Below are 72,089 nucleotides of genomic sequence, written 5' to 3'. Positions count from 1 at the left end.
CCTGCATCTCCTGCACTGGCAGATAGATTCTTTGCCACTGAGCCACCTGGGAAGCACTTTCTGGCTAAGAGCTATTTTATTTTCTTTCAAAGATGAGGATCATGGGGGAGGGATACTCAAATAACTTTGTATATCTAAGCTGATTAGAAAAAACTGAGTAAAAAAAAAAAAATCTGTCATTCTCATTCTATATTCCTCCTAGGTATTAAGAAAAGTAACACTGGGAGACTTCAAAGTGATATTATTAGAAAGTTTACATTTTGATAATATTTTTATTTTCTACTTTACGGCACTGTTTACTCCATAAAAATCTATGTTATCTGTAATTAGCAATATTAAACACGACTTTAGCTTCTTTAATGTACTGACATTTGATTATTTGTAAATAAAGACCCTTACCTTATAGTCAGAGACATCAGGAGAATAATCGGATGTTAGTTCCAAAAGCTAAAAGAGAAGAAAAAAACTCACAAATACAGATGCCCTGTGTTTCCTTTTCCTTACTCCTGAGAAATCAAAACATGCCGTGTGTGGGTGCTTACTCCAGCCCTCAGGAAGCCCTGCCAAGAGCCTAGAGCAAAACAGGGGTTCAAGTCTAAAAGGTTCTTCGGGAGGTTTTGGGAGGTCTGGAAGTGACATGTAGAGTCTTTTTTTATTGAGCACTTGCTATGTTCCAGACACCAGGCTGAGCCATTTTTATTCACTCAGAAAATAATTACTGGGCACCTACTACATGCTTGGCAAGAGAACATGAAAGATATGATTCAGGAAGAGTTTTTATAAATATGTTAGTTTAATAATTCATTAAATTTTATTAACATAAATTATATTAACTTATAAATACAAATGTAACCTAATGTGCTAATGAATAAGTTTATTTGGAAGAGGAATAACCTCTTTTGTTGCTGTTGTTGTTTTTTAAATATATACCTTAAATGCAATCTTTTCTCCAACTTGAGGGGCAGCTGCTAACAGTGGTAAGAGACTGTAGTCCTTCTTGTGTGTCTCTATGGGATTCTGAAAAACAGTATATTAGTCATGAGATTTTGTTACTGGTGAGAAAATGTGAACCCACGACATCAACTCCAGACACACACATGAGGAAAGGAGAAGACATAAGCTCACAGTAATACTTACCTGGATAATGGTAGATGAGTTTGTCACCATTTCATTCAACTGTTGTTGCTTCTGATAGTCAGCGTTTCTATTTAAAACACAGGGAACAACATGCCCTCGGCCTCGACCTCTCCCCCGCATACCCCGCCCCCTCGCTCCCTTCCAGGAAAGAAGGTCCTCTCCTCTACCCCAGCCTCTTCCCAAACTGGCGGGGAGAGTCACATTAGGAGGAGGACAGAGGACCTGTCTGCCACTGTTTGGGTCCGACTGCTTCCCTCCAGCGGCGTTTGGAACCTGTGATGATGGCCCTGGACAATTTCTTCCTACAAAGAGGCCTACAGTCTTTAAGAACTCTGCAGTACACTCTGGGGTGCTCTTTGGCATCACACATTGATCATCTGACTCTGAACTAGAGTCTGAACTAGAAGATGATGTTTTGGAGGTCTTGCCCTTGACAGGAGCAGAGGTAAAACCCGTTTTTGGAGCCACTTTGTTTGCAGCTGTGGTTTTCATAGAGGACTCGTCCTTTGACACGTCAGTCAAGATTTTCTCTGAGGAATGTCTGACCTCCAAGATGACGCTGCTGAGACCATCACTGGTTGACTCATGGTAAGACTCAGACTCCGAGGAGGAATCAGCGCTGTCTTTTGTACGGATGACCATGCCACCTTTCCTGTTGGCTTTCACAAGGCTGTTTCTAGCAGGCAGACCTTTAGGGCTGCACTTCTTGATGGTCCACTCTTTCACAGACTGTGCTTTAGAAGACTTGGGAGTCTTGGCATGTTTTTTATATTCACGTTTCTTTTTCTTTGGCGATTTTTTTTCAGTCTCTCCATCATCAATCTCCACTACATCACACGTGGCTTTGTTTTTCCTCTTGTTTTTTTTACTCACACTCTGGTCTGTGGCGGCTTTCGGTTCTAAATCCAAGGTCTTCTCACTGTTATTGTTCTCATGCCTCTTCCAATGCTTCTTCGAATTTTTGTAATCTAGTTCGGTTTCTTCATCTTCCTCCAACTTAAATGCCCGCTTCTTTGCTTTTCTAGGTAATAAACGAGTACTATCCCCATTACTAACTGTTACAGGACTCTCAGCAACTCCTCTCTCTTCTAACTTAACTCTGTTAAAAGAACAAGAGAGAAAGCTTTAGTAATTCATAAGCATGTCTCCAGAACATAGTTATACGCTAACATGACTACATCAGACAATGAAACAAAGGTCAGATCACTTCAGGATAAAAGACTCTTTTTAACAAAATGATCTATGGCATCACTTATGGTCAACTTTCAAATAACTAGTTTTATTTATTGATCATCTACTGCATCCTAAAATTAAGATTTTCTTTCATCTAAACACCATCATGAAGTCGGTTTCTTTTCATTTTAAAACTGATCACAAAATTACACTTCATACAAGTAATTGCCCAGGATCCACAGCCAGTAAGTCACAGAAATGTAACTCAAGCTTGTTTGTCTTAATTCCAAAGTTCACAACCTTTCCACTATGTTATGTGCCTACCCTAAATGGTGATAATGCTGATTACACATTTTGTTTTTAGCTGTAAGCTATTTTTTAAATCAGATATCATTTTTATTTTGTTTGAATTTAGGAAAACACTAAACATGTTTTAAACTGTACTGAAAGCCATTATAAAATTCTATAACATTTGGTGATTATTAATTTCATGTGTCAACCTGGCTTCCCTGATAGCTCAGTTGGTAAAGAATCCGCCTGCAATGCAGGAGACCCCGGTTTGATTCCTGGCTCAGAAAGATCCCCTAGAGAAGAGATAGGCTACCTACTCTAGTATTCCTGGGGTTCCCTCTTGGCTCAGATGGTAAAGAATCCTCCTGCAATGTGGGAGAACTGGGTTCAATCCCTGGGTTGGAAAGATTCCCTGGAGAAGGGAACGGCTAACCACTCCAGTATTCTGGCCTAGAGAATTACATGAACTATATAGTCCATGGGGTTGCAAAGAGTCGGACATGACTGAGTGACTTTCACTTTCACTTTCAACCTGACTAGGCCCTGGGGGTACCCAGATATTTGGTTAAACATTGTTCTGGGTGTGTCTGTGGGGGTGTTTCAGAATGAGATTAACATCTGAATTTGTACACTAAATAGACTGACTGCCTTTGTGAGTGTGCGTGTGTGCTAAGTACTTCAGTCATGTCCAGCTCTTCGTGACCCTATGGACTGTAGCCCACCAGGCTGCTATGTCCATGGGATTCTCCAAGCAAGAATACTGGAATGGGTTGCTGTGCCCTCCTCCAGGGGATCTTCCCAACCCAGGGATTGAACTCCCATCTCTTAGTCTCCTGCATTGGGAGGCGGATTCTTCACCACTAGTGCCACTGGGAAGCCCCACCTTTGTGAGCAGATGGTCCCAATATGAATGGGACTCAGAATAAAAGGCTAAGGGAATTCCCACCCCCTGCCTATCTTTGAGCTGGGACATCAGAACTTCTCCTCCTTTAGACTAGGAATTAGACTGAAATATACAATCAGCTCTCCTGGTTCTCAGGCCTTTGCACTTGAGCTGGAAGTTTATCATCAGCTTTCCCAGGTCTCCAGATTGCCAACAGCAGATCTTGGGACTTCTCAGTCTCCATAATCTCATGAGCCAAGTCCTTATGAAAGCCTCATTTCTACATCTATAGCTGTAGCCATGTCTATGTCATCTCGTATTGTTTTTGTTTCTCTGGAGAACTCTAATACACAGCTCATCCAAAATTATTTTACTGTAGTGAAGGAATTCTGTTCCTCCATGAACTGGCAACAGTTAATTCTAATATGCACAGCCAGAGTGACAGAAACCTGAGTGAGGGTCCCCAATGTCAAGCACACAGTGGGTGTTTAAAAATGCCTGCTAAAAACAAACATTATCCTTTCAATATATTTACATCCAGCTGTACCTCTCATCAAGTACTTTTAGTGACCAGGGAACAATGCTGCTGCTGCTGCTAAGTCGCTTCAGTCGTGTCCGACTCTGTGCGACCCCATAGACGGCAGCCCACCAGGCTCTGCCATCCCTGGGATTCTCCAGGCAAGAACACTGGAGTGGGTTGCCATTGCCTTCTCCAGTGCATGAATGGGAAAAGTGAAAGCGAAGTTGCTCAATCCTGTCTGACTCTTAGCGACCCCATGGACTGTAGCCTACCAGGCTCCTCCGTCCATGGGATTTTCCAGGCAAGAGTACTGGAGTGGGGTGCCATTGCCTTCTCCGAGGGAACAATGCAGACAATCATATTTGAAAATAAAGTATAACCAGTGAGTAATAAAATAGATTATAAACATTCTTTAAATTTTTGAAGGTACATTAATCCTATGGATTTATCTCAATGTGGTAGTTGAAAAAAATCCTCAGTTATTTTTCAGAATACACAAATATACAGACACATACACATAAAGATAAAAGCTACTGATACCAGAAGGAGGATACAGAGAGAAATAAAACTCTGAAATAGCAGGGACTTACATAATAAACTCATTACCCGCTGTTCTCAGCTGTGGACATCGGCACCTAGTAGCAACGAAGTAATCCTTAAACTGGCAAAAGCTAGTCTGCCATACTGTGAATCTAAGAACTACTGAGGAACTTGCAGGATATGGAACTTTCCATAACATTTTGATCAATTTGTTTTCACTTGTAGCAATGCAATGATTCAGGTTTCAATTCTGAGATGACGATTAGTACCAAACTTTTCATCACACTTTGAAAATAGATGCAGGAAATCCATGCACCTATGGACACCTTATCTTTGACAAAGGAGGCAAAAAAATATCATGGAGAAAAGACAATCTCTTAAACAAGTGATGCTGGGAAAAGTGGTCAACTACATGTAGAAGAATGAAACGAGAACACTTTCTAACACCATACGCAAAAATAAACTCAAAATGGATTAAGGACCTAAACGTAAGACCAGAAACTATAAAACTCTTATAGGAAAACATAGGCAGAACACTCTATGATAAAATCACAGCAAGATCCTATATGACCCACATCCTGGAGTAATGGAAAGAAAAACAAAAATAAACACATGGGACCCAACTGAACTTAAAAAGCTTTTGCACAATGAAGGAAACTATAAGCAAGGTGAAAAGACAGACCTCAGAGTGGTAGAAAAACAGCAAACGAAACAACTGACAAAGAATTAATCTCCAAAATATACACGTAGCTCATGCAGCTCAATACCAGAAAAACGAACAACCCAATCAAAAAGTGGGCAAAAGACCTAAACAGACATTTCTCCAAAGAAGACACACAAATGGCTAACAAACACATGAAAAGATGCTCAACATCACTCATTATTAGAGAAATGCAAATCAAAACTACAATGAAGTATCATTTCAGACCAGTCAGAATGACCATGATCAAAAAGTCTATAAACAATAAATGCTGGAGAGGGTGTGGAGAAAAGGGAACCCTCTTACACCATTGGTGGGAATGCAAACTAGTACAGCCACTATGGAGAACAGTGTGGAGATTCCTTAAAAGAAAAACTGGGAATACAACTGCCATACGACCCAGCAATCCCACTGCTGGGCACACACCCCAAGGAAACCAGAATTGAAAGAGACACATGTACCCCAATGTTCATCGCAGCACTGTTTACAATAGCTAGGACGTGGAAGCAACCTAGATGTCCATCAACAGATGAATGGATAAGGAAGTTTTCATACATATCACAATGGAATATTACTCAGCTATAAAAAGGAACACATTTGAGTCAGTTCAAATGAGGTGGATGAACTTGGAGCCTATTATACAGAGTGAAGTAAGTCAGAAAGAGAAAGACAAATAGTGTATATTAATGCATATATATGGAATTTAGGAAGATGGTACCAATGATCCTACATGCAGGGCAGCAAAGGAGACACAGATGTAAAGAACAGACTTGTGGACTCAGTGGGAGAAGGAGACGGGATATTTGAGGGAATAGCACTGAAACATGTACATTACCATATGTAAAACAGATGCCCAGTGCAAGTTCGATGCATGAAGCAGGGCATGCAAAGCCGGTGCTCTGGGACAACCCAGAGGGATAAGGTGGGGAGGGAAGTAGGAGAGGGGTTCAAGGTCAGGGGGGAACACATGGATGCGACACATGTACATCTGTGGCCGATTCAAACTGATGTATGAAAAAAAACGTCATAATACTGTAATTATCCTCCAATTAAAACAAATAAATAAAAAAAATAGATGTAAGACTGTCTGTTCAGTCACTGTGGTTCATTAATTCATTGGACACCACACGTGCTGCATCCACTGCAGGCAGGACCCCTGGCTTTCAGAGCAGCCTTCAAGAGCAGCTTGAGCATCACCTCGCCCATTCTCAAGACCAAGGATCTGTGGGTACTTGACCTGTGATTGCTGCAGCCTTGCTATCTGCTGCTACTGAAGATAATTTCAGTTTGGAACATACTAAGATCGAGAAACTCAATGCCAGCCAGGAAATGAGAAATGGCTCACTTGCCCAGTTATCCTTCTTTTCAGGGTGGACACTTTCCCTGGCAGTGCTCTTCATTTTCATTTCTTCACTTGGATCACAGACAACAAATGTAACTGTCTGCTTACAAACAAAAGTGAATGAAACTGTCCTTTTACAAACAAAAGTGAACTACCTGTATAATTAGCAGTGAAAGCAAATTACCTATATAGTTACCTGTCTGATTCCAAGAAATTTTTAAGACAAGACTCCCTGTTCACTCAAACTCTTTGTAGGGCAAACTGCTGCTGCTGCTGCTGCTAAGTCGCTTCAGTCGTGTCCGACTCTGTGCGACCCCATAGACGGCAGCCCACCAGGCTCCCCCGTCCCTGGGATTCTCCAGGCAAGAATACTGGAGTGGGTTGCCATTTCCTTCTCCAGTGCATGAAAGGGAAAAGTGAGAGTAAAGTCGCTCAGTAGTGTCCGACTCTTAGCGACCCCATGGACTGTAGCCTACCAGGCTCCTCCGTCCATGGGATTTTCCAGGCAAGAGTACTGGAGTGGGGTGCCATTGCCTTCTCCGCTGGGCAAAACATATTAAAATGTAAGGTTTTCCCTTTAAATCTGCAAGTTCACTTTGAGGATTCTATCATACATAAATAAAGACATGACCATTTGTACTGCCTGACACCTCCCCACTCCCACTAGCCATTGCCTGCCAAGGCCAAAGTGACTGAATTCAAATCTTCTTCTGCCTTTGGTTAAAAGTTTAAAATATCATTATTTCAACTTTTCTCATCTGTGAAAATGAGGGTAATAATTATAGTACTCAAATGAGCTACCATATATGTTTAGAGCAGTGCTGGGCTAAGAGCAAGGGCTATCTAAATGTTAGCTCCAATTTTTATTAATACAATGAATGTTATTAGTCGTCTGAGGGCAGGAGTTGGTGGGTTTTTAATGAACTTGTCCCATCAAATGGAGGTGAAATTCAAAAAAGAGGGTGTAGGCAGGAATCTGCAATCTCTTGGGGTCCCACCGTCCCCTGCATCACCATCTACAGAGAAGCAAGTTATCTGAGCAAGAGCACAGAGTTAATGAGTCGCAGAGCCAAAATTTGAATCCAGAGCTCTGAATCCAGACCCTGAGCTCTTAATAACTCTGCTCTCTATTACTCTCTTACCCTTCACACAATATTGAACAAAGGTACCCTATATATTCTTGGCATAAATACAGACCTATACAACTTTTCTGGAGGCCAACCTGACAGTACTTATCAAATTTTAAAATTTGACCAAGTAGTACCCCTTCTAGGAATGATCTTACTGAGTCACTGCTCAAGTACACCAAGTTACAGAATATTCACCATAGCAGTCTGTACAGGGAAAACCCAAGGGCATTAGACAAGCATGCTGCCCAATATGACAGAGAAAAACGCTTGGCATTCTATATTCCTCAAACCATCAGCATGCCACAAAATGAGATTTAGCATCAAGAGACCCAGAGCTGCACAAGGAGCAGCAGCCTTAATGGCAAGGACCTTCTTTGGCATCCAAGATTTCAGGAAACCAAACTGCTCTCAGTCTGGCTCAAACACTGTCTTCTTCACTCTCACTGCCAGCCTCACAGTCATGTCAGAGGGGCTTGGCTGGCCATCCAAGGAGCGACTGATCACAGGAACATAAAATGAGAACTTGTCTCTAATGTTCTGTATTAATAATAAGCACCAAATGTCACAGGGTCAAAGAGTGACAGAGGAGAGGTGGCACTTTGTTTTCTCACAGAATGACTCTTCAACAGAGAGATCTCACCTCACCTGGTCGCTCTCCAAACCAGGCGCCACAGCCAGGCCCCTGTGAAGCTCTCTTCAGGGAGTGTTATAGGCAAACTATGTCCCCTTAAAATTCTTCTGTGAAGCCCTAACTCAGAGTACTCTAATGTGATTGTATTTAGAGACAGAGCCTTTGAAGAGGTAATAAAATTAAGATAAGACTGTTAGAGTGGGCCCTAGTCCACCGTGACTGGTGTCCTTATGAGAGAGAAAATTTGGACGCACAAAGAGACATCAGGTCATGTGCCTTTTTGTGACAACAGAGAAAAGGTCATGTGAAGACACAGTAAGAGAGATACCCACGAGCCAAGGACAGAGACCTCAGTAAAAACCACAACTTCCCAACATCTCAATCTTAGATTTTCAGGCTCAAGAATAGTGAGAGAGAACTTTCAGTTGCTTAAGCCTGTGGTATTTCATTCGAGCGACCCTCGCAGATTAACGGGGCTCCAGGCAAATGGGAGGACATCCTCTTCCCAGGGGAGATGGAGACCACCTCCAGGAGGTCACTATCAGCAGCCTGGCGGTAGAGGAAGTCAGATTCTGGGGGTTCAAAAGAAGGGGCTGTGGGGAAATGACCGTGGCAGACAAGTGTGGAGATGCTCTTGAGCCTCCAGGGTCATTTCTCAGGAGTCCCACAACCAGGCTCCATGTTCCCTCATGAGAATTCTCTAAGCACTCCTGGCAATCCCAACAAAGCCCTTCTGCTGGTCAAACTCATCTATTCACCAAGTTAGTATTGCTTCTGTCTCCACAACTATACAGGGCCATCCAACATTTCCCCACCTACCCTTCAGGTTACTGCTGAATTCCCTGATCATTTGTGTTCACAATGATCTCTCCTTTCTCAACCATCTTCTGCACTTAGCAGCAAAACATGGTATAATTACCCAGTCCACATGACATAAGAAGATAATATACAGAAACATAAAACTATTTTGGTCTACCCCAAAAATATTAGGTATCTTTGAGAAAAGAGATTGTTTTCTTCTGTAGCTCTGAAGAAAAGTGAGTCTGTCAGAGGAAGACAAGCAAATGACTGGGGACATGAAACCACAAAAACATACTTTTCCAAATTCAACTTTTTCCTAAGGTCTGCCCCATTTACCACTGAAGCCAGTTGGAGAGATATTTCTTGATATATGCAACTATGCATTTTGGTGTTTAAGAAGAATTCTGCCTGCCACTGGTGCTGTATTTATTTCCTATAACAGCTTTCAGAGTTTGCTTTTGATATTGCTAACTTCATTTCATTATAAAGAGTCTAATTTTCAGATGATTCATTAAATGAAGGATAACTGTAATTAGCTATCAGGAAGCTATTAATTCATGAAGCAGGAGAGAGAACAGAAAGTAAACATAACAGAAGAGGATGCAATATTTATAATAAACAGTCTCTGAATTGCAGACAGAATGGAATGAATAAAAAAGACAAACAACTTTTTTGAAATTTGGACTATTTCAAACTGTCATTGGAAATAGCTAAACATTATTAGTAAATCATATCTGACAAAAAGATATATACATGCACTCAAAGATACAGCAACTGTCCCAAATTAAATTCCCTGATGCTATGAAAAAATCGTATGAATCTGACATATTCTGGGAAAAAGAATATTCAAGATTCAACAAAGGGCAAGCAGAAGGAAGTAGCCTGGTTCACAACTCGTTTTTTTTTTTTTTTACTGTAAATGAAGCTTTTAAAAAGAAGCCTTGATTTTGTACATACAAAATTAATACACAGAAATCATTGCATTCCTATATACTAACAATGAAAAATCAGAAAGAGAAATTACAGAATCAATTCCATTCACCACTGCAACAAAAATAATAAGATACCTAGGAATAAACCTACCTAAGGAGACAAAAGAACTGTATACAGAAAACGGAAAGACAATGATGAAAGAAATCAAAGATGACATAAACAGATGGAGAGACATTCCATGTCCCTAGATTGGAAGAATCAATACTGTTAAAATGACTATACTACCAAATGCAATCTACAGATTTAATGTTCAGTTCAGTTCAGTTGCTCAGTCGTGCCTGACTCTTTGAACCCCATGAACCACAGCATGCCAGGCCTCCCTGTCCATCACCAACTCCCGGAGTTCACCCAAACTCATGTCCATTGAGTCGGTGATGCCATCCAACCATCTCATCCTCTGTCGTCCTCTTCTCCTCCTGCCCTCAATCTTTCCCAGCATCAAGGTCTTTTCAAATGAGTCAGCTCTTTGCATCAGGTGGCCAAAGGATTGGAGTTTCAGCTTCAACATCAGTCCTTCCAATGAACACCCAGGACTGATCTCCTTTAGGATGGACTGGTTGGATGTCCTTGCAGTCCGAGGGACTCTCAAGAGTCTTCTCCAACACCACAGTTCAAAAGCATCAATTCTTCGGCACTCAGCTTTCTTTATAGTCCAACTCTCACATCCATACATGACTACTGGAAAAACCATAGCCTTGACTAGACAGACCTTTGTTGACAAAGTAATGTCTCTGCTTTTTAATATCCCTATTAAATTACCAATGGCATTTTTCACAGAACTAGAACAAAAAAAACCTCACAATTCATATGGAAACACAAACGATCCCAAATAACCAATCTTGAGAAAGAAGAATGGAGCTGGAGGAATCAACCTTCCTGACTTCAGACTATACTACAAATCTACAGTCATCAAGACAGTTTGGAACTGGCACAAAAACAGAAATATAGACCAATGGAACAAGATAGAAAGCCCAGAGACAAACCCACACACATACGGGTATCTTATTTTTGACAAAGGAGGCAAGAATATACAATGGGGCAAAGATAGTCTTTTCAATAAGTGCTGCTGGGAAAACTGGACAGCTACATGTAAAAGAATGAAATTAGAACACTTTCTAAAACACCGTACACAAAGATAAACTCAAAATGGATTAAAGACCTAAGCATAAGACCAGAAACTATCAAACTCTTAGAGGAAAACATAGGCAGAACACTCGATGACATATATCACAGCAAGATCCTATATGACCAACCTCCTGGAATAATGGACAGAAAAACAAAAATAAACAAATGGGACCTAATTAAACTTAAAAGCTTTTGCACAGCAAAGGAAACTATAAACAAGGTGAAAACTCAACGCTCAGAATGGGAGAAAATAATAGTAATTGAAACAACAGACAAAGGATTAATTTCTAAAACATACAAACAGCTCGTACAACTCAATACCAGAAAAACAAACTACTCAATCAAAAGTGGGCAAAAGGCCTAAACAGATATTTCTCCAAAGGAGACACACAGATGGCTAACAAACACATGAAAAGATGCTCAACATCGCTCATTATTAGAGAACTGCAAATCGAAACTACAATGAGGTATCACCTCACACTGGTCAGAATGGCCATCATCAAAAAATCTACAAACAATAAATGCTGGAGAGGGTGTGGAGAAAAGAGAAACCTCTTGAACTGTTGGTGGGAATGTTAAACTGATACAGCCACTATGGAAGATGGTATGGAGAGTCCTTTAAAAATTAGAAATAAAACCACCATATGACCCAGCAATCCCACCACTAGGCATATGCCCTGAGGAAACCAAAACTGAAAAAGACACATGTATCCCGATATTCACTGAAGCGCTATTTACAACAGTTAGGACAGGGAAGCAACCTAGATGTTCATATACATACACACAATGGAATATTACTCAGCCATAGAAAGGAACTCAGTTCTAAAGAGGTCGATGAACCAGAACCTATTATATACAGTGAAGTAAGTCAGGAAGAGAAAAACAAATATATATTAACGCAAATATATGGAATCTAGAAAGATGGTACTGATGAACCTATTTGCAGGGCAGCAATGGAGATGGCAGACATAGAGAACAGACTTATGGACACATGCGGTGGGGGAAGAAGGAGAGGGTGGGAGGTACGGAGAGAGTAACATGGAAACATACACACTACCATATGTAAAACAGCCAGCCAGTGCGAATTTGCTGTATCACAGGGAACTCAAACTGGGGCTCTGTAACAATCTAGAGGGGTGAGACGGGAGAGTGAGGTGGCAGGGAGGTTCAAGAGGGAGGGGACACAGGTATACCTATTGTTGATTCATGTTGATGTTTGGCAGAAACCAACATGATATTGTAAAGCAATTATCCTTCAATTAAATAAATCTAACATTAAAAAAAAGAAGTCCTAAATAAATCATTCCAAGATATGAATCTGAACTGAAACGATTGTCTTACCATTTTACTGAGACATATGAGCCACACGTGAGCAATTTACACAACTGCTCCTTGACACTCTTGTAGTATCTTTTTTTTTTTTTAATTTCCAAAAGCATGTTTAAAACTTCGGTTTCCCAATTCAAACCCAAAAGGTCCCAAACATCTATTTAAGCGAACCCAAATGAAACAGAGAACTAGGCCCGCCAGGTCTCACAGGAGCTCCAAAACCTCACGTGGTGAAGAAGACACGCCTGTCGGTGTTTGCTCGGGCCCGCGAGCCGCCAGGGCAAGGCCGAGTCTGAGGCAGGCCCGCGCCGCGAGCACCTAACAACGGTGCCTGGCTGAGCAAGCGTTCGGCAAACCGAGCCTGGAAGAGACACGGGCCCTGCCAAGACAGCAGGCTGGGGCTTTTCCACGTTCCCCCAAGCCTGACTAGACCGGTCAGAGACCCCCGGGTTCACGGAAGAGCCGTTCGACAGGCCCCCGCCCAACCGGCCCCACAGCCCCGCGGCCTCCGGAGTCGGCGGCGCCCCGGCGTGCGCAGGCGCGCGCCCGGCCCCGCCGCGCCGCCCCGCCCGCGCACCTGAGGCAGTCGTTGTCTCGTACCAGGCGCGCGCTCTCGGCGGGGGGCAAGAGCGCCCCCTCCAAGTAGAGGCCCAGGAGGGCCCCGGAACTGAAGCCGAAGCGCTGGCGGATCAGACTGATGAGATCCGTGACCACTCGGCATCCGTTCAGGTCGATGAGAAGCCAGAAGGACGTGCAGTGCGGGGCGCCAGGCGGCGGGTAATCGAATTGAAGCCGTAGCCTAACCGTCTCGGAGGCTGCCATCTTGCTCGATGCGCAACGGAAGCCGAGTGACTCGACCGGGCGACCGAGAAGCGTGCTCGGGGCCCGCCCCCGGGAGCCTGTGAACGTGTGCCCCCTATTGGTGGGAGTGGCTGCGACAGAACTTTGTGAAGGGCACCGCCGAGCAGAGTGGATTCCATTCAGTTCACGGCAGGACGATGGCAGAATATAAGAGATAGGCATTTATTCCTTTTCTCCTGAGCACTAGGTAGGGTCCAAATTTAGTCAACTGTCTAGACAAACAAGCACTGCTCAGCAGTGCTCTTTTTCTAAGATATTTGCTCATATACGTAAAATAATACAATCTGTTCTGGATTGACTTATTATTATTTCTAGTGGGACATGGTTGATCAAAATAGCATGAAACACCACACATTTTGTCACATAATTATTAAACAGGAAAAATAAAATGTACATGACAATATAGCTATTAATAAATGCAGCCATGTGTTTTTTTTTTAGTTAATCCGAGTCTTTGTGAATGAATATTACTAAATAAGACAGGGCTCGCCATCAATTTTGGACCTATGTTTTTGGTTTGTTTTTATAGCTGTCAATCCCTGAGAAAACTTCCTCACTTATGTAACTAGATAAGTATGGAGGGACTTATGTTACTGGCAATATCTGTCAATTCCTTAAACTCCTGCCAAGGTACATGCTAAACTCACCTAGAGATCATGCTTTAAAAACTATTTCCAGTATTCCATTAGCCCATCAACAGAAAATTGGATTAAAGATTTACTGAGCACGGCCCCGCCCATCAAAACAATATCCAGGTTCCCCCTCAGTCAGCCTTTCCCATCAGGAAGCTTCCATAAGCCTCTTATCCCTCTCCATCAGAGGGCAGACAGAATGAAAACCACAATCACAGAGAACTAGTCAAACTGATCACATGGACCACAGCCTTGTCTAACTCAATGAAAGTATGAGCCATGCTCTGTAGAGCCACCCAAGACGGATGGGTCATGTGGAGAGTTCTGACAAAACGTGGTCCACTGGAGAAGGGAATGGAAAAACACTTCAGTGTTCTCGCCTGGAGAACTCCATGAACAGTATGAAAAGGCAAAAAGAGAGGACACTGAAAGATGAACTCCCCAGGTCGGTAGCTGCCCCATATACTACTGGAGAAGAGAGGAGAAATAACTCCAGAGAGAATGAAGAGACAGTGACACAGTGAAAACAACACCCAGTGGTGGATGTGACTGGTGAAGGAAGAAAAGTCCAATGCTGTAAAGAGCAATATTGATAAGTAACCTGGAATGTTAGGTTTATGAATCAAGGTAAATTAGAAGTGGTCAAACAGGAGATGGCAAGAGTGAACATTGACATTTTAGGAATCAGTGGACTAAAATGGTCTGGAATAGGCGAATTTAATTCAGATGACCATTATATCTACTACTGTGGGCAAGAATCCCTTAGAAGAAATGGAGTAGCCCTCATAGTCAACAAAAGAGTCTGAAATGTAGTACTTGGGTGCAATCTCAAAAATGAAAGAATGATCTCTGTTTCTTTCCAAGGCAAACCATTCAATATCACAGTAATCCAAGTGTATGCCCCCACCAGTAATGCTGAAGAAGCTGAAATTGAAGACTTCTATGAAGACCTACAAGACCTTCTAGGACTAACACCCAAAAAAGATGTCCTTTTCATCAGAGGGGACTGGAAAAAGTAGGAAAAGTAGGAAGTCAAGCAAAAGTAGGAAGTCAAGAGCTACCTGGAGTAACAGGCAAGTTTGGCCTTGGAGTACAAAATGAGGCAGGGCAAAAGCAAACAAAGTTTTGCCAAGAGAACACACTGGTCATAGAAAACACCCTCTTCCAACAACACAAGAGAAGACTTTACACATGGATATCACCAGATGGTCAATACTGAAATCAGATTGATTATATTCTTTGCAGCCAAAGATGGAGAAGCTCTATACAGTCAGCAAAAACAAGACTGGGAGATGACTGTGGCTCAGATCATGAACTCCTTATTGCAAAATTCAGACTTAAATTGAAGAAAGTAGGGAAACCACTAAACCATTCAGGTATAACCTAAATCAAATCCGTTATGATTATACAGTGGAAGTGACAGATTCAAGGGATTAGATCTGATAGAGTGCCTGAAGAATTATGGACAGAGGTTCGTGACATTGTACAGGAGGCAGTGATCAAGACTGTCCCCAAGAAAAAGAAATGCAAAAAGGGAAAATGGTTGTCTGAGGAGGCCTTACAAATAGCTGAGAAAAAAAGAGAAGTGAAAGGCAAAGGAGAAAAGGAAAGGTATACCCATTTGAATGCAGAGTTCCAAAGAATAGCAAGGAGAGATAAGAAAGCCTTCCTCAGTGATCAGTGCAAAGAAATAGAGGAAAACAATAGAATGGGAAAAACTAGAGATCTCTTCAAGAAAACTAGAGATACCAAGGGAACATTTCATGGAAAGATGGGCACAATAAAGGACAAACAGTATGGACCTAACAGAGCCAGAAGATATTAAGAAGAGGTGACAAGAATACACAGAAGAACTATACAAAAAAGATTTTCAAGACCCAGATAACTATGATGCTGTGATCACTCACCTAGAGCCAGACATCCTGGAAGGCGAAGTCAAGTGAGCCTTAGGAAGCATCACTATGAACAAAGCTAGTGGAGGTGATGGAATTCCAGTTGAGCTATTTCAAATCCTAAATTAGGATGCTGTTAAAGTGCTGCACTCAGTATGCCAGCAAATTTGGAAAACTCAGCAGTGGCCACAGGGCTGGAAAAGGTCAGTTTTCATTCCAGTCCCAAAGAAGGCCAGTGCCAAAGAATGTTCATACTACTGCACAATTGAACTCATCTCACACGCTAGCAAAGTAATGCTCAAAATTCTCCAAGCCAGTCTTCAACAGTACGTGAACCATGAAATTTCAGATGTTCAAGCTGGATTTAGAAAAGGCAGAAGAACCAGAAATCAAACTCCCAACATCCATTGGATCATTGAAAAAGCAAGAAAAATCCAGAAAAATATCTACTTGTGCTTTATTGATTATACCAAAGCCTGTGACCATGTAGATCACAACAAATTGTGGAAAATTCTTCAAGAGATGGGAATACCAGACCACCTTACCTGCCTCCTGAGAAATCTGTATGCAGGTCAAGAAGCAACAGTTAGAATTGGACATGGAACAACAGACTTGTTCCAAATCGGGAAAGGAGAATGTCAAGGCTGTATATTGTCGCCCTCCTTATTTAATTCATATGCAGAATACATCATGTGAAATACCAGGCTGGATGAAGCCCAAGCTGACATCAAGACTGCCAGCAGAAATATCAATAACCTCAGATATGTAGATGACACCACCCTTATGGCAGAAAGTGAAGAGGAACTGAAGAACCTCTTGATGAGAGTGAAAGAGGAGAGTGAAAAAGCTGGCTTAAAACTTAACATTCAGAAAACTAAGATCATGGCATCTGGGCCCATCACTTAATGGAAAAAGATGGGGAAACAGTGGAAACAGTGACAGACGTTATTTTCTTGAGCTCCAAAGTCACTGCAGATGGTGACTGCAGCCATGAAATTAAAAGACACTTGCTCCTTGGAAGAAAAGCTGTGACCAACCTAGACAGCATATTAAATAAAAAGCAGAGACATTACTTTGCTGATGAAGGTCGGTTTAGTCAAAGCTATGGTTTTTCCAGTAGTCATGTATGGATGTGAGAGTTGGACCATAAAGAAAGCTGAGCACAGAAGAACTGATGCTTTTGAACTGTGGTGTTGGAGAAGACTCTTGAGAGTCCCTTGGATTGCAAGGAGATCAAACCAGTCTATCCTAATGAAATCAGTCCTGAATATTCATTGGAAGAACTGATGCTGAAGCTCCAATACTTTGGCCACCTGATGCGAAGTACTGACTCACTGGAAAAGACCCTGATTCTAGGAAAGATTGAGGGCAGGAGGAGAAGAGGGCAACAGAGAATGAGATGGTTGGATGGCATCACTGAGTCAATGGACATGAGTTTGAGAAAGTTCCAGGAGTTAGTGATGGACAGGGAAGCCTGGCGTGGTGCAGTCCATGGGGTTGCTAAGAGTCAGACATGACTGGGTGACCGAACTGAACTCCATCAGTCAACAATTCAGTTAGGTTAAATAACGTTAAGAACACAGAATTGGGAATTACCTGACTTGCAAATAAAGGGTTTACCCAGTCACTAGAATTGCTCACTTTCTCAACATCTGAGAAGGCACTACTAAGATTTAAGTGATTATTATACCACTTGCTCTTGCATTTAGAGGGTGCCTGGTCTATGCAGTTAAGATGAAGGGTAAAAATGACAATTCTGTAAAAATGAAGATATGATCAAAGACCCGTGTATTCATGACAGGTGAATAGAGAGATAAATGATTCTGAACTATTCTATATAGGTTTGTTAGCAATTTAATCTTATATATGGATATGCATTTTACTTCTGAATATTTTTTTTTTTGGTATAAATTCTGTAAAATACATGCTATAGATATTTTTTCCACTTTTTTCAATGAAATGTACTTTGATATATTAAGCAAAAGAAGAATTGAGTAACCAAACAAAATTTATCATCTCTCTGGGGCTTCTCTGGTGGCTCAGAAGGTAAAGAAGCTGCCTGCAATGCAGGAGATGACCCAGGTTCCATCCCTGGGTCAGAAGGATCCCCTGGAGAAGGGAATGACTACCCACTCCATTATTCTTGCCTGAAAAATCCCATGGACAGAGGAGCCTGGTAGGCTACAGTCCATAGGATCGCAAAGAGTTGGACATGACTGAGCAACTAAGCACTTCTAATTCCAAGTTGAAACACTGCATTCCAATTATGTTTATAAACATTTATTTGATAGAATTGAAACAGTATATCAACATCTAAGAAAGAAGAGTTACTACTCCCAATACAGTGAAGCTGTTTTCTCAAATTCAGGGCATTACTATCTTTTATGTATCAGTGCTCTTACGTGCTTGATTTACAGCAGGATTCACTACATGTTTCCCTAAAGTTAATCTAAGTTTAATAATAGATGGTGAAAAAAGAAAACAAGTATAGTAGGTGCTGTAAGGCTATGTAGATGGGGTCAGGAGGGAGAAAGATACTTTTCCCAGGGGAGAAAAGAAACAGTGCACAGGCTCATTGTCAGGGAATCATCTTTAGGAAGATGTCCCAGTGAAAAAGGGAGAGGAACTGAATTTTCTTAAAAGCACGCATGCCTCTTAGGGAAGCCACACTGACTGAAACTGCTCACCCTGGTCAGGCACCATTGTAACTGTTCGCATGAGTTGTTTTAGGACAAAAGGTCCTGGTAAGGAACATGGAATGGAACTAACAAGCCACCACCAACTGGAAGAGATCAGGAAAGGTCAAAAAGAGACACCACATGTTCGACCACCTCCCAGAATCCTCCTTGCTGGCATCCATCTTGGCTGAGCAATGTGTGCACCACCAGGAAGGGCTCTGAGTTGGAATGATTGGTCAGAGACAACCTGGAAACTAATCTCATCACCATAAAATCTGAGACTGCGAGCCACATGGGAGAGCAGTTCTCCGGCTTTCCCTCACTCTACTGCTCTCTGCCAGGGTGCTCCTTCCCAATAAAATCTCTTGCTTTGTCAGCCCAAGTGTCTCCTCAGACAATTCATTTCTGAGTGTTAGACAAAAGCCCACTTTCAGGTCTTGGAAGGGGTCCACTTTCCTGCAACATACCTACCTCTTCTTAGTGTGTTATACCCCTTAGGCCACTCCTCAGGACTCCAGTCTGAAAATTTGAGGCATTTTTCAGCCATGATTTCTTTGGGTACTTTTCAAACCTCTCTTTCTAGGACTCCAATGGCTTAAATGTTAGAACTCTTTATTATAGTCCAACAGGTCTTTGTGGCTCTTTTTTTTTCCCCTCAGTTCAGATTGGGTATTCTATATTGTTCTATCTTTTAATCCACTGATTATTTCCTCTGTCACCTCCATTCTGCTGTGGAATCCTTCCACTGAGCTTCTTATTTTGGTAATTGTATTTTTCAGTTCTAAAATTTCCTTTTAGTGACAACCTAGAGGCAATGGACAACCTTCTAGAAACATACAGCCCACCAAAACCAAATCAAGAAGAAACAGATGATTTGAACAGACCAGTCACTAGAAGTGAAAGTGAATCTGTAATAATAATAATTAAAAAAAAAACTCCTACAAACAAAAGTCCAGACCAGATGCTTTCACAGGCCAATTCTACCAAACAAACAAAAAAGAACTTACACCAATTCTTCTCAAACTTTTCCAAAAGATTGAAGAGGAGAGGATACTATCAGAGACAGTCTGTGAAGCCACCATCAAACCGATACCAAAACTAGAACAAAGATACCACCAAGAAAGAAAATTACAGGCTAATATCTTTGATGAATATAGATGCAAAAATTCTCAACAAAATATTAGCAAATCAAATCCAACAATTCATAAAAAAGATCATACACTATGAACAAGTGGAATTCATCCCAAGTTCACAAGGGTGTGAGAGGTCATTTCCTAGGCAGATTGATAAGAAGTCCAGGGGTCCCCAAGGAGAGAGGAGTCTGGAATTCTCAAGGAGGAAGAAAGGAGAAACTTTTTTTCCCCTCTACATCCCTTAGGATTATATAACAATAATGTATCCTGCTTGAGGACAGTCTCTGGAACAAACCTTCTGGCTAATTGTGTTATTTTAAAATGTAAATTATGGGAGTAGGTCTAGAGAGGTCTTTACAACCTCCAGACATTCTTTTGATCCATTGTAATAACTAATTGGAGAGTGTATAACTCCATTGCTAACACTAGCGAGGGGGTACTCTTTCTGCCCCCTTCTGATGTCTACGTCAGAAGCTTTCTCTATCCCTTTTATACTTTAATAAAACTCTATTGCACAAAAGCTCTGAACGATCAAGCCTCATCTCTGGCCCTGGATTGAATTCTTCTCCTCCGGAGGCCAAGAATCCCAGCATCTTTTCATGGTTCAGCAACAACCTTTCAGGTGGTTCAATATTTGCAAATCAATCAGTGTCACACACCACATTAACAAAAGTCAAAAACCACATGATCATCTCAATATATGCAGAAAAAGCATTTGACTAAATTCAACATCCATTCATGATTTAAAAAAAACCTTCTTACCAAAGTGGGACGAGAGGCAACATATCTCAACATAATAAAAACTATTTATAACAAACCCACAGCTGGTATATTACTCAACTGTGAAAAGCTAAAAACTTTTCTGCTAAAATCTGGAACAAGACAAGAATGTCCACTCTCACCACTTCTATTCAACATGGTATTGGAAGTCCTAGTCACAGCAATTGGACAAGAAAAAGCAAGAAAAGTATCCAAATTGGAAGAGAAGTAAAATTGTCACTATATGCAGATGACATGAGACTATATATAGAAAATGCTAAGAACTCCACACAAAATCTACTATAGCTAATAAATGAATCCACCAAGTAGGAAGAAACAAGATTAACATTCAAAAAATTGGTTGCATTTCTTTATATTAACAGTGAAACATCAGAAAGGGAATGTTAAAAAAAAACAAAAAAAACCTTTTAAAAATAGCACAAAAAACCAAAAACCCTAAGAGTAAACCTGACCAAGGAGGTGAAAGATTTATGTGCTGAGAACTGTAAAACAGTAAAGAAAATTAAAGAGGATTCAAAGAAATCGAAAGATATCCCATGCTCTTGGATTGGAAGAATTAACATTGGTAAAATGGCAATACTACCCAAAGCAATCTACAGAGTTAGTGTGATCCTTAATAAAATATCTATGACAATTTTCACAGAACTAGAACAAATAATCCAAAAATTTATATGAAACCATAAAAGACCCAGAATTGCCAAAGAAATCCTGAGGGGCAGGGAGGTGAAGAAAACAAATCAGGAAGCATAACTCTCCCAGACATCAGAAAATACTACAAAGCTAAGGTAATCAAAACAGTGTAGTATTGGTACAAAACCAGACATACAGATCAACAGAACAGGACGGGGAACACAGAAGAAAACCCACATATCTATGGTCAATTACTCTCGACAAAGGAGACAAGAATATAAAATGGGGAAAAGTCTGTTCAACAATAGTGCTGGGAAAGTTGGACAGCTGCATGTAAATTGGTGAAGTTAGAACACACCCTCACCATCATGCACAAAAATAAACTCAAAATGGCTTAAAGACTTGAACACAAGACATGATGCCATAAAACTCCTAGAAGAGAGCATAGGCAAAACATTCTCTGACGTAAATCGTACCAATGTTTTCTTAGGGCCAGTCTACAAAGGCAATAGAAATAAAAACAAAAATAAATAGATGAGACATAATCAAACTCACAAGCTTTTGCACAGCAGAGGAAAACAAAAAGACAACCTCCAGAATGGGAGAAAATATTTGCAAATGATGCATCAGACAAGGGCTTAATCACCAGAATATATCAATACAAACAGCTCATACAATTCAACAACAACAAAAACAATGCCATTGTAAAATGGGGAGACACCCTTAACAGAATTTCTGCAAAGGAGACGTATAGATGGCCAGTAGGCACATGAAAAGATGTCCAACATCACTAATCATTAGAGCAATGCAAATCAAAACTACAATGAGGTACTGTTAGCAGGAGAATCTAGAGACCCTTCCTTCTATGGGCCTTGGCTCTTAGTAATGATGCAAAGAAGAAGCTAAGGTCTTACCCACTGCAAGAAAGTTTGTTAACAGTAAGGAAAGAAAGAACAGGTTGTAAAATTGGACATGACCGAGAAATGTGAGCACACACAAAGAAAGGACAAAGAGAACCTCTCAAGAGGAAAGCCCCAAGAAAGAGGTGGGCCATGCCAAAGGAGGCAAATGGCCTTGGAGGGCTGAGATACAGAGTTTTTAAGGCAGGGTCATTTGCGTAATCCAGAGGGGTCATTGATTGACAGCTGCAGGTTATATTAATATAACAAGATGCTCTACTGCACAAGTCCTTCCCATAATTCTGCTGCTGCTGCTGCTAAGTCGCTTCAGTCGTGTCCGGCTCTGTGTGACCCCATAGACGGAAGCCCACCAGGCTCCCCTGTCCCTGGGATTCTCCAAGCAAGAACACTGGAGTGGGTTGCCATTTCCTTCTCCGATGCATGAAAGTGATAAGTGAAAGTGAAGTCGCTCAGTCGTGTCCGACTCTTAGCGACCCCATGGACTGCAGCCTACCCGGCTCCTCTGTCCATAGGATTTTCCAGGCAAGAGTACTGGAGTGGGGGTGCCATTGCCTTCTCCGTCCCATAATTCAGTCTGTTATAATTAGATGTATGTAGTCAGGGAATGACTTCCCTGGTGGCTCAGAGGTTAAAGCGTCTGCCTCCAATGCGGGAGACCTGTGTTCGATCCCTGGGTCGGGAAGATCCCCTGGAGAAGGAAATGGCAAACCACTCCAGTATTCTTGCCTGGAGAATCCCATGGACGGAGGAGACTGGTAGGCTACAGTCCATGGGGTCGCAAAGAGTCGGACACGACTGAGCGACTTCCCTTCCTCATTCAGGGAATATCTGTGAGCAGTTAATGAGTCTAATGGCCGCCAAAGGTTAGTTTACTACAGGATGGTGTGAGGGAATCCACTCCAGTATTCTTGCGTGGAGAATCCCATGGACAGAGGAGCCTGGTGGGCTACAGTCCCTGCGGCCACAAAGAGTCAGACACAACGGAACAACTAACATACAGTGTGATTTGTGCCCATGGGCTAGAATAGGAAAAGTCCAGCCCGGCAGCGGATGGGGGTGTTTTACAGCCCCCTGACTACTTTTAGAGTACTTCTGGGGGCTTATTAGGGGTGGACTTGGTAAATTGTTTTGGTGGGATTAGGTGGCTATTAGATCCTTAGCTGAAGGGGTTGCCTCTGGTTGTTTTCAGCTAACTTCCTGCCTGATAGTATCACCTCATGCTGGTCAGAATGGCCATTGTTAAAAAGTCTACAAATTAACAAATGCCCGAGAAAGTGTGGAGAAAAGGGAACCCTCCTACACTATTAGTGGAAATGTAAGTTAGTGCAGTCACTATGGAAAACAGTGTGGAGGTTCCTCAGAAAACTAAAAATAGGTTTTAGTTTTAGATCAATTACCATATGATCCAGAAATCCCATTCCTGGGCGTATATCCAGACAAAACTATAATTCAAAAATATACATGCACCCCTAAGTTCACAATAGCCAAGACGTGGAAATATCCTAAATGTCCATCGACAGAGGAAGGGATAAAGAGGATATGTCCTATATATAATAGAGTATTACTCAGTCATAAAAGGCAATGGCACCCCACTCCAGTACTCTTGCCTGGAAAATCCCATGGACGGAGGAGCCTGGTAGGCTGCAGTCCATGGGGTAGCTAAGAGTCGGACACGACTGAAGCGACTTAGCAGCAGTCATAAAAAAGAATGAAATATTGCCATTTGTGGCAACATAGGTGGATCTAGAGATTATCATACTAAGCAAAGTAAGTCAGAAAGAGAAAGACAAATACCATATGATATCACTTAACATGTGGAAACTAAAATACAACATAGGACTTCGCTGGTAGTCTGGTGGTAAGAATCTGCCTGCCAGTGCAGGGGGCACAGGTTTGATCCCTAGTCAGGGAAGATTCCACGTGCCAAGGGGCAACTAAGCCCAGGTGCCACAATTTCTGAGCCTGATCTCTAGAGCCTGTGCTCTGCAACAAAAGAGGTCACCCCAGTGAGAAGCTAGCATATCACAACTAGAGAGTGGCCCCTATTCACTGCAACTAGAAAAAGTCCACTCTCAGCAATAAAGATCCAGTGCAGCCAAAATTAACTAATTAATTAATTAAAAAATTAAAACATAAACAGACTCACAGATATAGACTTCTGGTTGCCAAGGGAGGAAGGCGCAGGGGAAGGGAAGGACTGGAAGTTTGGGATTAGCAGATGTAAACTATTACATATAGAATGGATAAACAACAAGGTCCTACTGTATAGGAGGTCCTCCAGGGAACTACATTCAATATTCTATGATAAACCATAGTAGAAAAGAATATTTTAAAATAATGTCTATATATGTATAACTGAGTCACTTTGCTATACAGAAGAGATTGGCACAATATTGTAAATCAATTATACTTCAGTAAAAATGTTTTAAAAAGAAAAATAAACACAAGAAAATTTCCTTTTGGTTTTTCTTTGCATCTTCTATTCCTTTGCTGAGACTTTCTATTTCCTTGCTGAGTCTTTCTACCCTTTCACTCATTTCAAACGTGATAATCCTGTCTGCTTTAAAATACTTGTCAGATAATTCTAACATCTCCCTTATCTCAGTGTCAGCATCTATTAATTGTCTTTTTTCAGTCTGATATCTTCCTGGTTCTGGGTATGAATTTGAAGAAGTTGGAATCTGAACATTTTCATATCATGGTCTAACATTCCAGATCTTATCCTGCTGGCTTTCTCTAACACTGCTCTGGTGAGGGAGGGGAGGTACTGCCAGGTGGGGACTGAAGTCCAAGTTCCTTACTTGGGCTTTGTTAATACCCAAAGGTGGGAGTGGCAGGGAGGCCTCATTGCTGCTGCCAGCGGTGGGACTTCCTTATATAAGGCCCTGTCCTGGCTGACAAGTATAAATGGATTTAAGCAAGCTCATTTTTCTCTGGTTCTTAATTTATTTTTATATGAGTTTGGAAATTTGAGAAACAAGCTGCATTCTAATACACCCCACATATAGAGCTGGATCCCCGTTGTAGCACCTACAGGATTTAAGCTTAGAAACTGAAGCTGAAAATAGGGAGCACGAAAAATAGCTTTGGCTTCTCTGGGTTTTCCTCACTCCTAAGAATAATTTCTAGTCCATTTCTTCTCCTATATTTTCCTGTCCTCACTCAGCTTTGTCAGGCCGTTTATATCTTCCCTCCTCCTTGACTTGTGGCCTTTGTTATGATCCTCTGCCTGCTATGATCCTGTTTGAGTTTTGGAAATTAGTTGCTGTGCCCTTTAGCCCTATTCCTTCAGGAAATTAGCCCTGAAGAAGAGAAAAGACACTTTTGTTGCAATTATGCAACAAAATTGCCTGCCACACAGATCTGGCAATGAGACTGCCTGCCTACGCCTCTTTCCAGATTCACACCACCTGCGGTGAATCAGTAGCTTGTCAGAGGCTTCCCTGGTGGCTCAGCGGTAAAGAATTCACCTTCCAACGCCTGCCAGTGCAAGAGATGCAGGTTTGATCCCTGGGTTGGGAAGATCCTCTGGAGAAGGAAATAGCAACCCTCTCCAGTATTCTTGCCTGCAAAGTCCCAGGGACAGAGGAGCCAGGAGGGCTGAACAACAGCAGCAGTAGTCAGGATCCCACACTCTGATCCAGACTTACCCAAGTCCCCTTATACTTTATCCTCCAGCAATCCCCCTATGACTGTGTGTGTTGTTGTGTGCTTAGTTGCTCGGTTGTGTCCGACTCTTTTCGACCCCATAGACTGTAGCATGCCAGGCTCCTATGTCCATGGGGACTCTCCAGGTGAGAATACTGGAGTGGGTTGCATGCCCTCCTCCAGGGGATCTTCCCAACCCAGGGATCAAACCCAGGTTTCCTGCATTGCAGGCAGATTCTTTACCATCTGAGCCACCTGGGAGACCCAGAGTGTAGCTCCCTGAATATGCTGTGGCCTCTGAGGCCCTGCATACAGTAAAAGTATAATTTATCCTGAACTTGGAAAAAGGAAAAATGCTGTTTGCCTCCCTGATGTCATGTCAGAATAGTTTCAGTAGGCCCACATGGCTCTCACAGGGTGCTCTCAAATACGACTTTATGGTTCTGTTTGGCCAACTACCCAGTACAGCCTGATCCCCAGTCTCATGGAGCCCACAGATTAGCAAGAAAAAGAAAATTAAAATAAATAACTGCAAAATGATTGTTTTAAAACAATTATGATGAGCATCAGAAGGTACTCAATCAGTCCAGTCACTCAGTCATGTCTGATTTTTGTGACCCCATGGACTGCAGTACACCAGGCCTCCCTGTCCATCACCAACTCCTGGAGCTAACTCAAACTCACTTCCGTTGAGTCGGTGATGCCATCCAACTATCTCATCCTCTGTCCTCTGTCGTCCCCTTCTCCTCCCACCTTCAATCTTTCCCAGCATCAGGGTCTTTTCTAATGAGTCAGTTCTTTGAATCAGGTGGCCAAAGTACTAGAGCTTCAGCTTTAGCATCAGTCCTTCCAATGAATATTCAGGGCTGATTTCCTTTAGGATTGACTGGTTTGATCTCCTTGCAATCCAAGGGAATCTCAAGAGTCTTCTCCAACACCACAGTTCAAAGGCATCAACTTTTCGGTGCTCACCTTTCTTTATGGTCCAACTTTCTCATCCATACATAACTACTGGAAAACCATAGCTTTGACTATTACAGACTTTTGTCGGCAAAGTAATGTCTCTGCTTTTTAATATGCTGTCTAGGTTGGTCATAGCTTTTCTGCCAAGGAGCAAGCGTCTTTTAATTTCATGGCTGCAGTCACCATCTGCAGTGATTTTTGAGCCCCCCAAAATAACGTGTCACTGTTTCAATTATTTGATTGCCAGGACAAATATCAATAACCTCAGATATGCAGATGACACCACACTTATGGCAGAAAGCAAAGAAGCACTAAAGAGCCTCTTGATGAAAGTGAAAGAGGAGAGTGAAAAATTTGGCTTAAAACAACATTCAAAAAACTAAGATCATGGCATCCGGTCCCATAACTTCATGGCAAATAGATGGGGAAACAATGGAAACAGTGAGAGACTTTATTTTGGGGGGCTCCAAAATCACTGCAGATGGCAACTGCAGCCATGAAATTAAAAAACGCTTGCTCCCTGGAAGAAAAGTTATGACCAACCTAGACAGCATATTAAAAAGCAGAGACATTATTTTGCCAATAAAGGTCCGTCTAGTCAAAGCTATGGTTTTGCCAGTAGTCATGTATGGATGTGAGAGTTGAACCATAAAGAAAGGTGAGCGCTGAAGAGTTGATGCTTTTGAACTGTGGTGTTGGAGAAGACTCTTGAGAGTCCCTCGGATTGCAAGATCAAATCAGTCCATCCTAAAGGAAATCAGTCCTGAATATTCATTGGAAGGACTGATGCTAAAGCTGAAACTCCAATACTTTGGCCACTTGATGCGAAGTACTGACTCATTGGAAAAGACCCTGATGCTGGGAAAGATTGAAGGCGGGAGGAGAAGGGGACGACAGAGGATGAGATGGTTGGATGGCATCACTGACTCTATGGACATGAGTTTGAGCAAGCTCCAGGAGTTGGTGATGGACAGGGAGGCCTGGTGTACTGCAGTCCATAGGGTCACAAAGAGTCAGACAGGACTGAGCGACTGAACTGAACTGATTTAGAAGTAACCCGACCCTCATACAGCCCTGCACAGTTTTGCTTCCTAGCTGTAAGAGGAGTTATTCGGGACACCCTAAGATAAAAATGACCTACACACACACACACTTGCATCCATTATTCCCTTCCCCTTCCCAAACCTCTAATTGCCTGTTTGAAATTACTGCTGTCACGTTAACAACACAGAATTAAGCTGATGACAAATTACCGAGAAAACAACAAAATAAAAACATTTACTATTGTATTTTAAAAGATGACATAAAGTACTAGAGGGGAAAAAAAATCTCAAATGCTAACAGTGTTTACGTAGTGTGTAAATTTTCTCCAAATTTCCAATATGTCCATAATATACGTAATTTTAAAGGAAAAATAATTTTAAGAAGAAATCTGTGAAAATGGAAGCCCACAGCTTCCAAAGACCATCTGACCATTCTTAATCTGATTTGGGGCAGATGCAGCAGTTTGAAAGGCCAGGTCTTTTGTTGGGGAAGGAAGAGATGGGCGGAGCAGGAAGAACGGTCCTCTGTAGCGTCTCAGTCCTGTCATACAATCCAAGTCAAATTAATGCATTAAGAGTAGCGGGGCGAAAGGGAACACCCCGGGCGCGGCTGCAGGGATGCCGGTGGGACCTATCTGCAGAGGGCGCCCGGGAGGCTGCGAGCCGCTCAGCCCGCCCCAGCCTCTCCCAAGCCCCGCCCACCAGAGTCCCCGCCCCGTCCCCCGCTCAGGCCCCGTCCCCGGCCCCGGCCCGGCTTTGCTCCGCCCGCCACAGTCACGTGGTGAGGCGCAGAGACGAGCCGGTAGCTGATGCGGCCGCGAGGTATTCATCATGGAGCTGGCGCCGCGAAGCTGTCCCGTGCTGGTGCGGCTGCTGCTTTTGGGCCTGAGCACGGGTAGGTTCGGGCAAAAGATGCTTCAGCGGCCGGTGCCTCCTTCTCTCCTCCAGGGATGAGAATCAGTTAGTGGGTTCGTGCTTTTTAAACCATATTCCTTTCCCCCTGTTTATACCTTGTGAGATTATTTTGCTTTTAAAACTCACTCAATTTTTTAAATTCAGAGTTCTTTTTCTACTTTTTTCTGACTCTGCGTATTCTGATGCTTTTTTTCTTCCCTGCGCGTAGTTAGAAGCAGTTTTGCAAGATGTAAGGTTTGGAGAAGCTGATGATCAATGAGGTTTCCACTGTCTAAGGGCCACCTTCCTCTTCCTGCCGTGATTGGCTGCAAAATGAGATTATAAAGTTGTTGTTGTTGTTGTTTTAAGCTGAAACACTCTGTCCAGAAGACTCTAAAAAATAATACCACTAATGGGACACTTTATTGAGAGTAAAACTTTCTCCCTGTACCTGATCAGAACAAGCAAGATAATATCTACCCTCATTGCAGTCCTTTTTGACAAAAACCAATTCGTGTTTAATATGATGACTTGCAAGTTGATTTTCAGTCTTTTCTTCAAGCAAAATGACTCCTGATCTGAATCAAGAACTGCGAATTCGAACTGGCCACAGACTTGTCTTGTGATCAAGACAGTTGCTTAACTTGTTTTCCCTTCTGTAAAATGGGGATCATATGACTCTTCTGCTTGTGCCTGGGAACTATCCAATAGGTTGCCCACCAGATTTTAACAGTGGTCACTGGCAGGGAGGCTTCCCTGGTGGCTCAGCGGTAAAGGATCTTGCCTTCTCAGAAAATTATGTGCCAGTATGCACTTTTGCCACAGTCCTGAGGCCAGTCCCCTGTCTCGTGCAAATAGAGCCGCTGCCATCTGTCAAATAAGCAAAGATTTTTTAGTGGCCTCATTATTGCTTTAATTTTCATATCTTTGAATATTAGTGATTTTTTTCACATATATATGACATTCATATTTCTGTTTTCATGAATTATTTTCTTGTGGCACTTATCCATTTAATTATTAAGATCTTACTTTTGTTGTTGTTGTTATGACTACTGTTATTTATTGAATGCCTAGTAGGTCCTAGAAATTGTCAACTATCTTGATTGTTGCAAAGATCTTGTATTTTTTAATTGATCTAATGATTAAGGAAGTACCCTTTTTCATATTTATTTCTGATCTTTATTTGTTGTTTTGCCTTTTATTTTCATTGTATAGAAATGTAACAAGTTTCTGTTCTCAACTCTTGATATTTTGCTGTATAGTCTCTGGGAGTCTGCTTAAATTGTTTCTCCATCCAGAGGTCAAAAAAACATTCAACTCTATTTTCACATCTAAATTTTAAAAATAAAATATTTGATCCACTTGGAATTCATTTTGGTTAATAGTGTTAAGAGAGGATCTATATTTCTATTTCTATTTTTTTTTTTTTTTTTGCTTCAAGAAAGCAAACAGTTGCCCTGGCATAATATATTGAATAATTTTGCCCCACTTACTTGTCGATGCCTCTTTAACTGTATACTAAATGAGAAACAAAAATCAACGAGATGCATTTTGAGATTTTTTCTTTTTTCCCCTAAATGTAAATCTCTCTCTCTTTTAAACAATTATAAGCATGTTTCATGCTTTCCTGTTAAAAATCCAAACATTACAGAGGGTGTAGAGGAAAACGTGAAAGCTTTCAGCCCCCTAGGCCTCTGTTAAGTTGGGTTCGTTTTTTCATAAGTTGAAAATTTATTCAATCTAAGTTGAATTGTTTTTCTTTATCTCCACAATGTATTGAAGTAAATACATAAACATAAACCAAATCATCTGCAGCCTAGCCCAGCCATCACTCCTAGGCTTGGAATTTACCTAGACATGGACATTCTTCAGGAAGACCGTGTTTGTGTTTCAGGAGCTGTCATCAGCTGGCCCATGGAAGAGAGCAAGGAAGAATGGGGTTATGTGACTGTCCGGAAGGATGCCCACATGTTCTGGTGGCTCTATTATGCCACTAGCCCTTACAAGAACTTCTCAGAACTGCCCTTGGTCATGTGGCTTCAGGTAAAAGTGGTTTTACTTCCTGACCTGAGGTTGAGGCCAGGTTTCCCCCACTGACCACCTTGCTCACCTTTAAAGGCTCACAGCTCAGCAGTGAAGAACTGATGTAGTTCAGCAGCGAGGTAGGAGTCTCCTAGACTTGAGGATTCAGCATCCCTCTGAGGCAGGCAAAGGCAGTGTTACTGCCAAGGAAGCCAAATCAGAGAGTGAGAGGTTCTGGCCTTTTGCTGGGGTCCTTTTCTACTAAGCCCAAACCAGACAGGGGTAGGAACCCTTACCGGATGCTCCTGAAGTCACATTTAACAATATGCTGATACAAAGTGTTTCTGGAAGGTTCCAAAGCAAAAACTGAGCTACCCTGACCAGTCTTTCATCTCCCTCCCCTCCCAGTCCTTTCCTCGACCTGAATTCCTTGCCCTGAGAAAAATTGATATTTTGAAAGAACTCAGCCTTTTGTATCTCACTGTTGAGTGTTGGGCCCTCTCCTTCTCCCTCAAGTGTGTTTGCATTTTAATCTTGAGCTCTGTTGGTAGGATTGAAGATAAGAAACTGGTTGAAAGTTCTTTGAGGGGCCGGCAGAGGATCCTTCCTTCCATTCCTAAAATGTCTCTCAGAAGTTGGCCCACGCCCACCTGGAATCCACGATCTAGGGAGGGGTTGAGGAACGTAGTCTTGCTTCACCTTCTGGAAACTATAGGCACGTCCCAGCTGGGACGCCAGGTTGCTTACCAGTATGTAGGGTGCCCTTGTACTCATCCCCATGAGATGTAAATGTCACTTTGTCCCAAAATGTTATTGTTCTTAAGCAGCTTCCCAGTGCTCCCAGCTTTGCCAGTGGATATAGACTTTTTTTTTAATTGATTGATGATTCCTTTACAGTATTGAATTGGTTTGATTTCTGTCATACATCAATATGAATTAACCAGCAGTGTACATATGTCCCCTCTCTCGTGAATCTCCCTCCCACTCCTGCCCATTCCCACCCCTCTAGGTTATCACAGAGCCCCCGTTTGGGTTCCCTGAGTCTTACAGCAAATTCCCGTTGGCTGTCTATTTACATGTGTTAGTGTATATGCATCCACGCTACTCTCTGCATTCATCTCACCCTGTCCCTCTTCTCCCCACCCTTGTCCATAAGTCTGTTCTCCTCGTCTGCGTCTTCATTGCTGCTCTGCAAACAGATTCGTCAGTACCATCCTTCTAGATTCCATATATATGCATTAATGTATGATATTTGTCTTTCTCTTTCTGACTCACTTCACTCTGTATAATAGGCTCTAGGTTCATCCACCTCATTAGAACTGACTCAAATGTGTTCCTTTTTATGGCAGAGTAGTATTCCATTGTATATATGTACCACAGCTTCTTTATCCATTTATCAATGGACATCCAGGTTGCTTCCATGACTTCACTACTGTAAATAGTGCTGCAGTGAACACTGGGATACATAGATCTTTTTCAGTTTTGGTTTCCTCAGGGTATATACCTAGAAGTGGTACTGCTGGGTCATATGGTGGTTTTATTCCTAGTTTTTTAAGGAATCTCCATACTATCTTCCATAGTGGCTGTATCAATTTACATTCCCACCGGGAGCGCAAGAGGGCTCTCTTTTCTCCACACCCTCTCCAGCACTTGTGGTTTGTGGATTTTTTGTTGGTGGCCATTCTGTCTGGTGTGAGGTGATATCTCATTGTAGTTTTGCTTTGCATTTCTCTGATAATGAGCAACGCTGAGCATCTCTTCATGTGGTTGTTGGCCCTCCTGGATGCACACTTATTGATGAGATACTGGAGATGAGCAGTTTGCAGGGAGGGGCCTTTCTCTCTTAGGATTATGGCAAGTATTTTCTCTGAGAGCTCAGCCGAGGGTGCAGGTGGGAAAATGCATCAGAGGAAGAAGGCGTCCGTGTGGCCCAGGGGACTTCCGTGCCTCCCAGGGGGCTGGAGATGGAGACACGGCAGGGCTGTCAGGGAGGGCCATGCGGTGGGCACATCCCAGTCTGCCTTACTGCCTCACATAGGCGAGGAGAAACACTTCCCTTTTCTGGGCTTTGGTTTTCTAATCTGGGGGATTTCAGTGGTTTTCAAATGTTTTATTAATCAGCAGAACTGTTTCCACTTCCAAGTGAAAGCTTACAGGCCAGCCAAAGCAGAAGAAAGCGGTGCTGGGCGGAGGTGGGGGGCGGAGCGCCAAGCCCACCCACTCAGCACCCCCTGGTCCTGTGCGGCTCCTCAGGCACTTTCTGGAACACAGTGTGAAAACCACTAAATTTCAGAAACTGCAGACCTTCTTCTTTTGGTTGAGCACAGAGTAGGGTGGTTTTTTATTTGAATGAGTTGCCAACATTTAAAAATCAAGACATTTCCTTCTTTTTTCCAAAAATGTAATGACTCGGGGGCTGAACTTGCTGTCCCAAAGGTGGGTGGTGGGGGCCCCCCTTGCCGACAAGCAGGAGCTCCTGACAAGGGGCCACACCTGACCTCTCTGTTCCTTGAGGTGCTCCCTCTCTGGCCTCTGGGAACCATCCGGTTTGTGACCTTTGATTACTGTGAGCTGAGATGCTATTTGATGGTTTTCAACCAGCTAATGAACTGGCTCTTCATCCCCCAGAAACCCAAGGGAAGCAGGCAAGAGTAGGAGTAAGGAAGAGAGAATTAATGCAGGTTCAGAGACGGTCTGTTTCAGCAGCCTGCTGAGAACATGGACACTAGCTTTTCTGAGTGGGTCTTTGAGAATCGAGGTCATGTCTTCTGAGTGGAGTAGCTCTGAGTGATGTAGTGTGTTACTTTAAGTACACTTTCAAGTCATTGAAAGCTTTTCAGTTTGTCCTCTGACATATTTGCCATAGAGTCACTGCATAGCCCTGGGCTGTGGCAGTGCCGCATCGCAAAGTTCTAGGCAGAAATGATTTTACAGTGGTACCTTCTCAAGTAAAACAAAACAGGAAAATGGGATTTCTCCCACAAAGACCACACCCCTAAGATTCCAGCCTCCTTCCCTTCAGTTTGGTTCTGTCCCAGCCTAGCAAGTCCACTAGGAAAAAGGTGCCCAGCTTTCACTCAAAGGACCCTTACTCTCTTCTTTTTTTTTGTAAATTGAAGTATAGTTGGTGTACAATATTATATAAGTTACAGGTATACAATATAGTAATTCACAATTTTTAAAGGTTATACTTGATTTATGGTTCTGTAAAATATTGGCTGTATTCCCTGTGTTCTACAATATATCCTTTTAACTTATTTATTTCATACACAGTAGTTTGTACCTCTTAATTCCCTTCCCCTACATTGCCCCTCCCCTCTCCCCTTTCCTCACTGGTAACCACTGGTTTGTCATCTATAGCTGTGAGTCTGGTTCTTTTTGTTACACTCAGTAATTTGTTGTATTGTTTAGATTCCCCATATAAGTGACATCATGCAGTATTTGTCTTTCTCTTTCTAACTTATTTCACTTAGCATAATACCCTCCAAGTCCATTCATGTTGCAGCAAATGGCAGATTTTTGTTCTTTTTTATGGCCAAGTAGTATTCCATTGTATATATGTACCACATCGTCTTTATCCATTCATCTGTTGATGGACACTTAGGTTGCTTCCATATCTTGGCTATTATGAATAAGGCTGCTATGAACATTGGGGTGCATGTATTTTTTTGGATTAGTGTCTTTGTTGTTTTTAGATATATACCTAGGAGTGGAATTGCTGGATCATGTGGTAGCTTCAGCTTTCTTTAGTTTTCTTGAGAAACCTCCATACTCTTTTCCACAGTGGCTGAACCAATTTACATTGCCACCAACAAGGATTCTCTTTTCTCCACATTTGTTATTTTTGTTCTTTTTGATGATTGCCATTCTGACAGGTATGAAGTGATATCTCATGATGGTTTTTATTTGCATTTCCAAATTATTATTAGCAATGCTGAGCATCTTTTCATGTGCCTACTGGCCATCTGCATTCCTTTTTGGAAAAATGTCTGTAGAGTTCTTCTGCTCATTTTTAAATCAGTGTGGTGTTTTGGTTTTGATATTAAGTTGCATGAGCTGTTTATATATGTTGGGTATTCACCCCTTTTTGGTTATATCATTCACACATATTTTCTCTCCCATTCAGTAGGACTTTTCATTCTGTCAGTGGTGAGGACCCTTGCTCTTAATTCATTGTGTGTTGCATGCATTTTTCAATGTTGTCACATAAGTCTGTGATCCTAGTGTCACATTCCATCCTGTAGATGATCATGGTTTACTAACCCATTGCCCTGCTAGGGAACATTGGTGTTGCATCCTTTTCCTGTTCTCGATATGGCTTTAATGAAGAGCTCCCTGTGATTTGTGAGCTTTTTAACGCTGCATTAGGAAATCTTAAGATATAGAGTGCATATAATTAGAGAGATTTATAGCCTCTCAGTTTTGTAATGGCTTGGCATAGGTTCAGCACATTAGATAGTTTCATAAAGTCTTTTCCTGTCAGGGTCCTTTACATACCCCTGAGCCCTGACTCTATGTTGTCCTTTTTCTCCTTCAGATTTCCCTCTGTAGATTGGCCTGGCTTCTGTTTTGCTGAGCTGTTTCCTTCCATCTTTGTGTATCTCCCTTTCCTATCCATCTTGCACAGGGAGACAGTATCCTTTTATTTGAGGCATATCCTGTTGGTCCTCCCAGTCTCTGCGGTTTTATCCAAAAAAGCACTGACCATCCTTTTCCCTTCACCATCTCCTGAAGGACCTCCTCCCTTCTCTTACACCTTAGAACCTCTGCCTCTTATATTTTGAGGCCCCAGCACTGAGCTTCTGCTCAGAATCCTGCCTCGCCCCTGGACACCTGGGGGACTGAGTGCTTCCTGCCCTGGGACGTCTGTGTTTACTGCAGTATATCCTGGGGATCATCTTGATCAAACTGCCCCTTGGTCTGGGTCCCTTGTAAATCCTCAGGGTCACTGAGGGGTGGGTGATGGAGAGTCACAAGGCTCCAAGGCCAGTCCTGGTGGCGGCCCTAATTACACGTCCCCTCCACGGGCCCTACTGCTCATCTTCAAAGGGAGAGGGTTTGGACGAGATGTCTTGAAGTCAGCGAGCCCCACATCAGGCCATGGCTCAAGCTCAGAGAATCAAAGAAAGGAAAGTACCCTCGGGGAACGCTTGACCTCGGCACTTCCTATTGGCAACACTTCAGCAGTTACTAGGGGGCTCAGTGAGTCCAGACGTCCCTGGTGATCCTATGCAGGGCCCTGTCGGGCTCCTGGGCACAAAGCCTTTCTGTATTCCTCATTTCTTTGGTTATAGGAAACTGCTTTCATTCAGCCTCCATAACCTTCTCTGAGTTCCAGTGGGCAGATTCAAGCAGTTGATAGTTAGAGAAGGGAGGGGTTGCAAGACCAGGGAGAAACAAACAGTCAAGAGCAGCCTTGGGGTAACGTCCTGTTTCATCATCAGAGGATATTGTTATTATTCAGTCACTAAGTCCTGTCCCACTCTTTGCGACCCCACGGACTACAGCACACTAGGCTCCTCTGTCCCTCACTATCTCCTGAAGTTTACTGAAATTCATGTCCATTGAGTCAGTCATGCTATCTAACCATCTCATCCTCTGCTACCCCCTTCTCCTTTTGCCTTCAGTCTTTCCCAGCATCACGGTCTTTTCCAGTGAAATGCACCTTGACTTCAAGTGGCCAAAGTATTGGAGCTTCAGCTCAGCATCAGTCCTTCCAATGAATATTCAGGATTGATTTCTTTTAGGATTGACTGGTTTGACTCCTTGCTGTCCAAGGGACTCTCAAGAGTCTTCTCCAGACCACAGTTTGAAAGCATCGATTCTTCCGTGCTTAGCCTTTGTTATGATCCAGCTCTCACACTGTACATGACTACAAGAAAAACCATAGCTTTGAATCTACAGACCTTTGTTGGCGAAGTGATGTCTCTGCTTTTTAATACGCTGTCTAGGTTTGTCATAGCTTTCCTTCCAAGGAGTAAGCATCTTTTAATTTCATAGCTGCAGTCACCATCTGCAGTGATTTTGGAGTGCAGGAAAATAAAATCTGTCACTGCTTCCATCTTTTCCCCTTCTATTTGCCATGAAGTGATGGGACCAGATGCCGTGATCTTAGATTTTTGAATACTGAGTTTTAAGCCTGCTTTTTCACTCTCTTCTTTCACCCTCATCAAGAGGTTCTTTAGTTCCTCTTCACTTTCTGCCATTAGAGTGGTATCATCTGCATTTCTGAGGTTGTTGATATTTCTCCCAGTAATCTTAATTCCAGTTTGTGATTCATTCACCCTGGCATTTTGCGTGATGTACTCTGCATAGAAGTTAAATGAACAGGGTGACAATATACAGCCTTGTCATACTCCTTTCCTAATTTTGAACAAGTCAGTTGTTCCATGTCCAGTTCTAACTGTTGCTTCTTGACCTGCATACTGATTTCTCAGGAGACAGATAATATGGTCTGGTATTCCCATCTCTTTAAGAATTTTCAACAGTTGGTTGTGATCCCCATAGTCAAAGGCTTTAGCATAGTCAATGAGGTAGAAGTAGACGTTTTTCTGGAACTCCCTTGCTTTCTCTGTGATCCAGTGAATGTTGGCAATTGATCTCTGGTTCCTCTGCCTTTTCTAAATCCAACTTGTACATGTGGAAGTTCTTGATTCATGTACTGCTAAAGCCTAGCTTGAAGGATTTTGAGCATAACCTTGGTAGCATGTGACATGAGTGCAATTGTGCAGTAGTTTGAACATTCTATGGCATTGCCCTTCTTTGGGATTAGAATGAAAATTGACCTTTTCCAATCCTGTGGCCACTGCTGAGTTTTCCAAATTTGTTGATGTATTGCATGCAACACTTTAACATCATCTTTTAGGATTTCAAATAGCTCAGCTGAAATTCCATCACCTCCACTAGCTTTGTTCGTAGTGATGCTTCCTAAGGCCCACTTGACTGCACATTCCAGGATGTCTGGCTCTAGGTTAATGACCATACCATCATGGTTATCTGGGTCATTAAGACCTTTTTTGCATTATTCTATGTAATCTTGACCTCTCTTCTTAATCTCTTTTGCTTCTGTTAGGTCCTTTATTGTGCCCAAACCTTGCATGAGGTGTTCCCTTGATATCTCCAGTTTTCTGAAAGAGATCTCCAATCTTTCCCGTTCTGCTGTTTTCCTCTATTTCGTTGCATTGATCACTGAGGAAGGCTTTCTTCTCTCTCCTTGCTGTTCTTTGGAACTCTGCATTCAAATGGGAATATCTTTCCTTTTCTCCTTTGCCTTTCACTTCTCTTCTTTTCTCAGCTATTTGTAAGGCCTCATCAGACAACCATTTTGCCTTGTTGCATTTCTTCTTCTTGGGGATGGTTTTGGTCACTGCCTCCTGTACAATGTTATGAACCTCCATCCATAGTTCTTCAGGCACCCTGTCTACCAGATATAATCCTTGAATCTGTTCATCGCCTTCACTGTATAATCATAATGGATTTGATCTGATCACACCTGAATGGCCTAGTGGTTTTGCCTGCTTTCTTCAATTTAAGTCTGAATTTTACAATAAGGAGCTCATGATGTGAGCCACAGTCATCTCCCAGTCTTGTTTTTGCTGACTATATGGAGCTTCTCCATCTTCGGCTGCAAAGAATATAATCAGTCTGATTTAGATTTTGACCTTTTGATGATGTCCATGTGTAGAGTTAACTGTCATGTTGTTAGATAAAAATGTTTGCTGTAACCAGTGTGTTCTCTTGGCAAAACTCTGCTAGCCTTTGCCCTGCTTCATTTTGTACTCCAGGGCCAAACTTGCCCATTACTCCAGATATCTATTGACTTCCTGCTTTTGCATTCCTGTCCCCTAAGATGAAAAGGACATCCTTGTCTGGTGTTAGTTCTAGAAGGTCTTGTAGATCTTCGTAGAACCAGTCAGCTTCAGCTTCTTTGGCATCAGTGGTTGGGGCATAGACTTGAATTACCATGACTGAATGGTTTGCCTTGGAAATGAACTGAAATCATTCTGCCTTTTTTGAGATTGTATCTAATTACCCCATTTTGGACTCTTCTGTTGACTGTGAGAGCTGCTCCATTCCTTCTAAGGGATTCTTGCCCACAGTAGTAGATATAATGGTCATCTGAATTAAATTCGTCCATTCCTGTCCATTTTAGCTCACTGATTCCTAAGATGTCCATGTTCACTCTTGCTATTTCCTGCTTGACCACTTCCAATTTACCTTGATTCATGGACCTAACATTCCAGGTTCATATGCAATATTCTTTACAGCATCAGACTTTGTTTTCACTAGCAGGCACATCCACAGCTGAGCGTCATTTCCACTTTGGCCCAATCTCTTCATTCTTTCTGGAGCTATTAGTAATTGCTTTCCACTTTTCCACAGTAGCATATTGGACACCTTCTGACCTGGCGGGATCATCTTCCAGTGTCATATATTTTTGCCTTTTCATACTATTCATGAATTTCTCAGCAAGAACACTGAACTGGTTTGCCATTTCCTCCTCCCGTGGACCGCATTTCATCAGAACCCTTTACTATGAACCACCTGTCTTGGGTGGCCCTGCCTGGCTCGGCTCATAGCTTCATTGAGTTACACAGGCGCCTTTGCCACGACAAGGCTGTGATCCATGAAGGCATCATCAGAGATTACATACCACAGTATCTTTCAGCTATTTTGCTTATATTGAAACCCCCTCCAGGTAGGAAAAGTTAATGATTAACAATGCTGCCCACCAGCATGTAGACCCCAGACCAGTTGGACCTGAAGGTTGATGAGGTTGACTCCTTACCTCACCACCAACCCATGAGAAGAATGTCCATGAGCTGATCACGCCCTCTTTGAACAATTTCGTTAATATAAAACTTGTCACTATCTTCCCCAAGTTGGGACGCTTGATTTTGAGGGCATCAGCGTGCTGTGTCCCCCATTACCTGGCGAAGTAATAAAGCTGTCCTGTTCTACTTCACCCACAACCCTGTCTCTGAGATGTGATTTGGCACCGGTGCACGGAGAAGCTGAGCTTTCAGCATCCCTGGTTCACTGGACCACTTGTGTCCTGTGTGTAAGGTTGACCCAGCCATCCCTGAATCATAAATCATTACAGTGAAGGTGGTCATTGTTGTAATGATGAAGGTTTGACAAACATTCTTTCTGAGTTTATTTTTGTTTCTTTCTTTCTTCCACAGGGTGGTCCAGGTGGTTCCAGCACTGGCTTTGGAAACTTTGAGGAAATCGGGCCCCTTGATCGTGATCTCCAACCACGAAGGACCACTTGGGTACAGTGAGGAAGGCCCCGAACTCTCAGTGCCACGTGGCCTCTGCCAGACTGAGCCCCACCCGATCCCATCCCATTCTGGATGGGCTCCCAGGTTGAGGGACCCCACCCCGCCCCCTCCCTCTTCCTCTATATGCAGGGGGACCTTGGGCGCTTGTCCACAGGCCTCCTCTCCATCAGCTGCTTCCATTTCTTCAGGCAGCTTGTCCTACACTGGTCACCTTCCCAAGTCAGTGACCTTTCTCTCCACTTCCCTGCAGAAACCTCTGTCTGCTCTAGCAGACATCTGGACCTTGGCGTTACCCAGGTGCTAGACCTTCCTACAATCTCAGACACGAGAGTCCCACCCTCTGGCCACGACCTCCAGTCCTTTCTTTCTTCTCCTCCTCTCCTATCTCAATGCTTGTCTTCCTCCAGACTTCAGACCCCTTGTCTTCTGCCCTTATGGTGCCTCTCTGGTTCTCTGTCTCTGCCCTGTGCCTTCATTCTTAGCTTCACCTCCTCACCTAGCCCCTCTCTGACCAGCCCCCACCCCCCGGCTCCCTCGTTTTCTCCCTCCAGTCTGGGGTCTGTCCCGCTGTCCCCATGCTTGACCGCTGCCCCCAGGCTGCCAGACGCTGAGGCCTCAGTGGGTGGGGGTGCTGCTCTGGGCTCATGGCCACCCTCTGCTCCGTGCCTCTGCTCCTCGCCCATCTGCTGATGGACACTTAGGTTATTTCCACCTTTTGGCTGTGATGAGTAATACAGGCAACATCAGCATACAAATACTGGTTGGGTCACTAGTTTCAATTTTGGGGGGAATTTCTGGGTCCTTTTGTAGCTCTGCGTTTAATACCCGAGGTTGTTAATATTTTTCATTCACCCCTCTTTCACTGCCTTTCAGGGGTGCTTTCAAAGGGTTCTCCCACCCCCACCCCCTAATCCATATGCCACATGAATGAAAGTCTCCAATGCCAGTCCCTCCTTAGTTTACCATCTTGCAGTTTCCCGGAAGATCAGATCCAGTTTCCGACACAGAAATTGGCTCCTGCCGCCCCCAGGCACCCCTCCCAGCTCCTCCCCAGTGCCCTCTTCCTTCAGGCCTTTGCAAGGACGATTCCTGGGCTTCGACTTCATTCCTTGGGCCACCTAGTCACACCCAGCTCACCATGTTCACCTCTGAGACTCACTGCAGGAACACCTCCTCCTGAAGCTCCCCTCAGAGTCCTTTGATTTTCCTGCTTGTCTCCACACTGATCTTTAAGTGGATTTTACTTTTGACTCAGGGTCTTGGCACAGGCTGTTCCCTCAGCCTGAAACATTCTTGTATGTGCGTCCAGGTGAAATATCACTTCCACCCGCAGTAGCAGAGTGCCCCCACTGCCTTGTCCCCAAGCCTCCCATGACAAAGAGAGTCATGTGACTGGGACAGAGAGCTTGAACAGGAAGTGAGGAGATGCTGGCCTTGGTCCTGATGCGGCCATTACCTATCCAATTTTGTGACCCTGGACAAGTCCTGGGCCTTTTCTGGGCTTTAATTTCCTAGTCAGTAAAGGACATGGCTGGACTGTGTTATTTACTAGGGATCCTTCAGGATATGAAATTCTGAACTTCTATGGGAAAGTTAGTAGAATAAATTCTGTTTTTGTAGTGCTCAGCAAAGCCAGCCACCGTGGAAATTGGATTCATCTTGAAGAAAACATGTGTGTTTTCCAGACCTCCTGCTGCTTCGAGCTGTTGCTCAGACTGACACTGCATGGTTCTCCTTGTGCTAACGTATTACATCCAGGACATTTGTATTGGGTGAAAGTGACAGCCTAGATGCTTCGATCCCCACGTATACGTGACTCTTTCTTTCTTGGCTCTCCTTTTCTTTGCTGTACTAGTCTGTGTCCCTAGTCCAGATTTTGTTTCAAACCCATTTTAATAACAGATCATAACCACACTGATATCCTCACATGTGTGGCTTTTGTTGAGCTCATAAAAGATGATCAAAAGATGGTTGGAGACTGGCTGGCTGACTGCGACATTTGACTTTCCTGGGGTGGTGTTGCAGCTCCAGTCGGCCAGTCTCCTGTTTGTGGATAACCCCGTGGGCACTGGATTCAGTTATGTGAACAAGAGTGATGCGTACGCCAAAGACCTGGCGACTGTGGCTTCAGACATGATGGTTCTCCTGAAGACTTTCTTTGATTGCCACAAAGAATTCCAGGTAAGCGGGGCTTCAGAAACAGCTCAGCGAGGGACTCGCGGTCACAGCACTGAATCCATTAGGTGCGAACACCCGAAGAGTTACATGCCCAGCTCATTCCAGAGAAAACCTCTTTATACCCAGGGATCGGGTTGTGGGCTTCTGTTTCTGTCGTCTCTAAAGATGGTTTTAGCTTGAAAGGATGACCCTGCACCCAGTCTTCTACTCAAACATAAAAATCAGATATGGGAGGAAAGAGCAACAAAAGCAGATTTGTTTTGCCTGGCCATTATACACAGTAGAAATTTGAAATGGATTCACGTGAATTAAAATGCAAAAAAAAAAAAAATGCATTCAGGATATTTAATGCTTTGTAAATTCCTTTTCTTCCTAGACAATTCCATTCTACATTTTCTCAGAGTCTTATGGAGGAAAGATGGCTGCTGGCATTGCTCTAGAACTTTATAAGGTAACAGGGAAGATGACTTTGTTGTTTGGGCCCAGGCAGAAACTGATTATGTTACTTGTTGTACTCACCTGATAATTAAATATACTTTGAATAGGACCTTGTACATAGAAAGTAAGTCTGTAGTAATAACCGTAAAAAGTTTCAAAAAGAATAGTGAAGTTGGCACTGTAAGATATTAAACAAGCTATTCAGCTGAGTAAAGCAATTTGGTGCTGGCATAACAACAAACAGAGATAAATGTAGCAGGCTAAAGAGTCTGGAAGCATATTTTATCTGTACTTGTATATATGTATGTATATGCAAGTGACTGTATGTATATGATACATATATATCCTACTTACATATGATCATATATAAATGATAGGATGGCATTTCAAATCACTGAGGGACGGGCAGAATGTTCAGCAAATTGTTTGGAGGCAAATAGCTATTACTTTGGAAGTTAGTAAAGTTAGATTCTTGCCTTGCATAAAACATAAGTTTTTTGGGTTTTTTTTCCTGCACTGGGTCTTCATTGTTGCACACGGGCTTTCTCTAGTTGTGGTGAACAGACACTACTCTTCGTTGCAGGGCACAGGCTTCTCATTGTGTTGGCTTCTCCTGTGGGCACAGATTGAGGTGTGTGGGCTTCAGTAGTTGCAACTCCTGAGCTGCAGAGCTCCGTAGTTGTGGTTCGTGGGCTTAGTTGCCCCAAGGCATGCGGAATCTTCCCGGGCCAGGGATCGAACCACGTCCCCTGCATCAGCAGGTGGAGGCTTAACCTCTGGACCATGAGGGAAGTCCAAAACAGCAGTTCTTGATAGATTAAAAATTTAAATGTAAAATTCAGAACTAGAAGAATACTTGAAAATATAGAAGAAAAGATTTATAATCTTGGGTAGGAAAAGCTTTTTTCATAAGATGAAAAGCTTTTTAAAAAAGATAATTTTGACATAATTTAGATCATGTAGAAGTTTAAAACTTCTTAGAGTTCTACAAATAATTTTAAAAGATATGTATGTAGATTCACAAATATATAATAGAAAAAGTCTTCATATCAATAAATGCACTTAAAAAAGGATAATATCATAATATAAAATTGGCCAAAAAATATGGGGAAATAATTTATTGAAGAAATGCAAACAGCCTGTGGACGTGTGAATGGTGTTCAACTTCTGTTAGTAAATCAGAACTGTGAGATTTGCAAATATTTTAGAAAATTAGTAGCCCCCAGTTTTAGTAAGAAGTTTGTTTCTTGGCAGGAAAGCTATGACAAACCTAAACAGTGTGCTGAAAAGCAGAGATATTACTCTGCCACCAAAGGTCCGAATAGTCAAGGCAATGGTCTTCCCAGTGGTCATGTACAGTTGTGAGAGGTGGACCTAAAAGAAGGCGGAGCACTGAAGAATTGATGCTTTTGAATTGTGAGAAGACTCCTGAGAGTTCCTTGGACAGCAAGGAAATCGAACCAGTCAATCTTAAGGGAAATCAACCCTGAATACTCGTTGGAAAGACTGATGCTGAAGCTGGAACTCTGGTATTTTGATATCTGACGCAAACAGCTGACTCATTGGAAAAGTCTGTGATGCTGGGAAAGATTCAGGGCAGAAGGAGAGGAGGGTATCAGAGGATGAGATGACTGGATGGCATCACCAAAACAATGGACAGGACCTTGGGCAAACTTCGGAAGGTAGGGAGGGACAGGGAGGCCTGGCGTGCCTCAGTTCATGGAGTCGCAAAGAGTTGGACATGACTAGGCAACTGAACAACAGGGAAATAAGTGTTCTCATGCACGTTTGTTAGGAAAATTGGTAAATGATTTTTAAAAGGGCAGTTTGGCTCTATCTGTCTGCTTTTAAAATGTATGTGCCTTTGGACCCAATAATTTCACTTCTAAGAGTCTGTCCTGTGGGAATACTTATACATGCATGGGTGTTAGAGGATGTTTAGCTCATCATCACTTACAATGTCCATAAAAGGAAAACAAGCTCAGTGACTATCTATTCAGTTCAGTTCAGTCGCTCAGTCATGTCTGACTCTTTGCGACCCCATGGGCTGCAGCACAACAGACTTCCCTGTCCATCACCAACTCTCGGACCTTGCTCAAACTCATGTCCATTGAGTCGGTGATGCCATCCAACCATCTCATCCTCTGTTGTCCCCCTCTCCTCCTGCCTTCAATCATTCCCTGCATCAGGGTCTTTTCAAATGAGTCAGTTCTTCTCATCAGGTGGCCAAAATATTGGAGTTTCAGCTTCAGCATCAGTCCTTCCAGTGAATATTCAGGACTGACTTCCTTTAAGATGGACTGGTTGTATGTCCTCGCAGTCCAGGGGACTCTCAAGAGTCTTCTCCAATACCACAGTTCAAAAACATCAATTCTTTGGCGCTCAGCTTTCTTTATAGTCCAACTCTCACATCCATACATGACCACTGGAAAAACCAAAGCTATGACTAGATGGACCTTTGATGGCAAAGTAATGTCTCTGCTTTTTAATATGCTGTTTAGGTTGGTCATAGCTTTTCTTCTAAGGAGCAAGCATCTTTTAATTTCATGGCTGCAGTCACCATCTGCAGTGATTTTGGAGCCCCCCAAAATAAAGTCTCTCACTGTTTCCATTGTTTCCCCATCTATTTGCCATGAAGTGATGGGACCAGAAGCCATGATCTTAGTTTTCTGAATGTTGAGTTTTAAGCCAGCTTTTTCACTCTCCTCTTTCATCTTTATCAAGAAGCTCTTTAGTTCTTCTTTACTTTCTGCCATAAGGGTGGTGTCATCTGTATATCTGAGGTTATTGATATTTCTCCTAGCAATCTTGATTCTAGCTTGGGCTTCCTCCAGCCCAGCATTTCTCATGATATACTCTGCATGTAAGTTAAATAAACAGGATGACAATATACAGCCTTGATGTACTCCTTTCCTGATTTGGAACAAGTCTGTTGTTCCATGTCCAGTTCTAACTGTTGCTTCTTGACCTGCATACAGATTTCTCAGGAGGCAGGTAAAGTGGTCTGTTGTTCCCATCTCTTTAAGAATTTTCCACAGTTTGTTGTGATCCACACAGTCAAAGGCTTTGGCATAGTCAATAAAGCAGAAATAGATATTTTTCTGGAACTCTCTCACTTTTTCAGTGATCCAACAGATGTTGGCAATTTGATCTCTGGTTCTTCTGCCTTTTCTAAATGCAGCTTGAACATCTGGAAGTTCACGGTTCATGTACTGTTGAAGCCTGGCTTGGAGAATTTTGAGCATTATTATCTATAGAGGATTACTTAAGTGAAATATGTGGATCCTTCCATGATGGACTGTTTGCAGCCATCAGAAAGAATGTGTAGATCTGTGTATATATACACATACGAATATATATATGCTTTTAAAACCAAAGAAAGAAGTTAGAATTATATATACCATGTTAACTGTGGTTAACTCATGGGTGTGAGCATGTAGGTGGGGCAAAGGTAAAGTTTTTTTCACATTTTTCTCCTGTCTCCTTCTGTGAGTAAATATTTTACAGTGAACTTGTATGACCTTTTTTTTTTTTGAATTGAAGTATAATTGATGTTCAATATTATATGTTCCCTATGTACAATATAGTAGTGTAGTGTTAGTCACTCAGTCGTGTCCGACTGTTTGTGATCACACAGACTGTAGCCCCCTGGGCTCCTCTGCCCATGGGATTCTCCAGGCAGGAATACTGAAGTATATTTCCGTTCCATTCTCCAGAGGATCTTCCCGACCCAGGAATTGAAGCCGGGTCTCCTGCATTGCAGGCAGATTCTTCACTGTTTGAGCTACAAGGAAGACTTTCATGTACAATATAATGATTTACAATTTGTAAAGGTTATACTCTGTATATTCCCTGTGTCTCTTCTAAAGAAGACAGGGGCTGCACCAGACCCCACACAGATCCAGCCAACACCCTTGGGAGAACTTCACAGTTCCTATTCATTTTGCAGATGGTGGTCTGCAGGACAGTTACCCTTGCCCTCCAGTGGATGTCTGAGGTCTTTGGGTACCCAGAGCATCCCGGGTGGGCAGAAGTGTTCTGTGCTCAGGAAAGGCCGTGTATAAAGGTGTGATTCCCTCCTATTGAGGAAGTGGGGGAGGCCCCTGGGTCTTCTTGACAAGGATGTTTCTTTGCTTCCTTTTCAGGCCATTCAGCAAGGGACCATCCAGTGCAACTTTGCCGGGGTTGCTCTGGGTGACTCTTGGATCTCTCCCATCGGTAAGTAGGACATTTTCAGATTTCTTTTTTGGCAGGGGGCGAAGGTGGTGGGAGTGGGGAAAGGTGTGTTGATGGGGCTGAGCTACATGATGTGCAAGGTCTTAGTTCCCTGACCAGGGATCGAACCTGGGCCCCCTGCACTGGGAGCCACTGGACTACCAGGGACGTCCTTCAGTCCACATTGTGAAAAGGACTGCCCTTTGTGTGTCCTTCCTGGGTGAACCTCCTAGGACGCCATGACATTGCATGGCAGAAGCCTTGACCCGAGACCTGAGGGGTCAGCAGGTTTCCTGCCAAGTGTCTCGCTCAGACTGACAGAACTGGCCTCCCACCTCCTTTAAGGGTCTCATCACAGCTGCGTTAACAATACTAAACACTTTATATGTGTTAACTTTGCTGAAGCTTAACGACGTCTGCATGGGACGGATGATATTATTATCCCAGGTTTGGAGGTGAGGAAACTGAGACTCAGGTTAAGCAGTTTTGCTAAAGTCACACAGCTAAACCCAGGATGCACATGAAGGCAGCAGGCACTTAGCCATCACCGTGCATTCCTCCTTGAGACCAGCAGGTCAGCCTCCTGCTTTGCACGAGCTCTTCGTCTGGTCCAAAATCTCCCTAATTCAGCTCGCATGACCCACCTGCCCTTATGAGTCTGTCTGCCCAGCCCTGAATCCCTCCTTCCAGGTGCACCTTACATATCGCTCTTCCAACCCAGAAGTACTCCCTTTTTGGAGGAGAATTACTGTTCACTTTCATTTGAAATTATTAATTGCTTGCTAGGGAGCAGGTGTTGTGCTCAGTGCTAGGAAAGATACACAGACCTACTTCATGTCTTCAAGAAGATCTGCACAGTTCAGTATGGTAACCATAGCCACAATACTGAAATCAGATTGATTATATTCTTTGCAGCCAAAGATGGAGAAGCCCTATACAGTTAGTAAAAACAAGACCGGGAGCTGACTGTGGCTCAGATCATGAACTCCTTATTGCCAAATTCAGACTTAAATTGAAGCAAGTAGGGAAAACCACGAGACCATTCAGGTATGACCTAAATCAAATCCCTTATGATTATACAGTGGAAGTGACAAATAGATTCAAGGGATTAGATCTGATAGACAGAGTCCCGGAAGAACTATGGATGGAGGTTCATGACATTGTATAAGAGGCAGTGATCAAGACCATCCCCAAGAAAAAGAAATGCAACAAGGCAAAATGATTGTCTGAGGAGGCCTTACAAATAGCCATGAAAAGAATAGAAGTGAAACACAAAGGAGAAAAGGAAAGATATACCCATCTGAATGCAGAGTTCCAAAGAAAGCAAGGAGAGATAAGAAAGTCTTCCTCAGTGATCAATGCAAAGAAATAGAGGAAAACAATAGGATGGGAAAGACTAAGATATCTCTTCAAGAAAATTAGAGATACCAAGGGAACATTTCATGCAAAGATGGGCACAATAAGGGACAGAAACAGTGTGGACCTAATAGAAACAAGATATTAAGAAGAGGTGGCAAGAATACACAGAAGACCTATAGAAAAAAGAGCTTCGTGACCCAGATGATGACGGTGTGATCACCCACCTAGAGCCAGACATCCTTGAATGCGAAGTCAAGTGGGCCTTAGGAAGCATCACTGTGAACAAAGCTAGTGGAGGGAATGGAATTCCAGTTGAACTATTCCAAATGCTAAAAAATGATGCTATGAAAGTGCTGTATTCAATATGCCAGCAAATTTGGAAAACTCAGCAGTGGTCACAGGACTGGAAAATGTCCATTTTCATTCCAATCCCAGAGAAAGGCAATGCCAAAGAATGTTCAAACTACCACACAATTGAACTCATCTCACACGCTAGCAAATTAATGCTCAAAATTCTCTAAGCCAGGCTTCAGCAGTATGTGAACCATGAAATTCCAGATCTTCAGGCTGGATTTAGAAAAGGCAGAGGAACCAGATATCAAATTGCCAGCATCCACTGGATCTTCGAAAAAGCAAGAGAGTTCGAGAAAAACATCTATTTCTGCTTTATTGATTATGCCAAAGCCTTTGAGTGTGTGGGTAACAACAAACTGTGGAAAATTCTTAAAGAGATGGGAATACCAGACCACCTTACCTGCCTCCTGAGAAATCTGTATGCAGGTCAAGAAGCAGTGGTTAAACCTGGACATGGAACAACAGACTTGTTCCAAATCAGGAAAGGACTACGTCAAGGCTGTGTATTGTCACCCTGCTTATTTAACTTATATACAGAGTATATCATACGAAATGCCAGGCTGGATGGAGCCCAAACTGGAATCAAGATTGCCAGGAGAAGTATCAGTAACCTCAGATATGCAGATGGCACCACCATTATGGCAGAAAGTAAAGAAGAACTAGAGACCCTCTTGATGAAAGTGAAAGAGGAGAGTAAAAAGCTGGCTTAAAACTCAGCATTCAGAAAACTAACATCGTAGCATCTGGTCCCATCACTTCATGGCAGATAGATGGGGAAACAGTGGAAACAGTGAGACACTTTATTTTGGGGGGCTCCAAAATCACTGCAGATGGTGACTGCAGCCATGAAATTAAAAGATGGTTGTTTCTTGGAAGAAAAGCTATGACCAACCTAGACAGCATATTAAAAAGCAGAGACATTACTTTGCCGTCAAAGGTCCATCTAGTCAAAGCTTTGATTTTTCCAATAGTCATGTATGGATGTGAGAGTTGGACTATTAAGAAAGCTGAGCGCCGAAGAATTGACACTTTTGAACTGTGGTGTTGGAGAAGACTCTTGAGGGTCCCTTAGATGGCAAGGAGATCCAACCAGTCAATCCTAAAGGAAATCAGTCCTGAATATTCATTGGAAGGACTGATGCTGAAGCTGAAGCTTCAATACTTTGGCCCTCAGATGTGAAGAACTGACTCATTTGAAAAGACCCTGATGCTGGGAAAGATTGAAGGCAGGGGGAGAAGGGGTGACAGAGGATGAGATGGTTGGATGGCACCAACTCGATGGACATGAGTTTGAGTAAGCTCCGGGTGTTGGTGATGGGCAGGGAAGCCTGGCATGCTGCAGTCCGTGGTATCACAAAGAGTCAGACACAACTGAGCTACTGAACTGAACTGAGCCTCATATGACTATTTAAATCTATATTAATTAAAAAACAATAAAAATCACAATCTTTCATCTGCACTACTCACATTTCAAAGTATCAAATAGCCACACATGGCTGTTGACTTGTTATGGACCACACAGATACGGAACATTTCCGTCACTGCAGAAAGTTCTGTTGGACATCAGAGGTACACATCTGGGATCAAACGACGGCCTCCAAGTCAAGTCTGTCCTGCCACTCTGCTTTAGTAAATAAGCTTTTTGCTGGGACACTGGCACGCCCATTCACTTGTGGAATACAGGTCATCTGTTTGGAGCCTGCAACAGCAGAGTTGAGTAGTTGCAACAGAGACCAGCTGACCTGCAAAGCCAAAAATATTTACTGTTTGTCCCTTTACAGAAAAGGTTTGCCAATCCCTGATCTAGATAAAGCAGGAAATGGGGTGCCTTGGAGGACTGCAGTTGATTCTTTATAAGAAACTGAGGCCCAGGCTTGATGGTTTAGCTGGAGAGGAAAATGACAGCTAGTTCCTGAAGGACCTGATGTGTCTTCATTTCTCAGGGTGTGTCCTGAAGAATACCAGCCCAGGGAAGTGCTATGCACAGGGCTCCATGGCCAAACAAGTTTTGGAAGTGCCAAACACTGGCCCCACCTCCTCAAGGTTCACAGGCACATTAAAGACTCTGATAAGTCCTGCAGTTAAAAAAAAAAATTGTTGTCTTTTGCATAACCCCCAAGGTATTTAGGCAACAAATCATATTTCTGGGTTAATACCTAGGGTTACATCCTGCAGAAGTGAGGTTACTTGAAACAGACTTTGAGATGCTTGGGCTTTGGGGGAACTGTTGAAGGCTTTATAGCAAAGGAGTGGTGTATTAGCCATTGCATTATCTTAATGCCCTCTTGCAAGTTAAAAATGTTCCTGTTGCTCAAAATCTCCAGTATGATGGCTATCAGGGATATAAAAGAGAGACATTGAATAAATAAGGACTGTGTTTTCATTTACTATTTTCTCCTTTAGCAGAAGCTATTTTGTTACCCTACCCTAATGATTGGAGTAGGAAGTGGCAACCCACTCCAGTATTCTTGCCTGGAAAATTCCATGTACAAAGGAGCCTGGTGGGCTGCAGTCCATGGGGTCACAAAGAGTCAGATATGACTGAGTTACTGAGCATGAGCACCACGTATTCAAATGTGCTCTATAAGTTATGGTCCTTGATATAAGTCAAAGTGTGTGTTAGTCATTCAGTCGTGTCCAACTCTTTGTGACCCCACGGACTGTAGACCACCAGGCTCCTCTGTCCATGGTATTCTCCAGGCAAGAATGCTGGAGTGGGTTCCCATTTCCTTCTCCATTGATACAAGTCAACTGTACTTTAATTTAAGAAAAATTAAAGAAAACCACATAAGCTAAAAAAAAAAAAAGTTGTGTTTGCTACCTTCTTGGCACTTCTCTCAATGAACTAGCCTTACTTACTTATGGTAACTGTGAACTTGTCCAAACCAAGCCCAACTGTTCTCTGTGAAATTAGGTGTTGTCTTACTCACATTTATCTCTTATAAAATTCATTATTGGCTTTATGCCAGTTCTCACGCCTTTAAATTCTCAGTGTATTTTTGGAACTGAAATGAATTGATTGGCAGTATAGCCCTGGAAACTTGATGAAATCATTAGTATTCGTCCTTAATTAGCTCCTTGGCAGAAGCTTGTGTCCTCGAACTGGAGGAGCGGGCAGGGTGCAGAGCGGAGCAGAGGGCGGGGAAATATCTTAAACCGTCACAGGCTAGAAGCGTGCAGATGAGAGCCTCTGCTGCACACGCACGGCCTGTCTGTGGAACTGTCCCTGGCGCTGACTCACTGGCTTGGCCGGTATCAGGCCAAATTAATGTGGCATTTAGCCCTGACTCAACAGAAAGGGTCCCACACCCTCACCCCACCTCCCAGCCACCAACACATCAGCCCTGGTGGGTTAAGGAGCCTTCAGACCCAAAGCCACTGTGTTTCTTGCTTCTGTCTCCTTCTGCTTTGGGTGGAAAGCTGGTTAGTTATTTTGAGGGGAGGTGAATCACAGAAAACTTACTTTGTTCTTATGTGGTTTCCTTTAGATTCAGTGCTCTCCTGGGGACCTTACCTATACAGTGTGGTAAGTAGATGAGCCCCCGACTCTCACCCTCCATGCCTAACAGCCTAGCTGACCTCCTCTGGCTCTGTCTGCAGGAGGGACCAAGCTAGTTGGGTTTGTCTGTGTGGTTAACACTGCCCCTTAGGGACCTATCTAATAATCCATAACAAATTGAAAACCCTAAGCAACAGCCGGCCTTGGGGACAAATTTAAAGAAACATCAACACAGTTATCCCATTGCTCCAGGTACTAGACATGCACATTTTAAAATCTCCCCAGATTTTTATTATAGACATTTCCAGATATGCGGAAAAGTTGAACGATCATGGTGAACACCCATATACCCATCACCCAAACTCGGTTACCATTTTCTGGTATTTCCTTCATCAGTAAACACAGCACTTGTTATGCTGTGCTTTTCTATGGACGCGCCCCTTGCTCCTGCCGCCCACTCTTTCTGTTACCCATCCCTACCCTGAGCGATGCCAGAGTTCTATCTCTTGCAAAGTGAGAGTGTTCTTGTTTGCATTCCAGTCTCTTCTCGACGACCAAGGTCTGGCAGAGGTGTCTCAGGTTGCAGAGGAAGTCCTGGATGCCCTGAGCAAGGAACTCTACCAAAAGGCCACTGAGCTCTGGGGGAAAGCAGAAATGGTCATTGAACAGGTAAGAGGGGACGTGTTCGGGCCAGCCTACTTGGCTTTTCCCTGGGGGTGAAGGGACCTTGATTAGTGTTGTCAGGGCTGGGGTCTAACCGGAGACTGCCCACAAGCCTGGAAATGATGTCAAGCTAAACGATACATCTGACCAGTCTGAGCAGTGACAAGGTCAGAAAGCCACCCAGCCTGCAAGACTTGCCTGTCCCTCAGCTGAAGGTATGGATTCTATAAGAAAGAATATGTCCCACCAAGGTGAGTGTTTTGAGTCCTTGCCAGCCAGCATTCTGGCCACAGTGAGCCAGGAGGGAAGAATCCACAGGTTGAGGACTTGAATGTGTAGGACCCTCTGCAGATTCTTCCTGGAAATTAACACACAGGCTCTTGGTTTTCTCCTGGCACTGGAGCCGCCCTTGGATGAGCTACTCCAGGAGACCGGGCTGGCACTGCTGGTCTCTGGGCCTCCAGAGCTTCATTTCTTTCTGGTCCGAGCAAATGTACAAAATTAAAGCTGTCCTTGGACGAGATGGGGAGCCAGGTGCCTTCCTGTTTTGCAGCTCTGGTAATGGATAAACAAAGAAAACATAACCCAATTCATTTCTTGTGTATTTCAGAACACAGATGGGGTGAACTTCTATAACATCTTAACTAAGAGTTCTCCTATGTCTACAGTGACATCGAGTCTAGAATTCACCCAGAAACACCTTGGTGAGTTGACTTTGATGTTGTGAGACCATATCTCAGCCTCCTTACTACCAATTTTTTGAAAAGTCTTATTGACATGTAGTTTACATACCATAACATTCACCCATGTTGTATAATTCAGTGGGTTTTAGTGTATTTAGAACGTTTCATCACCACAGTCCTGTTTTAGAACATTTCCATCACCACAGAAAGATCCCACATGTCTGTCTGCAGTCAATTTCTTTTCCCACTTCCAGCCTCAGGCAACCACTAACCTGCTTTCTGTCTCTCTAGATTTGCCTTTTCAGGACATTTCACATAGATGGAATCATGCACAAGGTAGTCTTGCACTTAACACAGTGTTTTTGAAATTTGGAAACCAGCTCCTACACATTGAATTACAATGTTAAGCCTCCTAAAGGCTGGATTGAGTTGTCTTCACTGCGAGTGCTGAATGCCTGATATCCTCCCTTTATACAGAAGCTGCCGGAGGCCTCTAGGTTCCACTCAGCTGCTTTCCTTAGGCCGTGCTAGAGAACCTTACTGGCCCCAAAGGACATAAAATGCACCAGTCAAAGCCAATAAAGCCTCTCCACTTGGAACACGATCCTGACATTCCCCCCATCTGGGGGAATCAGGGGACCACTTTTCATCTTCCAGGTGCAAGCCTCCGTCTCACAGCAACCCTGGCAGCTTAGAAAAGAGGGCCTCTTGGTCTTGTTTCCAGTCCTTTGACTCACCGTGTACCAGTTTGTTTTAGTTCATCTTTTCCAACGCCATGTGAGACAGCTACAACAGGACGCCTTAAGTCAGCTCATGAACGGTCCCATCAGGAAGAAGCTCAGAATTATTCCTGAAGATTGCACCTGGGGAGGTAACTTGTGTGACTTAATGAAGTGTTGTTTGTAGAGCTGGGGGTGAAAGAGGTGACAGTTCAAAGCCTTAATTTGTAAAATGGGTGTTAGTGGTGGTGATAGTGTGTTTAGTTGCAGATAGAAGATTATTACCGTTCACATTTGATAGATAGGCAGACATGCAGAGACAGTGAGTGGCATGCCAAAACTGGTTCAGAATAAAGGATTGGTAAGGGAAGTGGGGGGGGGGGGAGAAAGGAAGTGATTGGTTATAAGTTGATCAGTGTTGAAGCCAGGAGTGGGTCCATGAGAATTATCATCACCGTCTCCTCATTACTTTTATGTCAGTGTGAACTTTTCCATAATAAAAACTTGAGATTTTAAAAAGCCATGCCCAAGGCCACGGTTGGTTGTGAGTGTGTTGAAAAAAATCATTTTTCGACAGGGTTTGAGCAGGCCGGCCTCTGCAGGCATCCCATGTAGATGATGAGGTCTGGCATCTGTTGCCTTCTGGGCTGAAGATCATAGCGGGGAAGTGTTGGGGTCCTCAGGGACCAGGGTCAGGGAGAAATAATCTAGTGTAAGTTCCTGCTCAATCTTACGGGGAAGCCATGAGCAAGCGGGACTCCCATGCTCCTGGAGGGGGAACACGCCAAGCTGAGGAGGGTTTTGTTCATGTCCAAGAGCCCCCAAAGCTATGCTCCATGGGGCGGAACCTTGACAGCTTCAGAGAGACTGTGACTCGGCCAGCCTCCCAGCCCTCGGTCAGCAGAGCACTCGTCCTAGACCTGGTGTCTTCATGTCTCCGTCACCCCCTGGAGTTTTCTAGAAATGAAGGCAAAGTTCGCTCAAATAAAAGAATGCAGTTTCAGAGCCGTGAGGGGTGCAGACAGCCATGGGGGGCTGTGGCTCTGAGGAGGAGCAGATGTGAGTACCTCCGGGAGGCCAGGTGCAGGCTGAGCTCACGGGAGCACACCTTTGCAGCTCAGCCCCTCCTCCTACCTCATGGCTGTGTCGTCTGGCCCCAGCTTCTCTCGTTCCAGGGATGTGGCGGGATGGGAGAGCCAACCTTACTTGTACAGATGAAAACTGCTAAGAGCAAACTCCCCTTGGCCCTGGGTATGCCTGTGTAGGGTCTGGGAAGGACGGACTCTCCTTTCTGGGCACCCTCCGTGTCCTGAGCCCAGTTGGTAGTCTGCCAGGTGTGTGTTCCTGCCCCAGTTTGCCACTGGCTGTGTTGCTCAGGGTGTATTTCTCAGCCCCTCTGAGCCTCGTGTTCCTTGCATGGAGTTGATGAAGGCAGGAGGCCATGGGATGTTGCCGACACAGGACGTACTTAGCACAGTGACTGGCAGATAAAATTCAGTAGTGGCTGTTGCCCTTGTTTTTCAACATGGTCAGGGATCCAACAGGAATGCTGTGCAGACCACCTCCCCTCTTGCCTGGGGCTGGTCATCCATACGGCTGTACCAGGGACAAGCTCCAGCTACGTTCAGGGCTGGTTTGTTGATGATTTCAGGTAGCCCTACTTGTTCAGAACTTAACACCTGGCCCTGGGGGAAAACAAAAATCAAAAACCTTAGCCTTGGTGTTACTCAGCAAAGGAGGAAAACTAACGTTAACCCCAAAGCAGTGGTGTTGGAGAAGACTCTTGAGAGTCGCTTGGACTGCAGGAGATCCAGCCAGTCCATCCTAAAGGAAATCAGGCCTGTTTCCTTGGGCATTGGCCTTCTCTCAGTTTCCATCCCTCCTGACAAATGGCATCTGCTCTCGTCACAAGCACCTGAGTGGACAGAGCGTGTGTGCTGTTAGTGCTGTCCTTCTGCACGGCCAGCTTGGGGCCCGGATTTCGGGGCCAGCGGGTTCTGTTGGGGAAGCAGCTGTGTGTTCAGTCTTTGTCAGGTGGTGCATGGCGGTCACTCTTGGGTGCTGGAGGTTCTGGACTGAAGAGCGCCTCTTGTTCAGGCAGGTTCCAAGCTGCTCTCTCTTTCTCCTTCCCCTTGTACAGGCCAGGCTACCAGCGTCTTCCTGAACATGGAGGGGGACTTCATGAAGCCGGTCATCAGCATTGTGGATGAGCTGCTGGAGGCTGGGGTCAACGTGACCGTGTATAATGGGCAGCTCGACCTCATTGTGGATACCATGGGTAGGAACTGGTCCGAGGGGAGCGAGGAGGCAGTGTCGTGGATGGAGCTGGGCCCTTGGCGGGGGGCAGTGACATTGATGTGGCAGGAGGAAGGCCATTTTCCGTTACGTGCATCCACCTCTGGCCTTGGCTCTTTGAAGAGGGCAGGGCTGCCCGAGTTTGTGACCCCTTAAGAGAAGTCCGGCCTGTCCATCTTTTGAGGTCTTCAGTCAGTCAGTTCAGTTGCTCAGTCCTGTCTGACTTTTTACAACCCCATGGACTGCAGCACACCAGGCTTCCCTGTCCCATCACCAACTTCCAGAGCTTGCTCAAACTCATATCCATAGAGTTGGTGATGGCATCCAACCGTCTCATCCTCTGTCTTTCCCTTCTCCTCCTGCCTTCAGTCTTTCCCAGCATCAGGGTCTTTTCCAATGAGTCAGTTCTTCCAATCAGGTGGCCAAAGTACTGGAGTTTCAGCGTCAGCAGCAGTCCCTCCAATGAACATTCAGGACTGATTTCCTTTAGGATGGACTGGTTGGATCTCCTTGCAATCTAAGGGACTCTCAAGAGTCTTCTCCAACACCACGGTTCAAAAGCAGCAATTCATCGGTGCTCAGCTTTCTTTATAGTCCAACTCTCACATCCATACATGACTACTGGAAAAACTATAGCTTTGACTAGACGAACCTTTGATGGCAAAGTAATGTCTCTGCTTTTTAATATACTGTCTAGGTTGGTCATAGCATTTCTTCCAAGGAGCAAGCATCTTTTAATTTCATGGCTGTGGTCACCATCTGCAGTGATTTTGGAGCCCCCCAAAATAAAGTCTTTCACTGTTTCTGTTGTTTCCCCATCTATTTGCCTTGAAGTGATGGGACTAGATGCCGTGATCTTCGTTTTCTGAAGGTTGAATTTTTCTGAATGATGACCTTTAGAGGTATGGTTAAAGAAAAGGATAATTCCCACCCCCACCTCAGAATTTAGAAAGAAGACGTCTCCTTGACCATTGGACAAAGGCACCAGTTAGCTAAGAGAAAACCTCTCTTTTTTTTGTCAAGGAGAAGGTAACACTGCAAGGCAAAGCCTGCTGACCCTATGAAGCTGAGGACCCAGGGGACGTGGTCTTTGTGGGGTCCCTGCCATACTGGCTGCCACCCTGTGCCCACCTCCTGGTTTCAGGAGGGCCAGCAAGAGGCTCGGGCATGTTCTCAGACAGATTGAGGCATGTGATCTGGCGAGTGTGAGCAGGATTGAATATTTCTGCGACGTGTGAGCCAAGATCACTGAGGACATTTTGAAATGGTTCTGCATTTCTTCCATGAATTCCCAACATGGTCCACCGTCTCCTTCCCTGGGGCTTCTCTGTCCTCCTGGCAGCCCTGTCTGCCTCCAGAGGTCCCAGGCTCCTTCCTTCGGAGCGGGGGGAGCCACGGGAGGGTCATGAGCAAAAAGCACAGTTGTTAGGTTTGTCCCGGGAAGCCTGCTGTGGCTGGGGCACCCGGTGCTACGAATGCAGAGTCTCAGGTCCCGCCCGGATGTACTGCATCGGAATTTGCATTTTAGGAGGATCCCAAGTGCATTTTGTGTGCCTCCCAGCTGTCAAATTCTATGCCGAGTTTCAGGACCCAGATTTCGGTTTCTGCTCTTCTCAGCTCTTCATGCTGAGCCATACTTTGTCCCTCTCGCCAGGTCAAGAGAACTGGATACGAAAACTGAAATGGGAAGAATTGCCCAAATTCAATCAGCTGAAGTGGAAGCCCTTGCACAGTGACCCCAAATCTTCAGAAACTTCTGCCTTTGTCAAGTCTCACAAGAACCTGGCTTTCTACTGGATCCTCAGAGCTGGACACATGGTGAGAGTCAGCGTCGGTTCCAGATTCCTGGCTCCGGGGGTGGAGGGAGCCGCATGCGCTGGTCTCACAGGTGCATTGGGCTTGGTGGTGTTTCAGGGTCTCTACTGAAGCTCTGTTAGTGCTTCACTGAAATAGTCAGTCTGCTGAGAGATTTAATGCTGAGGTCTCTACCCTCTGCTCTTCAGGTTAAATGAGTTGAATGTTGCTTTCCTCTGGACAGTTTGTCCTGAATAGGAGAGGGAGAGAGGAATTGTCTTTCCCTAACGTTTTTTGCTGCTTTTTTTTTTTTTTTAACAGCTGTACTGTTTTGTTTTATTTATTTATTTGATTTTTTGACTGCGCTAGGTTTTTCCCTAATGCAGTTTACAAGAGAAAAACAGTGGATTCTCTTATGGCAGAGCAGGGGCTCTAGGCACACAGGCTTCAGTCCTTGCAGGTCGTGGGCTCCAGAGCACCAGCTCAGTAGCCTGGGCTACAAGGGGTGAGTCGCCCTGCGGCATGTGGAATCTTTCCAGACCAGGAATTGAACCCATGTCCCCTGCTTTGGCAGGAGGATTTTTAATCACTGGACTACCAGGGAAGTCCTCCCTGATGTTTTGAGGGAGTGATATTAGAGCTCAGTCATCCGTAAGGCTGAGCGCAGTGCAGGGTACAAGGCAGGGAGTGCATGTGAGCAGCAGTGGCTCTGGAAATTCAATACGGAAAAGGAGGCAAGTTTACTTCCTAAATGTTGACTCCTCTGGACCCCTGCAGCCCAGCAGCGTGGGAGCTCGGGAAAGTGTTTGTCCAGCACGGAGGGTCATTTCACAGGAGGGATGCTCTCTTGAGGATGGCACCCAGGTGCAGCTGTCCTTCCAGGTTGTCACAAAGCTGGTCCCTCCCTGGGAGCAGGGTCTCAGGGTGCCAGCCCTGACCCCAGCCCCAGGCAAGGAACCGGGAGCACTAACGCGGATCCTACTTGCTTCCAGGTTCCTTCCGACCAAGGGGACACGGCTCTGAAAATGATGAGGCTGGTGACTCAGCAAGAATAGAATGACCTGGGCTGGCTGGAGGTGAACTGCTTGGCATCAGGGCATGGGAGCCCCTGTGAGCACTCTGATGCTGTAGGAACCACCCTTCTCCCCTCGAGTCTGACTCAGGGGGAGAACCTGACTTGGGCTGTGATTGTGAAAGTTCCCGTCAGCTTTGGCAGAGAACAGAATCATTGCCTCTGTAGCAATTTGCAAATCATTTCTGCTTGTGAAGACTTTTTTTAAAAAATGGATTTGTTTTAATAAAAATGAAGAGTTGAAATAGCTTAACGTTTTCTTATTATAAAAGCAAATTGTGTGACTTATAGAGAAAACTGGAAATGCAAACAAAGAACCAAATAAATATCTATATGCTCCCTTCCAGGAAAAAGCACTGTTACCACTTAAGTGTTTCCTACAAACCTTCTTTTGCTATATATACCTATGTATTTTTCACAAAAACACAATCATTGCTGTGTTATGTCACTGTCTACTTTGTTCACACATCAATATGCCCTAAACACCTTTTCATGTCAATAAATTGTTCTCCTATAACATTTGAATGTGTGCTGAGCATTCAATTTTATAGGTGTACCATAATTTACCTACTAAATACTCAGTTGTTTCCCATAAGCAGTTTCTAGTTTGTTGCTTTTATAAATGGTGCTCTGGTGATTTATCCTGATAGTTACATTTTTATACACATCCTTACCATTTTATTACAAAAATTCCCTAAAAGTACACTCCTTAGGTCAAAGAACTGTAACATTTTTAAAATGATGAGTTTGGGACTTTTAAGTGTAATTCATGGCTTATGATCCGCAAAGGGACCTAATAGCTTTGATGATAGCCTTGAAACAAGACTTCTGATGGTTGTGGTGCTGAGGTTTTGAAAACCCAACCCAGAGTCTTATCCTGCAGAGTGTGGGGAAAGAGTTATAATGGGTTACACCTACGTGACCAGCCCCTTCTGACCTGATGCTAAAACCGACTTCCTTGGGCGGTGCTCCACACTTTTCCCCATGAGTTGGTTTGCTGTTGGGTAGAGAGGACTCCTCCTTTGTGGACAGGGAAGAACTTGAGAGCCTTGTACTGGGTCCCCCTAGACTCCACCAATGAATGTCAGTCTCCTGTTGCTTCTGCTGGGTATCTTTTGCTGGGAAAAAATTTAACTATGAGTATAATTAGTTACCGCACTCCAGTACTCTTGCCTGGAAACTCCCATGGATGGAGGAGCCTGGTAGGCTGCAGTCCATGGGGTCGCTAAGAGTCGGACACGACTGAGCGACTTCACTTTCACTTTTCACTTTCCTGCATTGGAGAAGGAAATGGCAACCCATTCCAGTATTCTTGCCTGGAGAGTCCCAGGGACAGGGGAGCCTGGTGGGCTGCCGTCTATGGGGTCGCACAGAGTTGGACACGACTGAAGCGAGTTAGCAGCAGCAGCATAACTAGTTACCCAGTCAGGTGAGTCCTGGTGACAGTGAAGTGGACAAGTGGTTGGAATTCCCAACCACATAGAGTCTTTTTTGTTAGAAGTTAGGGTATGTTGGGGAAAGGAATGCAAGTTTGAGCATTAGAATATGTCATATGTATGGCAGATTCCAATGAAGCTGGGACCTCAAAGCTTTTTTGTCATTGGAAGCCCTTCTATCGCCGCCAGCCTGAGGAGGTTAGTCTCTTGCCCTGATATCCTATAACCAATTCCCAGACCTGCCTAAGGCCTCTGTTCCTGCTATATTATATCCTCTCTCAAGCTGTGCCCATGCCTTCATGGGGATTTTCTGCAAGTGAACTAAGGAAGAAGAGTCTTAGGTTGGTTTTTAGATGGTTCTGCGTGATAGCTGTGCATCACCTGAAAGTGAGCAGCTTTGGCACTGAAGCTCCTCTCCGGGACAGCCCAGATGGTGGTGAAGGGGAGTCCTCCCAGTGGACAGAACCTGGAGCCGCTCACCTGTTGGTTCATTTTGCCTGCAAGGAGAAGTGGCTGGAAGAAAGAGTCTGCACCAAATCATGGTTTGGTTGGAGAGTGGAACTGGAAGGAGCACAACTGAGAAATGGAAAGGTCTGAAGAAGAGGTCTGAGGATACAGCCCTCTGAATGGCAGAGCAGGAAGATACTTCAGTTCCATGGAATGCTCATCACAGGGTAGAGGAAAGGCTTCATAATCGAGTGGTTGGAATGACCCATTTGGCAGACATCAGACAGCGGCCCCCTCTTCCCCAGCAACTTCTGTGAGCTCGTGAATGAAGTGGCCCTGGCCACAGTGATGGGGGCTATGTATGAGCTCAGTACCAGGAGCGTGTGTCCATCAAGACTGACCTGGCTACACCTGCTGCTGAGTGCCCAATCTGCCAGCAGCAGAGGCAGCGCTGAGCCCCTAACGTAGCACCGTTGTTGCAAGGAATCAGCCAGCCGCCCGGCATTAGGTTGATTACCCTGAACCACTTTTGTTATGGAAGAGGCAGCAAGCCGCTCTTACTGCCACTTGCTCTGGACATAGATTTCACTGCCCACAAAGCTTCTGCCAAAACTGCCATCTGTGGATTTCCAGAACGCCTCATCCACCATCATGGAATTCACAGCAAATCAAATGCAGCCGTCGGTTCTTGCTCTTGGAATTCACTGGTCCTTCCTTATTCCCCATCATCTTGAAGTAACCCCTTTGACAGATGATTGATTGAATGGCTTTTTGAAGATTCAGTTATATTGCCAGGTAGGTGGTGACACCGGGCAGGACTGGGGCAGTGTCCTCCAGTTTGTGGTGAATGCTCTAAATCAACATTAGTTTCTCCCATACCCTGGATCCCAAAGTTCGGGAATCAAGGGATAAATACAAAAGCCAGTCTTCTCAGTGTTAATGATCCAACAATCAAAAGTTTTGCTTCCCATCTCTGCAGCTTTAGCATCTGCTGGTCTAAAGATCTTCATTACAAAAGGAAAAATGCTTTCACTGGAAGACGCAGCAAAGTGCATTAAATTGGAACTTGAAGCTGCCATCTGACATCTTTGGGCACTGAATCAATAGGCAAAGTACTAGTTGGGGTGATTGACCGGACTAGTCAGGGGAAAATGCGTTGCTACTACACAATGAGGGTGAGAAGGGATACTGCAGGAGATCCTTTGGGGTGCCTCTTAGTACTCCCATATCCTCTGATTAATGCCAATGGAAAAGGGATAAGCAATAAGATCCTACTGTATAGCACAGAGAACTATATTCGGTATCCTATGATAATAATGGAAAAAAAATTTTAAGAATATATATATAACTTGAATCTATATGTATATATAACTGAATCACTTTTCTGTACAGCAGAAATTAATACAACATTGTAAGTCAACTATACATCAATTTAAAAATTAAAAGATAAATAGAAAACTACAACAACCCAGTTTAGACAGCTAATGTCCCAGACTTCACAAAAGGTTGGAGTCATCCCACCAGGTAAGAATCTAACAACTGAGGTGCTTGCTGAGGGCAAAAGAAATATGGAATGAATAGTAGATGATAGTAGTTGTAAATACTAGCAGGTGGCCTTGTGACCAGTTCTGGAATGAGGACTCTAATAGTTATAAGTATTTCTTCCTTACTTTGATGTGAGTATATTTTAATAAATATTAACCAAGATTGCTTTATCTCCTCTCTCTATCATTGAATCTGAGATGACTCATAATCACTTTATATGTAAGTATTTTAAGTTACAAGATGTCAAAACAGGAGTGTAAACCAGCTAGGAAAAGAATGAACATTATCCAAAGGCAAAAAAGGGACCCTGACCCTGATGCTCTCCTGGGGACGATGTTAGAATGGTTTTGATTGTAAAAAGGATGGTGTGTCATGTTAAACAGAAGCATGGCTTTGTTTCTGTCTCTATTTGGAGAGTAAATGTGGCTTCAGGCGACATGTGGGTACCAAGTTAAAAAGGGGTCAACTGTAGTCTTTGTAATGTTCCAACTTACTTCAGCCAAACTGTTTTCCAGAATTAAATTTCCTCTGTGTTTCTGATTAGAATGGCCCACAAGACTGGAGATTCTATAACATTTGTAGGATGGACACTGATTTTTCCCTACTTACAGAAGCTGCTGCTTCACCTTATTAACTCTTGTCTTCTCATCTGTTTCTTAATTTCTTGTTACATGAACTCTGTGTTTGCTTTAATTTCCTTGAGTGGGAGCAAAGTATTTAGAATTTCCTGGTGCAAACCTTCCAAGGAATGTTCTTATCTATTTCATCTATCTTTTGTCTTTTGTGTAAATTTCCTCCGTTTTAGTTGAGATTGGTTATGGGTATTTTTCATGCTTGCTTGTTTATGCATATGAATGAGGATACCCTTTGAATGCAGGTAGAGAATAATCTCATTCCCCATCCTGTTTGTTTGGTTAACTTTTAGGTTGTTCCCTTAGTTTTTATTCTGGAAGATTGGATGTCGTGGGTCCATATGGTCTATTTAGTTGTTTATCTGCCTTAGGGAGGTCGATGCTGGGATCTTGAGCAATAAGAACGGATCTTTCTCAACTTTTGATGGGGTTACATCCTGATAAATCCATCATAAGTTATAAAATAATAAGTTGAAACTGCATTTAATATATCTAACTTACCTACCTTATCTAGCGTAGCCCCAGCCTATCTTAAACAAGCTCAGAACACTTACATTAGCCTGCAATTGGGTAAAATCATCTAACATAGAGCTATTGTATAATGAAGTACAGACTGTCTCATGTAATTTGTTGAATATTGTACTGAAAGTGAAAACCAGAATGGCTGTCAGTGTCTCACGATCATATGGCTGACTGGGAGCTGTGGCTGCTGCCACTGTCCAGCATCACAAGAGAGTGTTGCACCAGGTATCACTACCCAAGGAAAGATCACAATTCAGAATAGGATGAGACTTCCCTGGTGCAGTGGATAGGAATCCACCTGCCAGTGTAGGGGACATGGGTTCGATCCCTGGTCCAGGAAGATTTTACCTGCCATGGAGCAAGTAAAGCCTATATTCTGCGACTGCTGGACCTACACTCCACAACTACTGGAGCCTGCACACTCTCGGGCCTAGAGCCACAACTACGGAGCCCACGACAAAGGGTAGCTCCTGCTCACCACAACTGGAGAAAGCCTGCGCGCAGCAACAGAGACCCAGAGCAACTGAAAACAAGTCAATAAATAAAATTTTAAAAAAGAAAGCAAAATCTGATGTATGGTTTCTACTGAATGCAATTTGCTTTGCGTCATCTAAAGTTGGGAAATTGTAAGGCAAACTGTTGCAAGTCGTGGGCTATCTGTATTGGGAACATTCCTTGGGGCCCTATTCACTAATGGCAGAGGTGCCTAGATTTTGCTGTGGTCCCCTGCTGTAGGATGAACCAACCACTTTTTGCTTTTTGTTTGTTTGGGTTTTGTTTTTTTTTGACCAACCACTTTGGCAAAAAGCAAAGTCCAGAGAGACCTAAGGACTCCTTATTTGCTTCATCAGAGCAAGTGAGAGAGAAGAGTCAGGGAGAGAAGGTGAGCAAGGTGGAGATCATCTTCCTTCATAGCCTGATCCCAGAGTGCTATCTTATCACCCGCTCTTAAGAGGCAAGTCAGTAGGTCCTGCCCTTATGTAGGTGAAGGAAATTACACAAGGATGTGAATACAGGAAGCAGACATCCCTGGGAGCCATTGAGAGACTGTCTGCTGCTGCTGCTAAGTCGCTTCAGTCGTGTCCGACTCTGTGTGATCCCATAGATGGCAGCCCACCAGGCTCCGCCGTCCCTGGGATTCTCCAGGCAAGAACACTGGAGTGGGTTGCCATTTCCTTCTCCAATGCATGAAAGTGAAAAGTGAAAGTGAAGCCGCTCAGTCGTGTCTGACTCTTTGCGACCCCATGGACTGTAGCCTACAGGAGGCTCCTCTGTCCATGGGATTTTCCAGGCAAGAGTACTGGAGTGGGGTGCCACTTAACACTCATTTCCTACTGCCTCCCTCTATCTTTCTTCACCTCAAAACTCTTCTGGTCAAGAGAAGGGGCAGAGGAGAAAACATGATGATGTGTAGAATTTCAGGATCTCCTCAAGTCTCACATACCTGAGGTAGAAGAATGGGCTTCCCCAGGGCCTTAGGTTCAACTCCCAAATCCTTAACCAGACTCAAAGACCTAATAGAATCAGGGCCTCTTCAGCCTCACTGGTGTCTCTCTATCCCATCATGTTTCACTGCAGCCATATTAGAAAATGTGTTCCTTGGAAGGGCCCTATAAATTTTATCCTGTTATTACCCAAGTTCTGAAACAATTGAAAACAACACAATAAAAAAGAAAAGAAAAGAAAACAACACAATAAAGTCAGCAGGTAAGAAAACCAAAATAGATTAGAGGACACAGCTTATGTTTGAGTCAGAATGCACCTGCTAATTGACCTTGAACCAGCCCATCCAGGGGAACGATGCAGTGTGTAGGGCAGACCCTGCCTCTTGCTCATTCTGGTGAAACTATTTGGTGTCATTTCGGGGGCTCTGAATAGCTCCAGTACTGTGGTCCTTTATGTCTCAGTGCAGAAAAGGATTCAGCGAGAGACAAAGTGATAGATAAGTGATTTATTAAAATAGGAGGCTTGTGAGGCTTACAAGCAGGTGGGCAAGGGGTGTTTCCCCAAGAACTTCCTGGGCTATGGTTTTATAATCAATGGAAGAGTGGGGAGGGGAAGAAGAACTTCTTGGTCCTTCTTGAGTAAATGTCATGCTTCCATCATCAGCTCCTCATCCAGGTTGACCAGGGCAGTTTTCTTGTCCCTGCATGGCCAAGATAGGTCCACAAATCAGTCAAGCTAGGTCCACAAATCTTGTTTTTCATGTGTGCAGAGAGCATGTCCTAGGGATTATTAACTTGCTGAGCTCACTGGGCAGGATATGGGTCTCCTGCCACTATTGTTTTATTGTTTGGGGGCACATCTTGTGCTTCTGTTGCATGGTTTTGTTGCTAAGCAAGCCTCCCTGGTTTTGTGCCCAAGCAAATATGCTTTCTTGAGTGATCATTAACTAACAGGGGTCTCCCATACTTTTTCTACTCACAGTTCCCTAGTGGGAACTCTAGGGGGATTTAATCACTTAGACTTTGTCCTCTTACTCTGTCCCTATCACTGGTAGAGAGGAAAAAAGAGAACCAAATCCCCTAAGCTAGGATCCAGGCAAAACAGGCTCTACCTGGTCAAGAAATGTAGACCAGCATCTGTGCCCCACTGCGATGAACACCGTGAATCAGCTTTTACCTTCCAGCCCATCCTCAAAGGCACCTTCCTGAGTGCAGAGGTCAGAAAGCTAGACTATACTCACAGAAGCCTTTGCGCTTAGGGTTCTGGTTGTAAGTAAGGTGGAAATTAGATGGTGGCCCTTATTTATTTATTTATCTGGCAAGACGAGTTATGGAATCATGAGATTTTTCTGCAGTAATGTTCCAGCATCCATTTTTCCTGCGTATAAGAAGGATCTGTTGGGGTGGCAGCTTCTTCTTTTTTTTAAAAAAAATGTATTTATTTGACTGCTTCAGGTCTTAGCTGCAGTTCCTGGGATCTTGGTTACATTGTCTGGGGTCTTTCCTCGCAATGTGTGGACTCCGTAGCTGTGGGGTGCAGACTTCTCTTGCTGTGGTGTGTGGTTTCAGTTGTGTCTCGCTCAGCACATGGGATCTTAGTTCCTTGACTAGGAATCAAATTCATGTCCCCTGCACTGTAAGGCAGATTCTTAACCACTGAACCACCAGGTGACAGCTTCTGATCTGACAGCTCCTAGTCCCTGACTTAAACTATGGAGATCTATGTGAAATCAGTGGCTCTAGTGGTAGGAGCTACACCTGTGGACCAGTTCTTCCATGTTCTTAGACTCACCCGTGGAGACCCTCTCCTTGAGCCAGCTCTTCCTTCCTTCCAGTCTTTCCAGTGAAGTGGTGGGTGCTGACACGTGATAAACTCTTCCCTGCCCAAAATATCTACAGTGCTATTTCCTGCACTAAGCTTTGAATGATATTGTAATGTAAGTGCCTGACAATTAGCTTATTTGTTGTATCATAGGTGCCTGGCATTAAACGTTTGATTGAGTAAGCACATTGCTAGCTACGTGACTACATAAAGAGCCAGACCACCCCACCTGTGGAGTTCCCTCTTTAGAAAGCTCTGGGTGACCTAGATAACTGACTACTTGAGAGATCCTGCTTTTTCCCTTCCTGCTCCTATGTTTCTCTTTCCCATTCCTATGTTTTAAATTCACCAATAAAGAGTGAGACTTCCCTGATGGCTCAGATGGTAAAAAAAAAATTCTTGCCTGCAGTGCAGGAGACTTGGGTTTGATCCTTGGGTCAGGAAGATCCCCTGGAGGAGGAAATGGCAACCTACTCCAGTATTCTTGCCTGGAAAATTCCATGGACAGAGGAGCCTGGCGGTCTATAGTCCTTGGGGACAAAGACACAGACACAACTGAGTGACCAACATTTTAATTTTTACTTTTCACTTTCAATAAAGAGTGAATTCATGAAACCCTAGGCACCCCACCTTGACCTCCAGTAAAGGCCGAACCCAGGTTTGTGCTCTCTTAGACCTCAGAGTGTGGCCCAGGGCATGCCTGTACCTTCCAGGTCTTGTGAGTAATAAACCTTGTCTTTTCAAATGTCCCTAAGTGTTGCTGTGAGGTGCAATCATGATCAGAACCATAGGAGCTGGTCCAGCCACAACTGCCTCCAGTAGGGGGAGAGGAGACTCACCACAAATAGCAGGGGCCCAGGTGAGTGCCCCTAGGCACCTCTCACAGATAGATAGCATCACTGTCAGTAGGCTGAGATTGACACACAATAGATACCCATCAGGGAACCCTTTCTCTTTGCAGAGGATTAAAGCAGGGCAAGACCTCTGAGTCTTCAGAGGAGACTTAAAGCCAGAAACAGGGAAGAGGCCTTTCCCCTCCTCCTCCTCAGCACACAGCACTGAACTTTTCAAGTGTCCTTCTCACTGAAAGACCTCCTGCCCCTCCCCACCCTCTTACTCATCTTTCAGGTCTCAGCATAAGCATGACCTTCTCTCAGAATCCTTCCCTGATTCCCCCAGGCTGGGTTAGAAGCCCCCTTACTCACTCTCACAGACTTCTCCCTTCACTCTATGATCCTCAGACTCCTGGTGATTACTTCCTGTGGCCCTGGTACAGAGCAGGCCTTCAAGGTTCACCAGTTTGCTGGCTGACTGGCAATCCCTGGGTGGGAATGAGGAAGGAACACAATGGCCCTCCTCCAATTTGTGTGGCCCCTGAGTTTGCCATTGCAGGTGCCTGCCTACATCACTGGCTCTGTCTGCTGTTGACTAAAACATTATTTACAACCTTAAAGTTAAGAGTTATGTTTTATTTGGCAGGAATTTTTAGGACTTCAAGCATGGGAGGCAGCGCCTCAGGTAACCCTGAGAGAACCACTCCAAGGAGGTGAGGTGGAGATGGGGGCGAGGAGTTAGGTTATGTAGAAGTTTTGTAACAAAGGGCAGGTAGTCTGAACATCAAAAGATTATTGCTGATTAAAGAAAATCAGATAACCCAAGCTATGTATGATGCTGCTGCTGCTGCTGCTGCCAAGTCGTTTCAGTCGTGTCCAACTCTGTGCGACCCCATAGACGGCAGCCCACCAGGCTCCCCTGTCCCCGGGATTCTCCAGGCAAGAACATGGAGTGGGTTGCCATTTCCTTCTCCAATGCACAAAAGTGAAAAGTGAAAGTGAAGTCGCTCAGTCGTGTCCAACTCTTTGCGACCCCATGGACTGCAGCCAATCAGGCTCCTCCACCCATGGGATTTTCCAGGCAAGAGTACTGGAGTGGGCTGCCATTGCCTTCTCTGCAAGCTATGTATAGGAAGATGCAAAAGTATGGGCTCACAGAAAGCATTCCTTTGATATGCACCTCAGCTATCTAGAGCCAGTATCCTGTGTTTTCACACCCTGAGTTTCCTCAGGGCTCACCATAGGGAGTGACTGCAGTCAGCGGCTGCTAGGTGGCAGGTATTCTTTTCATCCCTGAGTTCCCTCAGGGCTCACTGGCTCAGAGATGAATTCAACATCCTCTGTCCACTGCTATGGCAGGGAATAGTCCATCTCTCTGGAATTTCACCATTCAGTGATCTTCACTTTTTGCCTTATCTGCACATGAAATTTGTCACATTCTCTCTCTTTCTCTTTTTAGGCCATCCCATGTGACTTGTGGGGTCTTAGTTCCCCGACCAAGGATCAAACCTGGGCCTTCAGCAGTGAGAGGGCAGAGTCCTAACCCCTGGGCCGCCAGGGAGCTTCTTGCCACATTTTCTTACCTCAGAAATTCGACGTTTTCCTATTGAGCTGTTCTCTTCTCAGGTTTCTTGGCAGATGTAGCAGTTCACTGTAGCAGAAGTCTTGGGAGCAACGCCTTCAGTGATAACCAGGAGAACTGCATTTCTCACAAGGAATTGTGCCCCTGACTTAGGGCCATCTGTTGCAAGGTTGAGTGAGTGAGTGAAGTCGCTCAGTCATGTCTGACTCTTTGAAACCCCATGGACTGTAGCTCACCGGGCTCCTCTGTCCATGGGATTTCCCAGGCAAGTATACTGAAGTGGGTTGCCTTTTCCTTCTCCAGGGGATCTTCCCGACCCAGGGATTAAACCCAGGTCTTCTGCATCATGGGCAGATGCTTTACCGTGGAGTCTATGCTGTAGGGTAGGTAATCAGGCAGATTGTAGGCTGAGTGTCCAATATGAAAAACTTTCTGAATGAGGAATCACCTTACACCGGTCAGAATGGCATGGAAAAAAGGGAACTCTGCACTGTTGGTGGGAACATAAATTTGTATGGCCACTTTGGAGAACAGGATGAAGGTTTCTTTAAAAACTAAAAGTAGAACTATGACATGATCCAGCAGTCCCATTCCTGGGCATATATCCAGAGAAAACCATAATCTGAAAGGAAATACGCACCCCAATGTTCATTTATAATGGACAAGACATGGAAGCAACCTAAATATTCGTCACTAGAGGAATGGATAAAGAATATGTGATACATACATACAATGGAATATAAAACAGAATGAAATAATGCCATTTGCAGCAACATGAATGAACCTAGGGATCATCATACTAAGTGAAATAAGTCAGACAAAGACAAATATCATATGATATCACTTATATGTGGAATCTAAAACGGTTGTAAAAATGAATTTCTTTACAAAACAGACTCACAGACTTCAAAAACAAACTTATGGTTACCAAAGGGGAAAATTGTGGTGGGGAGGGATAAATTAGAAGTTTGAGATCAACATACACACACTACTACATATAAAATAGATAATCAACATGGATCTACTACATAGCAAAGGGAACTCTATTCAATACTCCAGTACTAACCTATTTGGGAAAAGAATCTCAAAAAAATGGACATATGTATATTTGTTAATATAACTGAATCACTTTGCAATACACCTGACACTAATATAACATGTAAATCAACTATTTTTAAGAAAAATTAAATTTAAAAAAGAAGTCCTCTGTCTTAAAATGAATCTGTCTTCCATTTTAGGCTACTTCAGCTACCTGGGCAAGTCTTCCCTGACTGTAGCCCACTCCCACCTTGTCCCCAGATGACTAAGGCTCTCTCTGCTCAGAGACTGACTCCCTTGGATCACCACTGCTCTCTCATGTGTTTCCCCCGTCAGACTGTAGAGCTCTTCTGGGAACAGAACGCATCTTACTCATCTTCAGATCCTGTAGCTGTCCCAGTGCCTAAGAGCACATGGCAAACACTCGACAAACCAAATTAAATTTGAGCGTCACACAGGAGCCTGGAACCTACTTAAGAAATGGAAAGTGCATCTCCAGTTTAATGCTTTCATTTTCATTTGGGACTTAGGTGATGTCAGACTTCCCCTCACTGTGCAGTTCTGTCACCCGTCTCTCATATCACTCAGTAACCTTAGGGGGACTCTTGCCTGGGGCATATTCATTGCATCATTTATGTTACGTCTATTTGACATTTAGCATGGCCCAACTTGAAACCTAGCTTGGGTTGCATTTTTTTCTGTTATTTCCTTAGAGTCTTGGTGAGTTTCTTGACATGCCAGGTCTTATTGGAGATACATAGGACTCCAGTCCATCAACAGATACTTGGTATTTTTTTAAGTTAAAAATGTTTTCTTATAATTATTTTCTTATCACGGGTTGATCTTGAAACAACTTTACAAAAAAGTATTTTGCCCTTCTTGTCTCTCCATCTTACAACGATTTACATTTCTTCATACATGCTGCTAATAACTAACCATTGCCATGTACGAAATGCTGGGGCAAGTGTTTACATGCCTCATCTCATTTATTCTTCACATCAACCCCATGAGATGGGCACCAAAAAGCACCACCCTATTTTATTTATGAGGAAATGGGTTTAATGAGATTAAGAATAATCCCTTCCAATTTTGATCCATAATGGAATCTTTCCTCCCAGTTTTAAGTTAAAGGTCTGCAGCCTTTAATGATCTCTCTGTACCAAGAAATGATTACCACAATAAGTTTGGTGAACATTAATTATCTCATATAGGTTTAAAATGAAAGAAGTAGAAAGAAGCTATATTTTCCTTGTGATGAGAACACTTAGGGTTTACTCTCTGAACAACTGCCATGTAAAACATTGTTGTTTAGTCGCTAAGTTGTATCTGACTCTTTTGCAACCTCATGGGTTGTAGCCTGCCAGGTTCCTCTGTCCATGGGATTTCATGGGCAAGAATACTGGAGAGGGTTACCATTCCCTTCTCCAGGGGATCTTCCTGACCCAGGGATTAAACCCAGGTCTTCTGCATCATGGGCAGATGCTTTACCGTGGAGTCTATGCTGTAGGGTAGGTAATCAGGCAGATTGTAGGCTGAGTGTCCA

General features: G+C 43.7%; 2 protein-coding genes across 3 annotated transcripts in view; one reads left to right on the top strand and one right to left on the bottom strand.

Annotated features, from left to right (window-relative positions):
- Window positions 1-13,429, bottom strand: part of COIL (coilin) — a 22,196-nt gene extending 8,767 nt beyond the window's left edge. For both annotated transcript variants that reach the window (XM_081582640.1, XM_081582641.1), the window contains exons 1-4: window positions 13,173-13,429; window positions 1,138-2,236; window positions 931-1,017; window positions 400-447 (exon numbers count right to left, since the gene is read on the bottom strand). In XM_081582640.1, the coding sequence (XP_081438766.1) occupies window positions 400-447; window positions 931-1,017; window positions 1,138-2,236; window positions 13,173-13,417 (1,479 nt within the window). In that variant the 5' untranslated portion in view covers window positions 13,418-13,429. The remainder of the gene's footprint in view (window positions 1-399; window positions 448-930; window positions 1,018-1,137; window positions 2,237-13,172) is intronic.
- A 15,134-nt stretch (window positions 13,430-28,563) lies between these two features.
- On the top strand, window positions 28,564-59,763 carry SCPEP1 (serine carboxypeptidase 1). Its single transcript, XM_081585327.1, has 13 exons — window positions 28,564-28,670; window positions 30,564-30,712; window positions 39,877-39,966; window positions 42,001-42,156; window positions 42,530-42,604; window positions 46,737-46,809; window positions 52,008-52,045; window positions 52,559-52,687; window positions 53,292-53,385; window positions 54,122-54,235; window positions 56,224-56,361; window positions 58,033-58,196; window positions 59,165-59,763. Exons 1-13 carry the CDS (start codon window positions 28,607-28,609, stop codon window positions 59,225-59,227), a joined length of 1,347 nt encoding a protein of 448 aa, XP_081441453.1. The 5' UTR covers window positions 28,564-28,606; the 3' UTR covers window positions 59,228-59,763.
- The last annotated feature ends 12,326 nt before the right edge of the window (window positions 59,764-72,089 follow it).

The sequence above is a fragment of the Giraffa tippelskirchi genome, chromosome 3 (genome assembly GCF_054371585.1).
Source record: "Giraffa tippelskirchi isolate mGirTip1 chromosome 3, T2T-mGirTip1v1.2.pri, whole genome shotgun sequence".
Lineage (NCBI taxonomy): Eukaryota > Metazoa > Chordata > Mammalia > Artiodactyla > Giraffidae > Giraffa > Giraffa tippelskirchi.
This window is presented reverse-complemented; position numbering and strand designations above follow the sequence as displayed.

What these genes read in the sequence shown, in the direction of transcription:
- SCPEP1 (XM_081585327.1), top strand. Translation starts at nt 28,607, where the DNA reads ATGGAGCTGGCGCCGCGAAGCTGTCCCGTGCTGGTGCGGCTGCTGCTT. An exon ending in CCTCATTGTGGATACCATGG is followed by an intron (nt 56,362 to 58,032) that starts GTAGGAACTGGT and finishes CCCTCTCGCCAG; the next exon opens with GTCAAGAGAACTGGATACGA. An exon ending in TCCTCAGAGCTGGACACATG is followed by an intron (nt 58,197 to 59,164) that starts GTGAGAGTCAGC and finishes ACTTGCTTCCAG; the next exon opens with GTTCCTTCCGACCAAGGGGA.